Source organism: Arvicola amphibius, chromosome 7, assembly GCF_903992535.2.
Source record: "Arvicola amphibius chromosome 7, mArvAmp1.2, whole genome shotgun sequence".
In the NCBI taxonomy this organism is placed as follows: domain Eukaryota; kingdom Metazoa; phylum Chordata; class Mammalia; order Rodentia; family Cricetidae; genus Arvicola; species Arvicola amphibius.
Genome location: NC_052053.1, coordinates 86,008,135 through 86,080,223, shown reverse-complemented (window position 1 = coordinate 86,080,223; position 72,089 = coordinate 86,008,135). Strand labels below are relative to the sequence as shown.

At 36.4% G+C, this 72,089-nt stretch overlaps 1 pseudogene; it reads left to right on the top strand.

Annotated features, from left to right (window-relative positions):
- Window positions 1–22,332: 22,332 nt before the first annotated feature.
- Window positions 22,333–49,476, top strand: LOC119819894 (annotated as a pseudogene).
- Window positions 49,477–72,089: the final 22,613 nt, after the last annotated feature.

The window sequence follows — 72,089 nt, the reverse complement described above, 5'->3', positions numbered from 1 at the left end:
ATAACTGATAGAAGCAGATGTAGTGATCCATAGCCAAGAACCAGGTCAATCTCTGAAATTCAAGTCAAAGAGAGGGAGGATGGATTATATGAGCAAGGGAGCTCAAAATCAAGATGAGGGAATCTACAGAAAATATTTTGTGTTCTTATCGTCAAGTTGACATTTTATTTTTATTTCTCTGTAAGAATTGGGGTGTAAGTTAAATGTTATCTCAATGTTCAGTCTTTTTGAAAAAACTGGCATGTACTTTTAAAGTATCCAGCTTATTTTACTTTCTCAAAAGCAATTACAATGTTATAATTTTTCCACATCCTCACCAATAGTTGTTATTACTTGTCATTTTTTTATCATAGCTATTTAGTGCTGTTCATTATGATTTGTGGTTTTGTTTCTATACTGAATAAAGACTTGCCCATCTTTGTAACTTCTTTTTGATCATCTGAATGTCTTCTTTGGAGAAATAGCTGTTGAAATTTTAATTAGGGCATTAGTAGTTCTTTACTGGATTGTAAGAATCAATTAGCACTTGATTTAGACATCACATTTTTGAGAGAGGGATTTGGAGCTCTTGATCCTCATTATCTTTCCAGACAAAAATCACTGAAGCAGTCCCCACTGATGCTGAAATTGGTTAGTTGCCTTTCTGTCTTGCTCACTCTACTTGTCCTTGTTTGGAATATCCAAGTTACAAAAAGCTAGATGAACGGTACATGATCCAAAGTATTCTCAAGCACATTGTAACTAATGATAAACAAAACATTAAGCAAAGTTTGGGATTTCTGGATTAAAATTATTGCAAGTTTAAATTTTAATGAATATATTCAGTTCATGGTGCAGAGACAGAAAGAATAGCATTTGCCTACTAAAGTGATGAACCATCTTCTTTCTCCTTTTAGGTTTTACTGATTGTTCATTTTACATTGGTGATGAGATCTTTCCTAGCATTCAGAAAATGAATTAATAGTGAATGATGCTTGAAAATTGGGAAGAAATGGTCATATCAAGTTAAAGCCATTATTTTAATTCATATTTTTTAATTAGTCTCTGGCATAGATGAAGCATTTGAGGAGAGGCTTAAGAAAAAATCTCTGGGATATAATATGTGGAAATTCTTAGAAGGATAAAGGACTAGATACAAGATCAAAGTCAATATAAATTTTAAAGTTTATCATGGTTTAAAATTCCATTCTTTCTAGATTCTGTTTGTGTGCACATTGTATGTTCCTGTATTTAATAAGCTAGAGTGGGTTTGTATTCTTTTCATGTTTGCATATCACAATAAAAATATCTTTTCCAAAGAAGATGTTGTGTTTCTTTCCTGGTGTAGGAGGTCCTTCTGTATTTGTGTTTCTTTCATTGGTTATTAAAGAAACTGTCTTGGCCTAGCTGATAAGGTGGGGAAGGCAGAATAGAATGCTGGGAAAAAGGGAAGTGTGGCAGATGCCATGATTCTCCTGCCTGAGACAGATGCTGATTAGAGTCTTTCCCGGTAAGCCACGACCTCATGGTGATATACAGATTATTAGAAATGGGTTAAATCAAGATGTGAGAGTTAGCCAATAAGAGGCTAGAGCTTATGGGCAAAGCACTAATTTAATTATTATAATTTCCTTGTGGTTATTTTGGGGGTTAAGCTATCCGGCCAGCTGGGATGCAGTCAGCTGCTCTTCCTAATACAAAAGATGTTGTGTTTCTTTTCTATCAGCAATAAAGAATTCAAAACATGAGATGTGAATATTCACAGACCGCAAAGTGAAAAGACTTGTAAATTATATTGCAATATATGCTCGGCTCTCATGATATAACTTGTTAGATGTCATCGCTGTAATACATGACCAAGTTATTTTACACAAGTACATGTAAAAAAAAAAGTCATACTTATTTTGAACAATATCTGTAATGGATCAAGTACCTAGTTCTCAATAAGGGATTTCTGTGACTTGTTTTAAATTTTATCTGGACTGAACCTCCACCTGGTGATAGATGAAGAAAATGACAGAGCCCCACATTGGAGCACCGGACTGAGCTCCCAAGGTCCTGATGAGGAGCAGAAGGAGAGAGAACATGAGAAAGAAATTCAGGAACATGAGGGAACCTCCACCTGGCGATAGATGAAGAAAATGACTGAGCCCCTCATTGGAGCACTGGACTGAGCTCCCAAGGTCCTGATGAGGAGCAGAAGGAAAGAGAACATGAGAAAGAAAGTCAGGAACGTGAGGGGTGCGTTCACTCATAGAGACAGTGGGACAGAACTAATGGGAGATCACCAACTCCAGTTGGAATGGGACTGATGGATCATGTGACCAAACCCGTCTCTCTGAATGTGGCCAACAGTGGGGGCTGACTGAGAAGCAAAGGACAATGGTGCTGGGCTCTGATTCTTCTGCATGGACGGGCTCTGTGGGAGCCTTCTCAGCTTGGACGATCACCTTCCTGGACCTGGGGGGAGTTGGGAGGACCTTGGTCTTAACATAGAGTAGGGAACCCTGATGGCTCCTTGGCCTTGAGAGGGAGGGAGGGGAGGTATGGGTGGAGGGGAGGGGAGGGAAGGGGGAGGAGGAGGGGAGAGAAGGGGGAGGAGGAGGGGAGGAGATGGAAATTTTTAAATATAAAAAAATAAACCATGAAAAAAAATAAATAAAACTAAATTTTAGCATAGAACATTTTGATTAATTCTTTCTCTATAGTTGGTAGTTGATTAATGAAGAATCTAAAACATTTTGATTTTAAAAACCAGTTTGGGCTATTTAGATAAAATAATGTACATAGATATTTTCATTTCATGCAACAGAAATTACACTGATAATTGTACTGCTGTGGTGAATTGTTGGCATTATTTTTTTCAAAAATAAGTATGAAAAACAGTTAATGCTTACTTAAATATATTATGAAATTTAGTCCATTCTGTTCTAAAGATGGTTAACCATTAACTGGAGAATATCCAGAAAAAAAAATGCATGGAGAAGAATGTATGATCTGGAAATAACCTTTTAAAACTAAAATATATGAAAGAGCAAATATTTATCCTGGAGAAAAAATGGTGAGTTCCAAACATTAAAATTGTCTTTAGATGATATATGGGAGAGGCTTTTGATCTAATATTTATAAATCAGAAAGTTTAATATAGTTGTTAAAAGAAGGCTTTATTAGAAGTTAAAATATTCCTACACAGATCTTTTAACAAACAGACCCGTGCCCTTGAGCAATACTTTAGTAAGTATGGCTAACTATTCCCAACCAAACTCTCCCATTTTATTTTATCCAAACGCACACACAGCACTAATGTGCTAATATGTTTTTTCTACAGGGCATTTAATAGTATATATATATATATATATATATATGTGTGTGTGTGTGTGTGTGTGTGTGTGTGTGTGTGTGTGTGTGTGTGTAAATAAATATATGTTGGATAGGATTTTTTCATTGTATATTATATTCACCATATAGTCCATACTGCCTTGCAGAATGCTAAAAATTCTATCCAACATATGTTTCATTTGCTTCTGCTTCTCACTTCATACAGCCAAATGATGAACTAAATGCAATGGTAGCCCCAGTAAGGCCGAAAATTCAATGCTGTTATCCATATTCAATGCTAGATTCTTTCCATGAAACTCTTTCTAACTTACTGCCTTTCTGAACAAATTGTTATATACAATAAGGTAATGATGACGGTTATTTTACCCTATTTAACATAGTCAGTACCAAAGAAATATATATATACATATATATATATACATATATATATATATATATATACACCTATTTCTAATAATACTAAAGTTAATGGTGATACTTTTATGCCCTTGGGAGTTCTTTCTAAAATATCTTTATGGTGTTGGTAGATGACATTAACTTTTAAAAGCCATTGAGTGGGAGAACAACGGACAAAAGCTGACAATGACTCAATAGTGGAGAATAGTAACTACAAAAATAAATCTTAGATATTATTCATATTCTATAAGAGTAGTCTGTAGAACAATACAAATGCTGTTCATATTTGTCCTTTATTTGTTAAGGCAACCATATCATGGTGAGTAAATGCAGGGAATAAATCACAAATGGATTCAGAAAAGGTTATGGTAAGGTGTCCAAGAAAGCAGGCACATATAAACACAAACAAGCAAAACCCTTTCCTCATGAGGAATAAAGGAAACAACCCACTAAAGCTGTGTTAGAAAAAATAAGGGCGAGAACTCTTATTGTGACTGTTTGTATGATGTCATGTGGAAATCATTTGATTTGAGCATGAGGGTAATATTGTTCTTACCATTTAAATGGAAGATTTTTGGTTGTGTAAATGTTTTGGATATAAAAATTATAGAAATTCTGAAATGGCAGAAAATGACTTTCTATGATTCTTTAGCTGACTTGAGGAATTTAATTTTATGTTAAAATAGAAATTGGAATGATTGAAGATGAGCAGCAATTAAGGGGTCTATGTTTTGCATGTTTTTTAATAGGTGACAAGTCCAAATACATAAATCTTAAATAGCAAATCATTTCTCATGTCTGTGATCTGCCTCCCTCAGCAGCCGAGAGTTTTTGTCATGCGAAATCTGAGTACAAGGAAGCTATGTCCTCCTCTACCATTGGTTTTTATTCTATTTATAGAGGTAACTTCAGACTTTTTTAGTGGAGTAGATGTCAAATCTATTCAGAGACCATTAATTAGGCCCATAAAAGCCAAGCCACTGTTGAATAGGTAAGCATCTTTCCTACAAAGTTGTTACTGTAGATTCACGGGTAATGGCAGAGATCTTCATGGCACTACATTACTGATCTACTTGTGTTTGTTTCTACATTGGGGAAAAGTGCAGTATTTTAAGTACCTATGCATGTTAACATGTATTGTTTCATGTTACAGTGGCATGTTCAGGATAGAAAGTCTAGAAGTCTAGATTGTGATTTGGTTAGAACGCCTATAGTCAGAGTCTGAGAGAAGCCTTAATTACATAAGAGCACTTACTGCTCTGGGATTGAAGCATGGTTTGGTTTCCAGTACCACTGGTGACCTGCAGCTTCAGCTACAGGCACTCTAGCACCCCCTCCTGGCTTTCACAGGCATCTGCATAAACAAATACAACACAGTCTAAACACATACACACAAACACACAAACTAATAAAAATAAAATGTATCTTGAGACAGTGAACTGAAGGATCTTCCCACTAACGCAACACGATTCCTTTAACATTGACCTGAAAACCCTCAAAATCAAGCAAAAAAAGATAGAAATTAAAAAAAAAAACAGAAATCTTCAATTGCTATACAATTTAGAAAATAACTTTATCACCGTTTTCCTGGAAATATCACATTTATGAATATGAATAAAGACGTTATTCATTACATACTAAAATCCATAGGTGAAAATGGACCTGAGGCTTGTGCTGAATCACTTTGTTTCTCTTCCTAATGAGGTTATGCTGAATAAATCTACCTTTTTTCTTTCAAAAATATTAATTAAGATGGTATTCTATAAAATATATCTATGGTAATTTTAATTTTGCTGACAGTCTTCAAAGAATAATTGATCAGATTCAGTGTATAAGAAGTAAGAAATTTCTAAGAATTCTCTTTGGCCCACTTAGAGGAGGTCGATGTAAGGTCAGAGTAAAGAGAAATCACACTGGACAGGGATGTGATGAAGGCAGAGCATCTCATAGACCTATAAGCATGGCACACACATGGCAAGTAGGAAAAGAAAAGTACGAAAAACCAGGCCATGAAATTTGTTCTTTTGTGGGAGAAAGGGTACAGTTCTTGCCTAAGGGTACAGTTTAACTAGATTCCGGGAAGGGTCTCAGATGACATTGAGGTAACATAGGGGCTCAGAAGAGAGACTCTATAAAAGGGTGATCAGCTGGGGCTTAGAATGATATCTTGTTCTCTTTGACGTGCCATGTCATGGGGTTACTGGGACTCTGTCAAAATGAAGACAGACAGTAAAAAGAAATCCCACACTAACTCAAAATTGAGTATAATAAAGGGTTATTTATTTAGGGATAGACTCACAGATCACAGTCCTCTACTCAAATGGGGAACAGCAACTGAATACTGTAGCTGGAAGATAGGGCAACCATGTACTTACATGGGCACACCCAAGTGGGCAGGTACCTTAAAGGCTATTGGCTGTAGGAATTCCTTCAGCATCAAGATAAGTGTGGCTAGTGAAATATTATTTTGAATTGTCGTGTGGGTCCAACATATATGATCATCTTTCCCTAACTAGACTGGAACGGAGTCGCGAGGAATAATCGGACACAATTTACACGGTCATCATTGAAGGGCATCTCAGGGTCTTTTCTCCTGACGATCTCTCGACCATTTTCTGACGATCAATTGAGCGGTGAGCGGAGGGGGGGGAGGGGGGTAATACACTAGGCTGTCTCCTAGGTAACCAGGTGAATGGCCTTTTGTCAAGTTCACATCTACCTGTTTGCAAGTATGCTAGTTGTCCCTTAGGCCTTAATTAGCATCTCTATAAGACATCCTCCAAATTACAAAAGAAGAAGCACCAAACATCCTGACCTTTGTTAGGCAGAGACAGTGGGCCTATGGCTTTTGTGCCTGGTAGCCACACCATACAGAAATATGGGCCTACATTGAATAAAAATCTATAGCATGATTAAAATTGCCAAATATCATTAATACGCCCATTTTTACTTCCTTAAAAATGAAGTTTTTTGTTACTGATAACCATAGAAAAAAATATGCTTGCAACAAAATTAAACTGAAAATTACTAACATCATCATTTATGTGTTTTAACTTGTATTTTTTCTTGAAGTTTCACTAATATATATATGAATTTACTGAAAATGATGTATCAACATGTATGAAAATTATTTCAGATAACAATATGAATGGTGTCAGTGATTTCATAACAAATTTAATATAATATTTAATATAAAAGTACTTGTGTGGAAGAGTCAAGCATTTGAATGAATAAATAAACATCAAATTGTTTAAAATAAAAGATATATATTTACATTGAAACAAAATACATTAACTCATTTATGTAATACTTAGCCTAGGAAGGTTATGTTTCTTGGTTTTCTTCTCTGATGCTGTTCTGGAAAGCATGCACCTGTAGAAAGGTTTCCTGTTCATATACATTTGAAACGTGACCTTGCTGTGAACTCACAAATGTGCTTGAAGATTTATACACACAAGTATTTTCATATGTACAATATGCTTGTGTTTGTAGACAACAATTAACATGAAACTCAATTGTTTAAATACACAAATTTCAAGGTGTATACTCATTTGCATAAGTAAACATAGAGTTAGCATTTTACAAGATAATTACAAGATTCTCCATAGAGTGGTTTTCTTTTAGATTAACAATGAAGAAACTCCATTCTTAAGAAATACAGGCCCAATGCTTTAGTTTTAAAATTAGCTAGCAGGCTAGACTATATGGGTAATTAATGCTAATAAAAATTCAATGTTTCATTTATCTGGTTTTGCAGCAGAAAATAAAAATTCATTAAATGAAGATAACATAATTCCTGCCTCCTCTATTGAGCCTCTTGTTCATCTTTAAAACAGATACTGAATAGTTTACTGGAAACTAGAAAAAAGTAAATAATATAAAATTTTATTGTAACATTTTATGTGAACTAAGGGATTAGAAATAAGCACTCTGTATTTGACTTTTCTTTAAATTATAAAGCTATGAAAATTGTACTATTAGATGTATCAAACAGTCAACACACTCCATGCTTCTTTATGAATCCCAGTATCATTCCTAAACTATAAACAACTGCAAGTATCTTAGAGAAAGCTGATATCATATGATCCCATCCATACCTCAAAATAAGACATATCATATATTATAATGCTGAAATCATCTAGAAAGCAAATGTGAAAATTCTGTGTTTCTATAACCACTCTAATTGAGAACAAAGGTAACTGAAAATTTGAGAACAAACGTTAGTGGTTTGATTCTTTAACAGCAAAAATATTGCATATTTTCACACAACAATTTTAAAAAAAATATGACAAGTCAGATGAAATGTTTATTATTTCTTAGTTGAGTACAGTTTACTTGTAGCTTCACAAGTTGCCAAATGCATCTGTTTTTTAATTCTAAAAGCATATTAATTTCTAAGAAACAGTGAAGCTTTCTGAGATTTGCAAAATTATAGCTTATATTTTTACTATATTTCATTAATGAAATTTTTGTTTGTTGATGTAAAACCTTAAAAAGTCATAACTTTAACTTTTATGTAGGTCAAAAAAAGAAAAGAAAAAGAAAAAGAACACCTAGCTTTCACTTTCTGCTAGTAAAATAAATCCAAATACTGTATGTGTGGTACATGTACATGCATATATATTAGTCAGCACTGGTGTGGGTTCAGATGCCTTGGTGAACAATTACAGCAGGTCAAGTTCTGAGGGAGAACTGATAATTGAAAACACAGATCTTGGTTAGGTAAGATCACTTCAATGCAGTTTTTGTTGTTTGTTTTGTTTTGTTTTTGTTTTTGTTTCAACCTGAAAGCATTCCCAAGATTATGGGTCATACAATTAATATCCTTTATCTGAAATTTGTTTCAGAGTTTCAGTTTTATCCTAGAGATTTTGGAATATTTGCATGTATGTATTGGAGCAATGAAACGGGTGGTTATTTCTGTGCTCAATAAATAATAATTTTTACAACTATTGACATACAAGTTCTTCAAAGTAAAACTCAACACATCATCCAAGCAGCAGTATACTGGAATCTACTAAACCATATTCCTTTTGAAAATGATCAATTATTGCTTGCTTCAGTGATCTTAGATATCTAAATACAGATGAATACTTTTAAGAACATTCAAAGAATTTATTTTTTAAAATAATTGTAATAGAACTTTAGAAAAAGATTTTCTTATATAATAAAGATATATTAGTCTATAAAGTTTTCATAAGTAATACAGATTTTTTTATCCCCTTTCATTCTATAATATGCTTTGATATGAATGATAAATGGTTAGGTGACATCATTTGGGTATGTGTACTGGTTAGTTGTTGCCACTAGGGAAGACAGAATCTCAACTGAGGAAATGTCTCCATCTAAAGAAAATCAAAGGACTTCAATTTCCATATATATTTGATGTGGTGTTACCAGCATTTTATTTAAAAACATGATTGTTTTAGTCCTAAGAATCCCTTGTTTAGTAATATTTTTCAGAAAATACATGATTATAAACAGTATTTTTATTTGTTTTAGTGGAGGATGAGTTCAACAGTCTACCAGGAATAACAAAAACTTTTTAAAAAATACCATTTTCTCTTGTATTTTAGGCTGTACTTTGCTTTTTTGTTGAATACAAAGCTTTTTTCTGGATTATTTAGTATTCACTCATCTTGTCAAAACAACTTCATTAATTTAATTTTTTTAGCTTGCAGTGTATAATGTTATTGTTCAAAACACCTGTTCTGTAATTAAAATGCTTCCTTTTATTTCATATATCAAAGGCAAATGAAACTAATATCCATAATTCCTACTGCTTTCATTAATTCTTTTGAAGATATGTCTTTGTTAATTAAATGAAAATACTAACGTCAAAAGTTATGGCTTCTAAGCTTATTCATTCCTAACAAGATTAGGTTGGGATCTGACAAAAGTAAAAGGGTAAAGGTATTTTAGCTTTAGTTTCTTTCTTTGTGTGAAATACTTAAGTATTGTTTACTTTGCCTGTGGTGTTTTATTTGCTGTGTCTTAGAATGGAGAACTCTGAAAGCAATCATCGCTGTGTAATGAAGAGTAAAAGCAGCTCAGCAGCTGGCTACAGGCTTTTTGCCTGCGTAGCTATTTGAATGTGACACTAGTCTGCTTTCCCAGACATCAAAGTGTCCCTGGCTGGGTTTGACATTGGCCACATTCCTTGGGTCTCACTACTGAGCATTTGCACAAATTGCTTCCACTCATCTGCTTAGTGCATGGATCGCGCCACTGAAACTCTGACTTTGTTTGAAATAAAGGGTCTGATCCAATAAATCCTCCCAAGTTCCTGCCTGCCTGAGCCATTCCTTTAGAAAACTAAAGACAACATGAAAAAAAATATATTTGAGAGACACATATCTGAAGCATCCTGTCTAGCCTCAAGATCCAAAGGAACATGCATACTTCATTGAAGTACCCATATCAATCTTCACTTAGTATTTGCTGTAAATGTTTCTGAACGCCAAGAAGCTGCTCTTTGGGGGACAGAAAGAACGTTATGCTAATGCTTTGCAGTGCATGAAAGTCTTTGTGTCGTATATACAACGTTGCCAATATATTTTAGCAATTTGTACTGTAAGTTCTTACCTCTGTTGTGGGATAAATGTACATTGTGAGAAGATATATGGCTGTGTTTGTTTATGAAAGAGTTGAACAGCCAACAGCGAGGCAGAAGATGTAGGTGAGACTTCTGAGCAGAAAGAGGAGGTATGAGGAGATAATAGAGCTGCAAAAGGGATTCCAAGGAGACACAGAGGGAGGGGGTTAGTTGGACATGCAGAATGAAATAAAGATAAAAACACGTGGTTAACATAGATTGATAGAAATGGATTAATTTGAGTCATAAGAACTAGTTGGGAACAAACCTAACCTATAGGCTGAGGCTTCTTAATTATTAATAACTCTATTTGCCATTATTTTGTGAACTGGCAGTCCAAAGAAAAGTCCATCTATGTACCTCATCTAGTTTTATGCTTGTGACTATTAAAAAAAGAAATACAAGGAGAGATATTCTATTGGTGTTCATAATGGTTTTTGTTTTCTATGAAATGGAAAAATAAATAGATGGATTTTAGAATGCACTTCTAGATCTAGAGACCCTATGTTATACATGAAGAATAAATTCTAATAGAAAAACTGCATTTCTGAGAGAAAGCTCTTAGCAAATGATAAGATTATACTAGAGTAATAACAACAGGTATTTTAACAAGATAGGTAAAATTAAGTCAGTAAGGAAATTTCAGGGTTTTTTCTGAAGTCTTTCAATCACTTGCTAGTCATAAGTGATGAATGTATTTGCATTTTGTTTTGTTCTTTTCTTCATACTGGGCTTGCTTGTGTGTGCACTTTTGCTTATAGCATATTCAAACACTTTCTCCCACAGGTGGTTATTATTACAGAATATCATACATGTTCTGCCATCCTGATACACAAGCAACGGTCTCACACAGGTAAGGTTTCGCATACATAAACCCTAAAGTCTCCTAGAGTGTACCATGAATACCATAGAGACCACCTTCCTTCTGGCATGTCGGCCATTTTGTACTCCCACTAAAACACAGCGTAGACCACCTGGATTATAAACATTAGTAATTCATTTCATACAGTTATGAAGATGGCAAAGTTCAAGGGCAGCCAAGGCCTCAGCAGGCCATTGGCATGGGTGAGTCACTGTTTTGCTATATAGACCTTACTGAGTTTTTCAATGACTATCAGGGCAAACAAGCACCCTTCTGTCTTCATGAGGACTCCAACTTCCTCATAGCTTCACAAAGCAGTTAATTTTAGTACTTTAAGATTAAATACTAGCCGGGAGGTGGTGGCGCACGCCTTTAATCCCAGCACTCGGGAGGCAGAGGCAGGCGGATCTCTGTGAGTTCAAGACCAGCCTGGTCTACAAGAGCTAGCTCCAGGACAGGCTCTAAAGCTGCAGAGAAACCCTGTCTCGAAAAAAACAAAAAAAAAAAAATTAAATACTTGGCTGTCTTTCATGATATAGGGTGGGAGCACACACATTCAGAACACTTCAACTGGACATTAAGCTAAAGAAATTCATTTGGGCATACCAAACAGTGTGACCCTCCGACAATTCTATTCCTATGAAAATTTATCCCTCTCCTGCTCTCTCTGCTTTCCTGCCACACCTGCTAATTTCTAGTCTGCGCATTCACCACTACTGATCACTGTTGCATCTTAGCATTGTTGAGCACAAATTCTTACAGAGAAGTACAGGTTTGCTGTTTTAGAATCAGTCTTTGTTACCCCAGAAAGATAAAAAAGAGTTCAGAAGATGCAAATATAATGCCCAGTGTCTAAAATATGTAAACCATAAAATCTTGTATTTTGGAAAATAAAAAACATAATAAAGTTTTCATTGAAAACAAAGATATAGAGGAAGATAGTTGTAAAAATTAACATAAATTTTTTCCTTCATTATAATGCAATCATAACAACAAAATATTTTTATTTCAAGAGCCTTTCAAAAGTAAAGTTTAATAGATTTAAATTCCAAGTTATAGTTTTAACAAAAGTAATTTTTTTAAAAAAATGCAGCAAATAATAAAAGCTTAACAATTTATTTGGTTTAAATGAATTAGAGAAGGATTTATCTTATTTTATGTTTATTATCAGATTATTATCTGTCTGTTATTAACTGGTAAGAACAGGTTGATATTTAGCCAAAAATGAAATTACTTTTGCTTATAGGAAAATAAGGCCAAATGTCTAAGTAGGCTCCTCTGATTGTATTAGTGATTTTGGTACAATGATGTGAGATGCTGGAATGTGCACTGGGCATCGCCCAACCTCAAAACTCATGAAGTCATTTATTAGGTTCAGTCCTTCACATAAATAAAATAGAGGAGCTAATATATGGAGTAGATTTTAAAGCCTGAAGACATAACTCCATGTTAAAGCACTTTGCATGTGTGAGGACTAGTGCTGAGATTACCAGACCCAAAGGGAATGTCAGGTGGGGATGGATGGCCTCTCTATAGTTCTAGTAGTGGAATGTGGAGACAGAGTAGCCTTCGAACTAGGTGGCTAGCAAGATCAGCCATATTGATTAAAGTTGAAATTTGTTCAGAGATTAGTGCTGTGTTCAAAAAATTGTGTCTTCATAACCAAAATAAACTTTTCTCTATCATGCTTCTCAATCTTTTTTTTTTTTTTTCTGGAGAACTTTTGCTTCCTGAGACTTCCATGTGTACTCTCCCTTAAATTACTGAGGGACTTTGCAGAGACAAAGCCATTTAGTTTTTCAGACATCATCATCATCATCATCATCATCATCATCATCATCATCATCATCATCATCGTTTATACCCCGGCAATGCTTAAGCACGCATGGACAGCCTGTTTATGGCATTTCTCCCAGTATTCTTATTCTGGGCAATCCTAGATGCTTGTGTTATTTTCATACCCAATGTTCCGCATAAAGAAAGACTGCAGAACCTTGGGGGTATTTTCAGTCATAATAAGTGGTTTACTAAGGATTCTGTGTTTGAGGAAGGTCCCATGGGAATAGAAAAAAAATTGATTTTTAAAGACGTAAATCAAGATTCTAACTTGCATGACCCCAAGATGTGTGAATCACACAAACAGAACCACGAATGGCATCATATTCCTTCTCAAACAGTGAGATACAGAATAAACATGACTATTGCAACGTTTGTAGTTTCTGACATTTTACAAAGCTGATCTTTGCGAGCTTCCACACCAACTTCGAGTTTTCTATGAATCTGGCATTTTATCTGTGGAGATAAATGGCAAGGTCCTTCTTCTATAACACTTTCCTAGTAAAAGCTGCAAGCTAAGATGTGCTGACTGCCCACTTTTCATTCTCCGGAGAGTTTCCTTTGCATCACAAAAATAGCCCTAAGAAATCCAAAATAGAAAATCAATGGGGCCTATGTGAATCTCAAATATGTGTGAACCTATTTGAGTCTGTGAAATCTCATGCATAGTGTTCCCTTATATTCGTTCCTCTCCCTGGCCCTCCATGGTCATGGACCAGTCTTTGAGTTGTCAGGATAAACATCTCCCTGGGCATCACCATGTTTATATAATTTGGAAGTTTAAAGAAAACATTGCCAAGTGATCATGAAATAATGATTTGGCAATCCTCAGCCCCACCAGCTTATAAAAACTCAATGATTGGAGAAGAAAATAGTGGACTCAGGAGCTGCCAAACTATGACTGCTGTAAGCTGGATCACTAACCTCAAGAGCTGTGCTCAGATGTGTGAGGATTTTATGGCCACTGTTCTTTCTCTGGCCTTTATTAGATTGTTTTGCAGATAAATCAAAGTTTCAGAATGGAAAAGTGGAAAGAAAGGACTGAGTAGGATTGGGTGTGAAATACTTCAACGGTATTCTAAGAAAAATACAATAAATGAGGGCTGCTGACTTTTGCTTTCAGGCCAAGGTAGGGTTAGTCAATGGTCTTGACCTAACTGTACATGCTGGCTATAATTAGGTCAAGCCAGGAAGAAAATGAAACCCTGTATTTTGCACATTTATATGTCTCAGTTTTTCATGGACACTGGCAACAAGCATGCGTCTCCAACCATCAAGATACTTCTGTGAGCCTGGATACTAAACAGGTATCATGAACCGCTGGGCACAAGGGATTCCATTCTTCTGTTCTTTCAATTGTAAGTGTTTATTTGACGTCACACTGATTTGGCTGCACATGACATGTGAGGCTAGACTAAGATAACAAAGGGTTTCAGACGGTGGTGAGTTGTTCATTTTTTCCAAATAGAAGATCTAAATGAAAAACGGAGCAAAGGGGTGTGGCAGGGAAGAACATGGAAATGAAACTCAACTTCAGGGTAAGGAAAGAATCAAAGGTAGATGTGGACAGAACTTCCATATTTTTTAAAGGAACTCCTGCTTAAAGACAGTAGGCAAACCAGAAAGAAATTTCTGATTCTAGATGAGTATTGGAAAGCCCAGCCCTTGCCATCTCAGCAGGCTTCTCTTTCCCAAACACACTGATGGATTTCAATTCCTATATAATGGTCTTTTTTGTAATGTTTTCTTTTTCTACATCACTCTCCATCTCTAATCTCTATCTTTATTGAAAGATGACACCCAGAACTAACTGTGACAATATCAGTAGGCCCCATCTCATGCTTGTTTCATAAATATCGCTCCGTGTTCTCTTTAACGTCTCGACAGCACTAACTCTTCTACACACCTCCCTGTGTGCAAGTCCTTTGTAAAAACTCTGTGACATTTATTTCTATTATTATAATTTCTATTATTATTACTTATTCAAATCTTTATGTTCATGATTAATGTCGGCACATGATGGATGTGCACGTGTATGAGAATATATGCATATTTTTGTGAATACATGTGGGCATGTGTATGATCAGAGGCAAATCTTGGGTGCCAATCTTAACCTTCTTCCATGTTTGAGACGGGGTCTTTTGTTGCGTCATTTTGCTCCTTCATAAACCAGATTAGATAGCCTGAAGGCTTCCTAGATTTCTCATGTTTTCACCTCACCCCTAGCAGTAGTAGCCCTAGGGTTACAGATGTGCGCTGTGCCATCTGGTCTTTTGTGGGTACTGGGACTCCAAACTCAGGTCCTCATCCTTGCTCAGAAAGAATTTTTCCTAATGAGCCATCTCCTCAGAAGTCAATGCTTTTCAATAAATCTGAAATTATTCTTTGAAAATCAGTAATACATTTTTATTCATCTTTCATCATTGTAGCAAGGATATTTTAGGTCCTTACGATAGATTAGCGAAATCATAATTTCTCCTTTTCTGAGAAAGTACTTCTGGCAGCAGGATAGAGAATACCATCTTTCCAGAACCCGCATGTCAGATTTTGTCTGTTCCCTGAACATCTCCTTGGAATTTCTCCATGTTTTCCTTGTGGGGGTTCTGTGACATAGAACAGGAAGGAAGTACACAGTATAAGATAAATGTGTTCTCTAAGGAGTTGGGTAGAATTCCTGGTTGAACTACTTAGCTTCTTCTATCATCCATGCTATACTTTAAGGTCTGTTCTAAGCCGTTGTTTCGAGTATTTCCAGAGATTTTGCTGGATTACCCATGACAGTACATGATCATAAAAATATATTTTGAGGGGATTGCATCTTTGCCTCCTTCAATTTTGTTTCTCTATGGTTCTTTCTATGGTTCTTTCTTTATCATATAGAATTTGAACAAAAAAAATCACAATTAGTAGAAGTTAAATATATGTGAGATTCATCATAAGAAATCAAATTAAGCAAATACAGAAATTGACTAAAAAACTATGAATGCTTGGAGAGGCATACAGAAAATGGCAAGAGAATGTTGGACCCCCACTAAGAAAGGAGAAACATGTTGTCTACCGGAACTTCTTAACTTTCTAGGAAATTTCACTACTCTTTCTTTGGTATCAAAACTTATCCAGTCTACTTATGTGGGGCACTGTTTCTTCTGCGATGTTAATTTATCTGGAAAGTGAGGTACCAAATCTTTGCCTAGGTGATAACTGGTTTTTGAGTAACTGGGTATTATGTAATAACCAAGCTAACATATAAATTGTTTCTACCTATGTGCAGTCTCAGGGCAGCTTTGGGGGAATCAAAACAAAACAAATCCAATAGATCTAATCCTTATTTCCCGACTGCATTTGTCATTGCTTGCTAACTTTCTGGGGTGTTCAAATATTTTCATTTAAATAAAATAAATTGTTTCATACTGTCTTTAGGTGACTTTCTCATTGTGTTGAGTTTTGTGCTCCTGACATATTTTCTGCACACTGGCTTGCCATCCACTATTCCCCATCTGGAAAATGCCTGTGGTAGTTGTCATTCGTTCTACAAATGTAGTACTGGTGACAATAGCCATACCCAAATGTGTTAACACACTACAACTTCTGTGTACTCTCATGACTGTACCTCTCACACCTTCACACTACTTATCATAAATTTTGTGCTAATGATGACCTCAAATGATGATTTAAGGAGAATTCATGGAGAAATGGCAATGAGCAAAATTCTTCTGCCTAGAGCCAGCAGCTGGTATGACATCTAATTCTCTGATAAAATCAGTGAGAGAGAAGCACTGTATGCCTTTATTTGTTGTTCCTGCATTTATGTTGTGTAAATAGAATTTAGTACAGGCTACTTGGAAAGGTGGATGTACTGTGGTATCTATAACATAATTTATGTAAGTGAGGAAACAGTTTTATTCAATTTTTCTTTTCTATTCTAGCATCAAAAGCATTATTTGCATAAAATGTTTGACAGGATATCATTTGAATTAATGAATCAGGGGTTCAATTTCAAAGTGTTTGGAGGAAATTTTATATGGCTGTCTACAAGAGCAAAGATTTTATTTGATAGTTTTAATTGCAAAAAAATCATCAAACTGTCTGAAGACACAGGCTTTTAAATTAATTTATCTTATTATTAGTATAAAAAAGAAATCAGGGTAACATTTTATTGTAACCTCCTCCAACCATAGTGGAAGATCTCCAAAAGAAATACACACACAAAAAAAAAATAAATTCAATAAATTCACAAATGTAAGATTTTATTGTAAAAAGATGTATTCTGCCCTTTGCTCCCCTAAGTAACATAATTGTATAATGATCTCACTTGCTGCAGCAAGGCATCCTGACATCTTTATTATATTTGCCCTTATCTAGCATAGGATCTGTTCAGGCCAGCAATGTCTCCATTTAATGCTTCAGTTAAACATATCCAATTAAAATATAGTGGTCTTTTAAAACAAGGCCATCTCAACTGATTCTTAACTGGAAAGCATACATGCATGACATTTCACCTGTCTCGTTATGGTTGGAGAAAAATTTAGGGAATGTTAATAAAAATATATCCCAATCTTCAATCTTTGAGTTATTTAGTTTTTGTTGTAACTGACATCTTGGCATTCCAGAAAATATTTTTGTCTCACAAATAAAATAAAAATGGGCAAGGTTACTTAATGTATAGTTAATCACCAATGCTTTATAATGTGACCTTATAAGGGTGGCAATTCAGTTCCTGTTACTGGCATCATTTGGTGCCCTCTCTCAAAAAGATGTCTTTAAAGTCTCATTCTCCCTACATCAGAATATGAACTTCTGTTTTGAAATAGAGTTACTGCAGATATGATTAATTAATAAAGCTATGCTAAAATAGGTGCTCCCTGCTTTATTGTGAGTAGATTTCTCACAAGAAGTTCAACATATGAAAATTGACAGCCAGAAAGAATATAATGGGGCTGGAGAGATGGCTCAGAGGTTAAGAGCACTGACTTCTCTTTAAGAGGTCCTGAGTTCAATTCCCAGCCACTACATTGTGGCTCACAACCATCTTTAATGAGATCTGATGTTCTTTCCTGGCATGCAAGCAAATAAGCAGACATTGTATACATAATAATAAATAAAATAAACATTTAAAAAGAATATAATGTAATGAAGAAAAAAGCTAGAGTTATGTACTTACAAACCTAGGAAGTCTACAGGCTGCCAGTAAAACATCAGAAATAAGGAGAAGTCAAATAAAAATTTTCCTTCAGAGTTTGATAGAACAAGACCCCATCAACCCTATGACTTCAGACTTCCAACTTCCAGAGCTGTGAGACAATAAATGTCTGATTGTTGTAAGACACCTGTCTGAGGGTACTTCATCACAGGCCTTCTGGAAAACAAACGCAATGCTTCTTACAAGCTAAGGTATGCATTCTGAAGTAGCAAGAGTTGGTAGACACAAGAGGAAAGTAAGAATATACAACAGCTTTCTAATAATTGGCAATTTGAAATGCAGGGCTGTATGCTGTCCGATACCCACAGGATAAGATGTTGCAAAGCTTGAGACACAGGTATTCTAGAACATGGTGGGGTTAACAGGACTGTGTGGTAAGGAGTTTGGCATCTTTTAAGCATAAATGATGTTATTTTTTTTCTATAGCTCTGTTTTGTCCTGTTCTACAAACAATGCTCATTGAACAAGAAATCATTCTGGAGAAGCCCTGGACTGCAGGCTCTTTTATAACCAATTCCTCACTCACATGGGCATCTATCTCTCTGTCTCTCTCTATCTCTGGCCACCCTCCTCCATTCTATCTTTAATCTTTATCCCTCACCCCTTCTTCCATTTCTCCTCCTCTATTTCTGTTCTCCCTTTTTCCTTTCCTCTCTTCTCTCTCTCTCCTGGGTAAAACAACCACAGACCTTTTACACAATATATTCAAAACCTTAATCTAAACCCTGATCCTCATCCTACATTTGGTTTCAGCCTTTCCTACTTAGCTTAATAAATGCATTTCACAAAGCATTTCCTAAAATGATCTTAATTGAAACAGGAGTAGCCTTAGGCCTCATAAAAAAATGGAAAGAAAAGGAGGTCAGATTTGGCTAAAATACAAATTTAAAACATAACACCAGATGAACTATGAAAAACTTAAACAAATGTATTATTAAAAGATATTGCTTAACTTTCAAATTAGCTAAAAGCGAGCTCATTTTTTTCTTCCTTTCAAAATAACTTTGGTGAATCAATGACAACCACACTTGAACTGTTTCATCTGAACGTGTTCAATTTGTAAATACAGGCAAAGGACTAAAAACAACAGAAACATCCTATTAAAAAAAAAACAGCCTAATTGGCAGAAAGCCTTTTTCGCTCTTTCAGCAGATTTTAAACTCTTGGCCAAACATTTAAATTTATGGTAGTTTTATCTTTCATCACTATTGTCAGGTGACCTTCATCTCTGTACCCAGAATTCAGTTCTCTGTGGATTTACATGGTCCAACTAGGTCAGCCTTGAACTTGGTTGTGAAAGGGCATTTGACATAGAGTGTCACGGAGAGAATAACATGCCTCTTTTTATCGAAGTGTTTACTGGAAAGGATATGTAATGCTTCTTCTCCCGATTACTCACACGTTCATTTCAACTTTGTTTTTCTAGCCTCCTTCTCCCTGATCTTGAATGACAGGTATATTAGCTAAGTTTGTCAGACTAGCGTTGGTCCCTCAGAGAAAACCCAGGAAGGGTTGACCTCACGCTAGCAGTATGTAGGGGCCAGCTCAGACTTCTCTATCTGTCGGTGCCTGGGAAGGCCAGGCAGAGTCTTAGCTGCCTTTCTGAATGAACTTGATAATAAAGTTTCTCCCATCATGAAGGAGAATATTGGTCAGAGTCCAGTTGCATGGTTTATGTTGAGAGTGAACTTTTCGACACTGCAAACCTGCCATATCAAATTAAGCAGAATAAAGCCGGCTGTTTGCACGATTATTTATAACATCACAGGAAACTTGGAATGACTTATTAAAGAATGGAAATATTTCTCTTTCCTTAGAAATAAGCTTGCCTTTGCCAAAATATACAGTGACTGGCTGGGGATGGGAACGGTTCTGAAGAGTTCCTGGTTCCAAGGTTATTAAAACATACCTGCGCTCCCTGAAAACCCCAAACCAGGTGGTGACGAACGGTCTGAGGGCAATCTGGATTGCCAGGGCGAGAGCTGCTTATGCAGCTGCTCTGTTACACCCATAAAAGCCAAAAGTAACAGGAGTGTCTGATTCTGCTGACCATGTTGCTGACCATAAGCTTTGGTCAAAGGTGTTTATCACCTTAATAAGCCTAAAGAAGGGCACTTGAAGCGGTGACTGCTAGCGGCTTCAAGTTTCTTTGCTCGTTTGCTAACTGCCTGAGAACAGAATCGCTTTCGAAAGCTAAGCTGGTAATGCGTTTGGGAAACATATAGGCTAGACACATGAGACTCGTGTTTTTCACTTCAAGTTTTTCATTCTCAGCGATTCAAGTAAATAATTTAAGAATGTTCTAATATAGGAAGTTTTTATGTGCTCAGAATATTATCATCCAAAGATATTAATCCTTATTATTTTGGTGCATGCAAAGTGCTCTTAACTGGGCCAGCGGAAATCAACACATTTAGGATTCTTGCTATGGATTGCCTGTGTGATTTCTACTGCTTGTGCAAATTAAATGGGGTCAGCTGAGAGTACCCTGGACCTTAACATTAGGTCAATAGTCCATATCATATTCTCCTCTGAACTTTGTTCCAGTATATTTTCCTTTACAATCACCAAGTGGGTGTGAGATAAATTACAATTAGCCCCTCCCCACTGATTGTGTGATATATAACACTAGACAAAAAGGCATATTTTTCTGCATATTTATCAATTATCAATATTTTCAGTCTCCAAAGTTTGTTTTTAAAGTGGCAACCATTCTGGCTATCCTCACTATAAAATGCTGCAATGGCATTTAAAATTAAATAAACATATTTTAAAGGGTACATTAAAGGGTACATTAGAACAATTTGCAGGTTTAGTATTTGAATACTCAACATATTGGCTACTAATCAGTATGCATGAGGTTATAATAAGCATATTAATATGTTGTTTATAACTCACTATTTATGATTTTTAATGATACAACTATGCCTTACTATGTTAGACAGTTTGAAAGCTCAGTTATGACTGAATTACAGAGCAGAATTATAACAAAATCAGGGAAACTGTCAAGAGATAGAAACAAATAAAAGAATTTGTTTATTCTAAATTTTAAAGTAATTAAAAAGTGCAAAACAAAGAAGAGGTACTAGATAAGCAGACATGGGAGAGGGTAGAAGGGGAGGGAAGAGGAAGGAATGGGCACAGAGAAAAATGTATACCTCAATAAAATCAATAAAAAAAAATAAAAAGATAAGCAGACAGGACAATGGGGAAGACATTGTAAATGGTATAATTCTTTAAAAAATATGTGAAATTTTGCTCTGCCTATCTTTTATTTATTTATTTAGACTAATATGATGAATTAGGAAACAGAAATGGATTTAGGAACAGAAGAGGTCCAATGCTTTTTCTGGGTAGGACAAGAAGCTGAAATGGTCAGTTCATCAGTGCTTTACTGTATAGTGGAGGGATAATTATGTAAAGCGATTGGAAAATCTTCCATTGAACAGCAAATATTTTCTGCCCACTTTTAATACTATATTCTGTTTTTTGTTTTGTTTTGTTTTTTTCTTTGAAAACTGATAGTTACAACAGAGATGTCACATTCTGAGCTTGTTTTAGGATCATCATGAATTGTAGTACATCAAAGTTTTTTGAGAAACTATTCATCATTTTGGGTTGCCTTTTCCAGATTTAATAAAAGGGGATGAGCTTAGTCTTGTCTGAACTAAATATGCCATTATTTATTGCTATCCCTGGGAAGCCACCACTTTTCTCATGCAAAGGAGGAGTGAATTGGAGGCACCAGAAAGGAGGTCAGGGCAGAGGGAATTGGAGGAAGGAGAGAGGGAAAACTGTAGTTGGGATGTAAAATAAAGGACATAAATAAATTAATAAATAAATAATAAATAAATAAAAAGTAGGTAAATGAGGGGTAAATAGTATATTCTTGATCTTGTGTTATACAGCTAACTCTGTTTATATTAATTGCCCAAATACATATTATAGAGGAAAATGAATAAAATTTATTAGCATGTGCATCATTTAGGGAGTATGACATTGTCATTTGTAAGAGTTGTGTTCAGGCTGGGGAGTTAGTTCAATGGGTAAAGTTGCCAAGTAGGAGGAACTGAATTCAGATTTCATGTATACAGCTAAAAGTAAAAATTGAGGCATACAGGTGCAATGTCTGTTTGGACAAAGGAGAAGGTGGCAGTGGAAAGACAGGATGAATTGAAAAGAATGGAAGGGACCGACACAGGGGTATCTCTCGATCATGTTGTTTAGCAAGTTTAGTCAAACAGTAAGCAACATGTTCTATAGTGATATTTTATTTATATTTTAATAAATAAAGCCATTATAATAGAGGGATTTGGGTATATGTAAGATAATATGCTAGACATTTTGAAAATGGAACAATTAAATATGTCAATAGCAAGCATTGTCATCATTATCACTAAAAAGTTGATTAATATAAGTGCCAAGATAGAAGCCTAAGAAAAATCTCATAAAACAGATTAAACCTTGACAGAAGAATTAAATGGAGAGCCAATTTCACCCTTGCTTTATAAGAATAGAGAGAAACAGCCTAAGGTTTTCAGACAACCAACCTTAATATATCCAGTAACCTGTCAGGAATTATCAAATGGGAGAGGCTCTGTTACAGCTAACTGGACACCTATTTCATTATTAGATTTAAGGAAATTCAAAAAAACAATAGTCTCATATGCCATGCATTCACCTTTTGTGAAGCAAATGTTAAACTTGTGGTCAGTTTGTAATATAATTATTCCTAATGACTGGAAAGATTTGGTTGATGGAAGTTTAGAGACTGGTATACAATAACAAAGGAGTACCTGGTTCAAAGAAGAGGTTAAGATTATTAAATAATGGAGTAAAAGTAGACATAGGGAAATCTCCCCAAATCAAATTATTGGAAAAGGAAACTATCCTAGTACAGAAAGACAGGTAGTATATGCTGCATTTATGCTTGCAGCAGCTTTGAATGCTTGGGACATAATTGGAGAAATAGGAAAAAATTTGAGTCATTTGCTAAAGGTATGCAGGGCCCAAAGCAAGCCTTCATAGATTTCTTACAAAGACTGACTTCAGCAGTAAATAGAATGATACCAGTTTTGAGAATGTCCATTCTCTATACAAAAGTATAATTAGAATATTAAATGCAAGATTATTACCTTTGGAGGAATTGATCTAAGAGACAATATAGAATCTCATGTACATGATGATATATTGATAGTAGAGGTGATTTCCAGAGGTTTGAGAAAAAATGGCAATTATAATTGTGGCAAAAAGGTCTGGAAAACTATTTTCAAGAGCAATTAAAGAACTTATAGTCTATTGTAAGAAACCATACTACTGTGGATAATAGAACAGTATCCACTATATTGTATATAGTCATTGTACTTATTGTATATAGTTTTCTTATATTAGTTATAGTCTTCTTTCTTATTTTAAACCAGAAGAGGAAATGAAGTGACATTTCAATTGTATTTTAATGTATAAAAAATTAGGAAAAACCATAAAGTGAATATTTTGGCAAACTTTAATATGCTAGACATTTTGAAAATGGAACAATTAAATATGTCAATAGCAAGCATTGTCATCATTATCACTAAAAAGTTGATTAATATAAGTGCCAAGATAGAAGCCTAAGAAAAATCTCATAAAACAGATTAAACCTTGACAGAAGAATTAAATGGAGAGCCATTTAATGAACAAATGAACAAAGACCAAGATTAAAAACACAAATAAATGATGTTGTCATTGACGGTCTATTAGACACAGGTGCAGATGTAACAATAACTCAATCAAAATCTTGGTATCCAAACTGTCTTCTTCAGGATTTAAATGTTTAGTTTTTAGGTATCAGTACTTTACCTCTGGTAAAGCAAGGTGCATGATGGTTCAAATGTAGAGGGGCAGAAGGACAAAGAGTACTAAACCATATGTAGCTAACATAGCAATGAATTTTTGGAGATGTGGTTTTTTACAACAATGCAATAGTCAGATTAACATTCCCCCAATCACAAAAAACAAACCATAAATTAACATATGATTCTGCGGAAAATATTAGAAGGTTTTTATATAGAGCAGTCACTAACCACTCAGGTTATACAAGAACAGGGTACAACAGTTGCTAATATTCCAAAGGCACCAACAGCTCTACCTTTAAAATGGTTGACAGATAAACCTGTATGGGTTAAGCAATGTCCTTTAGCAATAGAGAAACTGCAGATTAGAACATCTGATATAGAAGCAACTAGATGCTCAGCATATTAAAGAATCAACCAGTTCTTGGAAATTTACTGTATCTGTATTTAAAAAAATCTGGAAATGGAGAATGGTAACAGAGTGAAGAGCTGTTAATAAGGTGATTCAGTCAAGGGACTCTCTGGTATTCCTTTTTCTTCTCTATTGCCTAAAGGATGGACACTCTTATAGTTATCGATTTAAAAGATTGTGTCTTCACTATACCTTTGCAAGAAAAAGACAGAAAAATTTGTCTTCACATTTTCTACTTACAATAATTCTCAGTCTGTTAAAAGATAGCAATGGAAGTTTCTTCCACAGGGAATGTTAAATAACCACATTGTGTGCCATATTTTGTAAGTCAGCCATTGGAAATGATATGTATAGAATTTCATCAATCTATTACATGAACAACATATTGTTAACTGATTCAAATATAGATTCTTTAGAAAGAATGCTTGAAGAAGTAGAGAAAATTTTACATTTTGGGGAATACAAAAAGCACCTGAAAAAATACAAAGAGGAGATTCTATTAATTATTTAGGTTGTAAAATATGGTTACAGAAAATTAGATCAGAAAAGGTGAGATTGATTGCAGACTCTTAATGACTTTGAAAGATTGCTAGAAGACATTTCCTAGCTACAAAGAGACAGTGAATAGAAAAAAAAAAAAAACAAACTAGGAATTAAGTCAGCCTATATACTTTAAAGAGGTATTGACCTCAAGACAGAAACCAGAACACATGTTACATGGGAGAAGGCATTTTGCTTTTCTTTCTACAGGAGAAAAAAGCATGGATACCATTTAAGTTGATAAGGATTCAATTTCAACAAGAACAAATTTTTAATTAGGAGAGATGATAGTTCACCAAACATCATGGCCCTTTAATTTGAACTAACCTATAAAAGTAACAAGTGCTTTTCATTTGATCAGTTATAACTTGCCAAAAGGGAATCTTCCCAAAATGAGGCTTGGGGAAGGACTTTGTTTCTGTCTTTTGGTGAGAATAAAGTTATCCAGCTAAGGAATCTGAAAACTACAGGACAAATAAGACATCTGAAGAAAAAGAACAAATCATCTAGAAAAAAAATGTCTCAAGAAAATGATTAAATTGACCATTTTATATCACATACCCAACAGGGTAAAATTTTATAAATCTTCCCAAATTATTGTTTCTGCTGTTCTCACAGAAATATAATGAAAATGGTCTTTCTGTAGTCCCTGTCCAATTAAAGATTAAAGCTGGTTCTGGGGTTGGAGTGTGGCTCTCTCCTTTTCTAATCCAAAGAATGCTTATTAAAGTAAAATTCAAAATATCTGTCTCATATCAGAAGAGAGAAAAAAACAAACAATTAAGCAATGTTTTATTACAACTAATATCATAATCCTTTGGTTTTATATTGAGACTTCGATAGCTTTTTATAAGGGATAAGGATTATAATATATATATATATGTATATGTATATATAAGCTTAAAATATATACATATTAAACTTTTTGTCATATTAGTGATCATATAGAGTACTAACCAATTCTAGAAAAGATTTTATCTACCTTCCTGAAGATGATTTCAGGTTTAGTTTCTATCAGTTTTCTACAGTGAACTATAAGAATGTCTAACAGTGACCTTTGACATCTCCATAAGGGGGATGGGACCCCACAATAATGACTCATCCATGTCTATGATAACACCACTAAGCTGAAAAACATCCCCTTGGGATCAGCTTTCAACTACAAACTGCTCAGAATAATTTTGAGGTATCTGAGATGATAAAAAGAAAAAATAGGAAGGATATGGATATGATAGGATAAAAAGGTAGGTTATTGAATCTACTTTAAAATGAAAAATAGAAAGTAGGATATAGATGAAATTACCTGACATGCGTGAGAAGGAAACCCAGAACACTCAGCAAACCCCATAGGAGTTTATTGGGGTAGAGGGTGGGTGTACAGGCCTGGTGAATGTCAGTGTGTAGAGAGATAGAGAGAGAGCTGAAGATGGCACGTTCAGCTTTTAAGGGCTGCCTAGCCCATGTGCAAGGGGGATGCCATGTTTACATCATATACAGATGATAGAGCTCATGTATGCTTGCAAGGGCTCACACTGTTATGTCAGATGTAGGTGATGCAACCATGCTGCATGTGGATCATGCCTGAGGGCTTGTCCACACATGCATGGCCCTGGAACCCAAAAGTGTCAGCCATATTGTGGCTGAATTATAACAATTAACATGATAAAATAAAAAAGGTAGATTACTGAATCTACTTTTAAAAAGCAACTACTAGTTTTAAATATTTTACATTGGATTGGACTTTCGTATATTGTATACAAATTTTGTATACTGATACAAATTTGAAATTAATTTTGTTAGAACATACTAGACATACATTTCTAATCTTGTTCAAGTTATTGTACCTATATAATTCATTTAACAATATAATATAAACTTTTAGTCCTTGAAAATTACTGTTATCAAAAGTTTAGGGTAATAAGGAAAGCAGGTTAGTAGTTAATCACCTAATTAAACTTGTAAGCACATTAGGCATGATTTCAAGGTCAAACAATGATATATATTAGGTAGACAGATCATCTTTAAACACTTCAGAGATCTACAGAATATACAATTTAAGATATTTTAATAACCAGGTTCTTCTCTTTTGTGACAGTGAGACATTTCTGCTCTTGGCAGCACCAATCTACTTCAAAGAAAGTCCACATGGAGTTTATATTCTTTGTGGCAAAAGTAAAGCATTGAGCAAAAAAAAAAAAAAAAAAAAAAAAAAAAAAAAAAAAAAAAAAAAAAAAAAAAAAATGCCCTTACTGACTGCTGAAAGTATTATGTCCTAATTGGACAAGCAGGACCCAAAAGAAAGTGACACTGAACGTTATAGAGACTAGAAGGAATAGCTTTTTAGAATATCCTGTTTCACAGAAAACTTGACTGTAAATGCTAGGCCTATAGGCTAAAGATGAATGCTCCAATGTTGCAGAGGAACTTCAAGTGACTGTCCAGGCTATCAAAGTTTATTTTGGGGTTAAGTGAGTTTAGGCTTTAAGGGTCCAGAAGGAATCACTGTGGTAGGTGAAAACCTGGCTAATTGGATGTGAGGGTAAAACAAAATAAATGAACTCAGGTATGCAAGATCTACCTAGTCCTGGTTCCTTTGAGCAAAAAGAGGAAGAAGAAAAATAAGTGGTGAAGGCCACAAGTTTTTTTTTTTTTCTTTTGGTTTGTTTGCCTGCTTTTACAGACATAGTTGGGAAATTCTATATGCAAAGACAAAAAGACAAAGACAATGATAATATTCATATCAAAGTAACAAAAAGTGCAGGTGGACAAAGCAGCACTCCAGAACAGATGACACACCCCAGGAAAACGACAGCATCCAAGGGAAAGTACTTGACATTCCAAATGATTAGATAAAGTTACTAAATGTCCCTGAACTTGGGCATTACCCACACCCAGGTGCTGTTGCATGGTAAGGGTGGGGCATACTACTTTCTTACTCAGTGCCTGTCTTCTTTAGGAATTTTTATGTGGTCTGTTAGCAGGTTATTTTGCATGGTTGACTCTATGTACATTTCACTGTTAGAACAAAGAGTGAATATTATCGCTTTAAGGCCTCATGCTGTGGGGGAATGGAAATGTCACTCTATTGCCCATGCATGAGAAATTATGCTTCTGAGGTATTTTGTGAATGAATTCCATTTTGAAGGGAGAATATTGGCTTCACAAGGTTTTTACACATCTGACATTGACTACCCAAAAGACAAGTGTTCTTGTAGCTCTGCAAAACAGGTCACTCCATGTGGATGTGGATGTGGACATATACCCTTCCTGTCCATATGCCTTTTGGTCTGGTAGCTGTGCATTCACTTTATAATATTGTGCTCTCTAACACCAGGCATCCAGCTGTTTCTGTCATTTCTCTCATTTCTGTAAATTGCTTGCTCGCATTTCCTGCTTACTCAGTTAATATTATTTCCTTCTTTCGTCTCTGAGGGAGTTGAAGACTAGTTATAGTTATAATTTTCCAGGTTAACCTGATGCAGAAAACAAATTATAATAAAAAGTATATTAGGAACAAGACTTAGGGCTTACCAAGAAAGGATAGAAAGGAAATATTTTCTCTGAATTTGTCAAATGCAAATGAATTAGACATTATTGATATACTTATTGCCTGCATATATTACTTTTTAGTTATTATACTTACTGAATATCATTTTCTAAAATTAGTTATAGCCTTTTTTATTTTAGACAAAAAGGGGAAATAGAATAACATTTTATTTATGTTTTAATAAATAAAGCGTACCTAAAGATCAGAAAGGCAAAGCTAAACTACTAGAAGTCAGGCAGCAGTGGCACGCAAATTTAATCTCAGCATTTGGGAGAGAGTGGCAGATGGATTTCTGAGAGTTCAAAGACACCCTGGGCTACACAAGATCAATGATGAAAAAACTCAGGTGGTGGTGGCTCACACTTTTAATCCCAGTACTAGGGAGTCATGTCTTTTATACCAAGACTAGAGGGAATATAAAATGGGAGCAGAGAGAGGCCCAGTTTTCTTAGCCTGCTTAGTCTGTGATTGCCTAGCCTTGGTAGACATAAGGCTTCCTTAGAGGCTTGACTGTTTTGTTTTTCTGATTTGGGGGTTGAATCCCAATATCTGTCTCTGGATTTTAAATATTTGCCCTGCAGTGTTCAAACAAAAACCCTTTCTCATAAAAAAAAAAAAGTAATTAGAGAGTGATTGAGGAAGACATCCTACTTGGACTTTAGCCTTCACATGATGTGTACTGATACTACATCTTTATCTGCACATATGAACATGCATACTATGTACATTATGTACACACACAAATAATTAGCAACAAAGAGCTACTGAGTTTTTTCTCCACCAAAGACACTAGAAAAGAAAATATCTTTCATAAGCGGAAACTCATTCCTGATTTTATAGCTTGCTTTCTTCTGGAACTCACTGGATTTATCTCAAATTAATACATTTGTATATGAGCCATATTTTGTGTTGGCACAGTCTTGAATTCTAAATGTTTTTTAAACCTAAAATGGAATGTAAAATGGTGCAGATCCATACTGTTCTTTTCATTACCTCTTCCACCCCCTAAAGTCATTATATAGAGTAAATTTATTTAAGATTAAAGGGAAATTGATTACAAAATAGGGTTGTGAAACATTACTTAAAAGCTATTTCTATTTATAGCATTTTCTCTATATATTACCACAGAGTTTCACTGTTGTAATAGTTCACTAACAGGCAAGCAATTAAGCACCTGCAGTTACTCCACAGGATATAGACTTCCTCAAATGAACAACTACTTATAAATAAACAAATAGAAATGCATGCTTGCAATGACAAAGTCAAGTAGTGCTTCAATTATGAATTTTAACAACCTGATAATGACATTTGTGTAAAAGTCAAATGCTTTTTTTAGAGCCTAGAAAATAAAACAACAGCAAAGTTTTCTTTCTTTCTATCCTTAACAATTGATCTTAAGGAAATAAAGACATAAAAATAAGACTAGCAATTAAAGTCCCTTTACACAAGTTTTATTCTGCTGTGCGGGGGGAGGGGGGGAGTCATTTTGTAAAACCAACCAGCCAGTCCAAACCCACCAAAGAAATGACATGTGTATCTTGTTTCCATCTTTAAGCATTCAGTAATTAAACAAATATTAAATGAAGACAAGGTTTGTCAATAGGTTTGAGCAAGCTTGTGTCACACATCATTGTTCTCCATTCCTTTAATTGTGGCAAATTTACTGTACACTATACGAACACAAAGAACTTTATATTCAGACACCTGAATTTTTAAGCATTCTAAAGCCCACTAACACATTTGATATAGATCTTAAAAGTATCTCTATTTGTCATTCATATCCCTTTCTATAAGAAAAATCAAAAGATCATCTAAGTTTCTGAGTTGCAGTGGGCTAGTCAATCAATGGTCACAGACTTAAATCTTTCTTGCTATGATTATTTCCTCTTTGCAGGGTAATACACTTGTAAACCTTCTCCTTACAGACTGCCAAGTGGGTATTCTTCTGCTTTTTGTGATGGGTATCATAAACAGGCAATGGAAATCTCCCTTGGAGTTGGTGTCTATGAGCTCTTTAATGTCAACTGTTTATGGCTTAGCTTCACAAATGCAAGGACTTATAGCTCCAGCCACTGAGTACCAGAGTCATATTGATCCAACTTTTAAGAGCTAGAGAAAAATACATCAGGGTGGAGAGATCAAATGTTTATTGCTCTCATGTTTGCCTGGATGCCAACATGCTGAGTTTGGGTATGAAGAGCCTTTGAATTTAACTCTCTGTTGGTTTTTAGAAACATTTTGATGAACTGAGAGTCACAGTTTTCTTTGAGGTCTCCATTGTCTCTTGCCTTCTGCAGTTTCTACTTTTGATAGATTCATCTCTTGGTCACACTCTGGAAAACTTTGGCCACCTTCCATTTGCTACCAGGTCAGTCCAAAATTAAAATTGTAGGTACAATATTGTATTTTGGGCATTAAGATAAATCTACTCAATCTGTGATTAAAAAAATCACAAATAAGCAATAAGAGATTATTTATGCTTCTACTGGAACCGAGAAATGAATTACTAGACAATAACTCAGGACAAACATCTCCATGATTGATCAAGAAATAGCTCCCTTCTATGACTAGAGAAGGGACATTGCATGCTGATGCTAAAGTTTTCATTCTAGAAATCACTATCCTTCATGATTTTCAGTATGACTAACCACAAGTTTTACAAATGTCATCATCATAGCACAAACTTCTCAATGTGATAGTTTTCCAACCCCTTCTGTGATGAGAACAGTTATAGATAATACACCAACCTAGACTATTTAGTAGAGCTAATCTTTATCTTGCCTGCATTTGAGCCTTACAAACTTGGTGTCATGACTGGAGAAAATCTCCTGAATGTAGAAGTTACAGCTTCACTAAGAAATATGGCTATAGTGATCATTGTAGAAAGACTGTAGAATCTTAAGAGACAAGAGATCTTCAAAAGTATTAAGACAACACCAACAACAATGAAAACCATCTTGAATCACAGACTCCCTCTGACAGATACCAGCCAAAGGCAAAGATGTTACACTTTCATTATTTTTTGCCATTCAGTTTCTGCAAGCTTTATTTATTCATTCATAAACAAAAAATAAATATAAACAGGCTTATAAGGCATATATAGAAAAATAATACTTTTAAAAAAGAATTTAACTGTAGTTAAATGTATTTTTCTTTGAAAAATTTCTCATATTACCTAAACTTTTGATAAATAACTTTAGGAAGATAAATCCCCATTATTTGCAGATGATATGATTATGTACATCAGTGACCCCAAAAACTCTTCCAAAGAACTCCTATAGCTGATAAACACCTTCAGTGATGTGACAGGATACAAGATCAACTAAAAAAAAAATCAGTAGCCCTTCTATATACAAAGGATAGAGAAGCAAAGAGGGTAATCAGAGAAACTTCACCTTTCACGATAGCCACAAATAGCATAAAGTATCTTGGGGTTACACGAACCAAGGAAGTGAAAGATCTATTCGACAAGAACTTTAAGGCTTTGAAGAAAGAAATTGAAGGGGACACCAGAAAATGGAAGGATCTCATATGCTCTTGAATTGGGAGGATCAACATAGTAAAAATGGCAATTCTACCAAAAACAATCTATAGATCCAATGCAATTCCCATCAAAATCCCAAAAAAATTCTTCACAGACCTTGAGAGAACAATAATCAACTTTATATGTCATTAAGACAAAAAGGCAACCTACTGACTGGGAGAAGATCTTCACCAACCCCACAACAGACAGAGGTCTGATCTCCAAAATATATAAAGAACTTAAGAAACTTGACTTTAAAATGCTAATTAACCCAATTAAAAAATGGGGCACTGAACTGAACAGAGAATTCTCAACAGAAGAAGTTCAAATGGCCAAAAGAAGACACTTAAGGACATGCTCAACCTCCTTAGCGATCAGGGAAATGCAAATCAAAACAACTTTGAGATTCCATCTTACACCTGTCAGAATGGCTAAAATCAAAAAACACCAATGGTAGCCTATACTGGAGAGGATGTGGAGCAATGGGAACACTCTTCCATTGCTGGTGGGAATGCAAACTTGTGCAACCACTTTGGAAATCAGTGTGGCGGTTTCTCAGGAAATTGAGAATCAATCTACCTCAGGATCCAGCAATACCACTCTTGGGAATATACCCAAGAGATGCCCAATCATATGTTCAACTATGTTCATAGCAGCATTATTTGTGATCGCCAGATCCTGGAAACAACCTAGATGCCCCTCAGTGGAAGAATGGATAAAAAATGTGTGGAATATATACACATTAGAGTACTACTCAGCGGGAAAAAATAATGACATTTTGAATTTTGCGTGCAAATGGATGGAAATAGAAAACACTATCCTGAGTGAGATAAACCAAACCCAAAAAGATGAATATGGAATGTACCCACTCATTAGTGGACTCTAGCCATAAACGAAGGACATTAAGCCTAGAGAAGCCAAATAAAAAGGTGAACCCAAAGAAAAACATATAGATCCTCTTGGAAATTGGAAGAAAACAAGATTGTTGGGCAAAAGTTGGGAGCATGGGGTTGAGGAAGGGTAAGAATGGGGGTGGGCTTGGGGGAAGGGGAGATGGGGAGAGAGGAGGGAGAAGGGAAAGACTGGAGAGAACTTGGGAAAGTGGAAGGGTGAAGATGGGGGAAGGGCAGATATAGGAGCAGGGAAGAAGTTATCTACATTAAGGGAGTCATTTTAGGGTTTCCATGAGACTTGGTTCTATAGGGAATTCCAGGTGTCCATGGGGATGTCCACAGCTAGGTCCTTGGGCAGCAGAGTAGAGGGTGCCTGAATTGGCCTTGCCCAACTAACACACTGATGATTATCTCGAATATCACCATAGAATCTTCGTCGGGCAATGGATGGAGATAGAGACAAAGTCCCTCATCAGAGCAACAGACTGAGCTCCCAAGGTTCAATTGAAGAGCAGAAGGAGGGAGAAGACGAGCAAGGAAGTCTGGACCACGAGAGGTTGGTCCACCCACTGAAACAGTGTGCCTGTTCTAATGGGAGCTCACCAAATCCAGCTGGTTGGGGGACTGAATAAGCATGTAACCAAATGGGACTCTCTATATGTGGCTGAAATGGGGGCTTATTGAGAAGCCATTGATAAAGAACCTTCATCTGGCAAGGTAGGAGATAGAGACAGAGACCCACATTGGAACACTGGACAGAGCTCCCAAGGCCCAGATGAAGAGCAGAAGGAAGGAGAACATGAGCAAGAAATCAGGCCAGTGAGGGGTGCGTCCACCCTCGGAGATGGTGGGACTGATCTAATGGAAGCTCACCAAGGCCAGCTGGAATGGGACTGAACGAGCATGTGATCAAATCGGACTCTCTGAATGTGCCTGACAATGAGGGCAGACTGAGAAGCCAATGATAATGACACCAGATTTGGATTCTACTGCATGTATTGGCTTTTTGGGAGCCTAATCTGTTTGGATGCACACTTTCCTCCACCTGGATGGAGGGGGAGGGCCTTGGACTATCCACAGGACAGGGCACCCTGACTTCTCTTAAGACTGGAGAGCGAGGGGGAGGGGAAGTGGAGGGAGTGGGAGGGAAATGGGAGGAGGTGGAAATTTTTAATTAATAATAATAATAAAAGAGAAAAAATAGAAAAAATAGATAAATCCCTTTCATTTGTCTCATTATTTCCTAAATAAATTTTTATTTTTAAACTTTGTATATGTTTAATACCACCTAATTAATAAGGACAGTGATAACCTCATTAACTTAGAAAATGTGAACTATGATTCAAATCAGAGTTCAAAGTGTCTTAATTGGGTCATTTTAGAATTTTATAAAATACATACATTGAAATAAGGATAGAACTAAAGGAAATATAACTGTGGAATAAAATCTTATATTTTCAAAGAGTTGTATCTGTGATGGGTTTTGATCTGACATTGACTTTCACACTTTTTAAGTTGCTAATCTTCCCACAGATCACTGTCACCAAATGTAATATCAGAAATGATGTACCCAGCACAAGGATTCAGTAACAGGAATCCACTCCTTATACTGTTACCTGGCATGGGATTATAATAATATGAATTACTAAAATGAAAGGTTTCTGGAAAGATAGATAATGATTTCTAAAGATAAATTTATAGTAAGTTGGAAGAAATTCCACCAAGCCATCTTTTTGTTCCATTTTGTTTTGTTTTCATAAAGTCTCAGAAAGCTCTTAAATCACCCAGTTTTCTTTCTTTCTTTCTTTATTTATTTTTCCATTAAAAAAAATTACACTTCCTCCCGCTCCCCCACTTCCCCTCCTGCCTTCTCCTCCCTCTTTAAGAGAGGGCAGGGAACCCTGCCCTGTGGGAAGTTCAAGCCCCCCCCCCCCCTTCCAGGCTTAGGAAGCTTTGCATCCAAATAGACAAACAGACTACGGTCCCAAAAAGCCAGTCCATGCAGTAGAAACAAGTCCGGTGCTTTATCAATGGCTTCTCAGTCAGCCCCCATTTTCAGCCACATTCAGAGAGTCCGGTTTGATCGCATACTCATTCAGTCCCAGTCCAACTGGATTTGGTGAGCTCCCATTAGAACAGGCACACTGTCTCAGTGGGTGGACCAACCCCTTGCAGATGAATATGAAATGTACTCACTCATTAATGGACTCTAGCCATAAACAAAGGACAATCACCCAGTTTCCCCCAAAGGTATCTGCCAACTGCAACTCAAGAAAACTTTCTTGAATTTTATGCCTCTGAAGAATGAATTCCTTTATATGTAGCACAATTTCTAATAGGTCTTAATAATAAAACTCTTGAGTCAAGATATTAGGGGGTGAAAGCTGAAAGATCATAAACAAAAAACAGCAACAACAACAACAAAAACAGAATGGAGAAACTCGCCACTAGTTCTTACCTTGACAAAATCCTCAGACCTAATGGAGTATCCTGTGTCTACAAGTCCTCAGATTGAATGCCTTGAGCTCTTGTCTCTTCCTGCTTGGTATGCTTTATATTCCACTCTGCCTAGCCATATCCCGTCCTGCCTCTACCTTCCTAGCACCGTAATTAAAGACGCAAGACTCCCAAGAACTGGAATTAAAAGTGGGAGCTTTAATTGACTGAATCAATCTTGTGTAATGCAGGGTGGTCTTGAACTAACAGAGATCTGACTGCCTCTGCCTTAAGTGTTGAGATTAAAGTTGTGTGCCACCACTGCCTGGCCTCTATGGTTCTATGGCTAACTAGTGGCCTAGTTACACACTCTGATCTTCAAGCAAGCTTTTTTTTTTTTTTTTTTTTTTTTTTTTTTTTTTTTTTTTGATTTTTCGAGACAGGGTTTCTCTGTGGCTTTGGAGCCTGTCCTGGAACTAGCTCTTGTAGACCAGGCTGGCCTCGAACTCACAGAGATCTGCCTGCCTCTGCCTCCCGAGTGCTGGGATGAAAGGCGTGCGCCACCACCGCCCGGCTTTCAAGCAAGCTTTTTATCACAAATAAAATATCAACACACTATTTCATCTCAAAGGAAATAATATTTGTGAAGGACTGGAAAAAGTTTATATGACAAAACATGGTAAAAGCTCAGGTAAACATGAAATAACTGGTTGCTTTTTGCTATCCTTGATAAGTAACTTAATTGTATATTACATATGAGCTGTGTGGTTTACAAGGCTTAGTTTTTATGTGACATGTTTTATTCATTTATATTAAAAATATGGTTTCTATTAAAAACATGAAGTTATGTCTTCAGTAAAACTGGTAATGTTTCATATAATCCTGATATGGTTTGATATTTGAGGATAGACTGAACAATGATCCAGCCGTCTTACTTATTCCAATAGCATGAGTTTTATCTTTAAAGGCATTAATTCTGCACCAAAATAAAAAAAAAAAGATAGCATGTATCTCTATCACTAAATTTCCTTTGTAGGTAAGCAGTAATATAAGAAAAAAAAAAAACTCTTACTTAAAAAAAAAAAAAACCAGCATGAAGATCATTTCTTCAACAACTTGTTTTGGTTAAGCAAGGGCTTCCTGCCCATATTTCTACAGGCTCATCACCCAAAGACTACAAAGAACTTGGTTTTGGCATGTATTTGAGCACATCTTCTTCCCACAGATAACAATTACATTTGAGCTTGACTGGCCTCACTCTTGGCTCTGTTGTTTCTGAAAGGAATTCAGTCAAAGCAAGGGAGATTAATAAGGGAAACTGAAGCTCATCCTCTATCGTATCCATTCAAAAACTTGCCAGGTTTAAAGGCAAATTAAGAATTGATATTAAACAGTGAAAAGCTGGTTATAAAGAATAGGATGGCAACTAAAATTCACAGCAGAATGAAATATTAAGGCCCCAAATAAATATCCAAGGAGAATAAAGCTCTAAGAGAGTAGACTTATTCCAAGGTTACCTTAGATTCACAGAAATGTTTCTAGTAAATCCCCACATAAAAAGTAAAGGAAGATATATTTTAAGAACTCACATAAGAAATTTTGCTTTGGTATCTTTTTTATATAATTAATTTACTTATTTAACATCCTGACCACATTTTTTTTCTCTGTTCTCTCCTCGCATTTCTTCCTTCCTCCCCTTGCCCTCCCCCTTGATCTGCTCAGCCTTTGGTTCTATTCAGAAAGGGGAAGGCCTCCCATGGATATCAACATGCATGTCATATCAAGTTGCTGTATGACTAACACTTCCCTGTATTAAATCTGGGCAAGGAAATCCCGTAGGAAGAATAGGTTCCCAGCAGCCAGGCGAGGCTTTAGGAACAGCCCCTGCCCCCATTCCCACAAGTAGACTAAGTGACACTCTGTCACATATGTAGAGGGCTCAGGACAGTCCCTTTGAAACTCCTTGGTAGTTAGTTCATACTGCGTGCTCCTATGAGGCAGCTTAGTTGCTTCTGTGGGTTTTCTTGTGATATCCTTGAGCCCTCTGGCTCCTATAATCCTTCCACCCTCTCTTCAGCAAGATTCCCCAAACTTGGCCTAATGTTTTTTGTGAGTCTCTGCAGCTCAGAATCTCATAATCACTATATTATACCTGAAAATTATTAACAGTTTTACAGTAACATAAAAATATGTTGTCCTTTTCAACTAATATCCACTTATGAGTGAGTACATACCATGTTTATCTTTCTGGGTCTGGGTTACTTTACTCTGGTTATTTTTTTGATGTGTAGCCTGAACTGGCCATCTCTTGTGATCAGACTGCTGACTACCCCAATTGTCATTACAGAGATTCTGAAAGCTATTAACAGGAGATAGCAATCACTTGTCATTAATATACCTTACTACAAATGGACTCAACTCAACTATAAAAAGACACAGACTAAAAGGTTGAATACAAAAAAAGAATCCATCCTTCTGCTGCATACAAGAAAAACATCTCAGTGTCAAACACAGACATTGCTTCAGATTAAAGGGTTGAAAAAAATCCAATCAAACGGACCTAAGAAACAAGCTGTTGTAGCTATCCTAATATCTAACAAAATAGACTTAAAGGTAAGATCAATCAAAAGAAACCTATACCTATAACTATTGCAATGTCTGATATAATCTAGGTGATTCTTCACAATCCCATCATATTTTTCTGCCTTCGTAATAATTAAAAAACTTTATAATCTGTCAGTCAGAAGAAATGACAGAATCTGCCACACAGAGTGGCACTAGAAAGACAAATTTACCAAGTACTTGGAAAGATTTGGGGAGAGACACATATGAAGTTTGGAAAATTTTAATAATGTGTGTAGAGAAAAACAATACTCTGAAGGTGATTTGTCTTTTACTTTAAAAAATGCATCATGTTTGGGTATCTTTCCTATTCCTGTGACAAAATACATTGACAAAAAGTAACTTCATGGGAAAAATATATTTACCTTAGAGTTTCAGAACATCATGACAGGGAAGTCACAGTGGCAGGAGATTGAAGGAAGATGTCAACTTTTATCTCTAGTCAAGAGCCAGAGATGAACTGTACACTCTTGTTAAGTTCACTTTTTCTATTTATATAGTTCAAAATCTCAACCATGGAAATGGTGGTGCTTCACACAGAAAACAGATCTTTCAACTTAAACAAATAGGATGAAGATAATTTACCACAGGCACACTCAGAGTACTGTAGCTGTGATGATTCAACATTTCATCAAGTTGTCAATCAGTATTTATCATTACAATCCTTAATCAATCAATGGCATACAAGTTCCAAAGAATAATAGCTTGGGAAGCAGAGTTTGATGGGAGAACTTAGTCTGAAGTTATTAACCTTACCGTTGTCTTTCCTTCTCTGCCTAGGACACAGAAGTGACATGCTTATGATCCTCCTTTCATTTCCTTGGGATAGACTGCACAGGTAGTTTTGGGTCCTGTGGAATTGGGGAGCTAATCAACGCTTATATTTCATTTCAGATGGACAGTCACCCAAGAGTATGAATCAAACAGCTTTCTTTGGTAGAATAATTGTCACTTGCTTCAGTTATAATTAACAAAAAAAGTACAGCAGAGGGATGAAGTAGAGAGAAAGGGAAAATGAGAAACAAATAATTATTCTGAAGCCTTCAAGAGTACCAAAGCTGCCTGGAGATGCAGTAGAACTCCTTCAGAACAAGGCTGGGGAGGAAATCATCTGAGAAGCAAAGTCAAGGGAGCATCCTTAGACAAGAGTTCAAAGGATGGGTGTAAAGTGATTGCTTCCAGTAAAGAGAAACCATAAAAATAATTAAATAATCCAGAGTATTACCTTTGAGAACAGCCTATCACAGAAGACAGCGCTGTGTAACAAAACATTTCCTGGGTGACTTGTCTACTCTCCACAGTTAAGGAGCCTACCACAGACCAAAGTATGGATACCACCAAAGTTCAGTTTGGTAAACAATGGATTGGGTTGGGATTACTTACAATCATATGAGTAAGGGTTTACTTACAGGAGCAGAGATGATTCAAAGACAGCAATATCAACAAAACCCTAGCACATATGGCAACTCACAAAAGCCATAAACCTGGAGCACAGTGCACAGTCTAAAGACAGTTCAATAGGTTGAAGACTGTCTATTCATGTGCCTCAGTTGCTCTAAATCTTTTTAGGATAACTTGACTGATTTCTGTTCCTTCTAGTCAGCTGATCTGGTCTCAGAGTCTTTTTTATAACTCAGCTTATCTGACCATCTTCTTTGCCATTTTACCTGTTTATTCTGGGAAGGAGGGGATTAGTGAATCTGATCATTTTCAGGGACTTCCTGAAGCTATTTTTAATTATTTGCCTTCCTGCTTAAGTAGCTTCCCAGAAGAGTGGAATGGTTGAATCTCAGAGGAAACTATTATGGAACACATAAGATGTTAAACATGATGTTAAGAAAATCTATTTTCTTTCTTCAATAATTCTGATATTTATCTTTTCTCTGCCACCAGAGACCAGGGACCAGAGCCAATAGAACAGAGCTGGGGGATTTGATAAAATAAGCATGTGCTTGTATTGGGTAAATAGAAGCATAAATAGCAAATTAAGTCAAGAAAACCATATTGCAAAGATTCTTCTGTACAACATCCAGAGTGCTAGGAGACCTAGACCAAAAGCAAGAAAGAAGCAGCTGGGAGGATTATGTGATAATTCAAATTTTGACACCCATTTCTTCCATATTAAAGAACATACCTCAGAATTATCTTTCTTAAGAAGTACTGGGAACTGGAAGGATCACTACAGGCTTTCCAGAAGATACTTAAATCACACATGTCATGAGTTTAAGAGAATTATAGAACTTTGGCTTCTTCCACTTTCTTACTTCCTGTACATGAGGGGATCACATGGTTGACCCAGGCATTCCTCAATATGGTCATCCATTGCACCTCTCCACCCCCGGAAATCTATGGAATTAGTTCCAAAGTAATAAGACCCACAGATAGTGGACTGAACGATGAAAACCAAAAGTTAAAAGTAAGCATTTATCTTGATAAATTAGGAACATAAGGATCTTGTTACACTAGCATTTAGTTGACTAGCACCAAATAGCTATGCTGAATGAGGTTCAGAAAAGTTTTTATACCTCTTAAACTATAAACATTAACTCTAGAATAAGGACTAATGGATAAAGTGGAAAACACTTATATTCTCATATGGGACCCTAGAACTGTAAGGAGGAGTGTATACATGTTCCAAACCCTAAACAAAAACAATCTCCAATTCATAAGGCCTTGCAAATAAAAATTTAGTTTTTGCCAAGGAGCTCTTACTGTGGAAACACACTTCTCTTCTGGAAAGGCCCTATATCCAGCAGTCTATGGTCTATAAAAAATGAACTCAAAGGTAATAAGGAGGTTATTTTTCTCACAATGTTCTGTTAAACTTTTTCTTTATATTTATTTTTTGTCTTTCTTTGTGTACCTTTTTTGCTCTTTTTTAACCTACAGGTTCTTTGTGTGTATATCATGATATCCAGTTTTGTATTTTTATGGTATTACTGAGTGTGAGAGCCAGTGGATCTTTTATTCTATGTCTGTTTCTTGTTGCCTTTGCTCCTTCTCTTTTCCTGCCATTTTTGATCAAATCTAGTACATTTGTTTTATATATCTTATTAAATTATCATTCAAAATGGATGGATCCTGATTGAAAGGAAGATGGAGAAGAACTGGGAGTGATAGAAGGAGACAAAATTGTAATCCAATTAATATAATTATATATTATATACACACATACACACATATATAAGCATTTTCAGTAAAAAATTGAAGGCAGGCACATATGTATTTTATTTTATTTTCCTCATTTTAAGTTCTTAACTTCAAGATAAAAGTACATCTAAACTTTTCAACCTCTATTTTCTTAAATATGAAGAAACAGCATGTTTACACCTAGACACCCAGAGAATATCTAGTCAATTTTCCTCAAACATATGTGTTTGAGATGCTGACATGTTGCCAAGCACTCTCAAATCCTTTGATTTATATTTACGAACACATGTCACACTACATATTCACACAACTCCTGTAGAAACCAGAATAGCACTGTTTTTTAATAATATTAATTGTATGTGTTTTAATGGTTAAGCTAGGTCATCCAATTTGGGGAAAAAAAACACTAATCAAGATTGTGTTGAAAGTTATTTGGTTGATAGGACTAATATTTACTAATCAGCTAATTTAAATGAAGTATACTGTTCTGGAACCTGTGGCTAGGGTTCATTTAACCACCAAAACCCTAAAATATGAAAGTGAGTTTTCCTTGGCCAGGAGAAAGTTTGGTATTAGCACTGTGAGTTGTGAGCCAATTCAGATTATAGCTGTGACATTTACCTGTCAATTCATTCTAATATCTCCCCATCAGTCAAGGTTCAGGTTGTTTATCCCTAATAAAGCCAATTGGTATAGTCCACTACTGTCATCTAATGTGTGCACATCTCTATCCATCATCTCAGTTTTATTAATTGCCCAAAAAAGCCTCTCTAGACTACAAATCTACTGGAATTATCCTTACTATTTATTGTCAAATATCTTTTTCTGTATAGATTTATTTTTATTTTTTGTGCATAGATGTTTTACCTTCATATATGTTTGTGCACCGCATGTGTGTAGTGCCTGTGGAAGCTAAGAAGAGGATTGTATAGCCTAGAGCTGTAGTTAAGGCAGTTGTTATCTGCCATGTACATCTTTTAGAAAAGCAGCCCAAGTTGGGTAATGGTAATGCATGCCTTTAATCCCAGCAACTAGAGGATCTCTGTGAGTTCGAGGCCAGCCTGGTCTACAAGAGCTAGTTCCAGAACAGTCTCCAAAGCTACAGCAAAACCCTGACTCAGAAAACCAAACCAAAACAAACAAACAAACAAACAAAACAAAACAGAAAGCAGAAGCTTTTAACTGCTGAGCCATTTCTCCATCCTTTTGTCAAACTGCTTTAGTCTGTTTACAGAGAATTACTTTCCAGGTGTCTTTGTCCTTTCTGACCTGGGAATTTTTTATCACAGAATACTTATGTCAGTGCATCCATCTCATTTGGGGTCTGTGTGCTGTTTTGGCTCAGTCTTATTTAAGTCTCAATTCATGTAAGAACTGTGTTTGAAGCTGATATTTTCTTCAATTCATGACTCTTGGGCTTGAGTTGTCTTCAAGGCTTATGAATAAAGGCCCATGTGTCAGTAGTGCCAACTGAATGTTGTTCTTCCAAAATTTATAATTAATAGGCATTTATGCAGCAATAATTTGACAGTATGCAAATATACTAATGTTCAACAAAGTTATTTAATTATCAATTTATTTATTATTCAGAGTATTCTGTTTAGTCCATGGATGCTAATGTTATTACAGTTATTTGTTCCAATGAATAATTCATTCCAGAGCTTATCAGTGGCAGCCACCATGAGCTGTTTCCTATGCTCTCTTGACCAAGACACATTCTTCCATGAGAATATTTTAAATTCTGAAATATTTTAGATTTATTTTGTATTTTTCACTTCTGAATGAAAGCAGCTACTCCTGTGAGGAGGTCTAGGACTTCATACATGCTACTGTTTTTTAGATATCAAAACCTAGGAAAATGGTGTGCTCACTCCCTTTGAAATGTCAATTATCCATGCCCTTTTCAATGATCATAGATTATTGTATTAAGTAAATAAAGCTGTAGACTACAATTACCTGGATATTTACATTCTCCCTCATTGCATTTATAATAAAATAAGTATAATAAAATTGAGAGGATTATTTAGGATGAGCTATTGTTTCATATGGCTGGAGTCCATGATTAGTTTGGATATTCAGTTTTTTTAAAAGGTCTACACATTAACATGTTGCTAAATTGTACAGACAGACCTTGAGGTAGTATAGCTCAGCAGAATGTCTTTTAGTCATGGATAAAGATCTCTAAATCAACTTTTTCTTGTCCACTTATATATTAAGTGTCTCGGGTCTTAGTATCTTGGGTATTTTTGATGGAAATGGAAAGCTAATAACATTATATATTAATGTCCTGATAAAAAGGAGGCAGGGGTGTTTTCATTTTCTCTCTCTCTCTCTCTCTCACCTCTTTCTCAAACATAAATTTACTAGTTTCCTGGCCTGGCATTCTAGATTCCAGAACTGTGACAAATGTGTATTGTTTAAATAAGTCTATAGTTATTTGTTATATGATAGATAGAAATATATGGCATGTTTTCAAAGAGAATAAAGATTCATCTCTATACTACTATTTACTTCTGTAACCCTTGATGTATATTTAAGCTCTGTGTTAACAATTGCATCTGAACTTGCAACCCAATTCACAAAAATCAGCTAGCATTAAGTATTACCACATCCTAAATCACTCTATAGGGGCACTTTTCTCACTCTTTAAGACATCACAATGCCTTGAAAACACCCTCAATGTTTACATGCTCCTTATCTTATTCTGAGTCCTAACACCTAGGTCCAGGCAATTGCTACAACTACCCCTTGTGTACACACACACACACACACACACACACACACACACACACACAAACAGTCTTTTCATGAGGTTTGCATTACTGTTACCTTCCTAAGGTTTATTAGACGTGTAAATGCCCCTGTCATTGGTGCAGGACAATTTTCTATATTCTGTCAATTATGTTTTAAATAAACACTGATTAGCCAATAGCCAAGCAGGAAGTATAGACAGGACAACCAGACAGGAAGTAGAGTCAATGAGAACAGGAGAATTCTGGAAAAAGGGATGTTCCCTTTGCACTCCTGTCCAGGCACAGAAGAAGCAAGATGTGACTATGCCACTGAAAAAGGTACTGAGTCATGTGGCTAACATAGATAAAAATAATGGGCTAATGTAAGTTCTAAGAGTTAATAAGAAGCTTGAGCTAATGGACCAATCACTTTATAACTAATGTAGACCTCTGGGTGATTTTCTTTGGGACTTAATGATTGCAGAAACTAGGCAGGACAGAAAGCTCGGTCAACATGTCATCACAGATTAAATCCAACAGCAAGAAGTCCTTTCCATCACTGGACGTCAGTACTAGAAGATACTGAACTTCTCTATTCCAGTACTTCCTCTTTGTATTTCTCATCCAGAATGGAGCTGGCTGCCTTGGAAAAAGTATACTTAGCTCCAGGTCTGAAAAAAAAAAAAACCTAAATAGAAGAGAAGATGGAGACAAACAAGGGAAAAGTCTAACCAATTAATTAAAAATTAATTCTTTAATGTAATAAAAATAATTCATCCATGGTTTCTTGTTTTTATTTCTATTGATAGATTGTATTAATAGAAATATAATCACAACAACCAAATCAAAGAAATGAAGATCTGAGAAGATAATTTAATTCTAGTGCAAATTTGCAAATTTTTCCATTGTTCTCCTTGAGGTCTAGCTAGTTCATGGTCAGGGCACTATTTAATATGGAACTGTCTCTTGTTAAGAATCATGAGAACACTGGTTAAAAGGACCCACCCATTTCTCTGGCACTGGAATGTTGATTCTACTCTGAGGAGTTTGTTTTTAAAGTGTGAGACTGTGATTTAGAAATCTTTCTGTATTAGCATTCTTTGAGGATCAACGAAAAATTCATTTTTTTCCGTTCAATTATGTTTTTGTAAGTAGGTGTATGTTCCAGAAACAATTCATCCCTTGTCTTAGTAACTAAAAGATACATTAGAGGGAACAGAGTGACCCAGAGCACAGGGCACTTCACATTTTCATGAGAAACCTTTTAAGCACTGCATTTCTGCACTTACAAGTTATTTTAACTTCCCATCTTTCTTGTAACAAGACTTGCCCTCTGCATCCCAGTTTTTCCATCATTCATGAGAGTAGGTTCACATAGTTCCATCCAAGATTCTGAAGTGAGAGAGAAAAGGTTTCTTTGCTTTGCTTTCTTTTCTTTTTCAGTTCTGCTGTGGCTTTAATGCTTAAGCTTCCATTTGGGGCCCGATAATAGCTTCATCCAAACTGCAGCTCTGGTAAACAGATCATCAATTACTTTTAACTCAGCCTTTAAAGACATATACTTCTTTCTCGATATAATAAATTTCAAAAGCAAAAGCAAATAAAATGGTTTATTTTAAAGAACAAGATTAAACTTTTGTCATTGTTTAATACAGCTATTTTGATAGTAAATAGGAACTTTCAACCTGTGAAATTGTTTACATGGGGAGAAATGAGAGTGCCAAAATCAGGGAGACAAGATTTATTGAATGGAGAATCAAGCACAAAGCTAAAGTGATGGATAAATGATGGGAGGCGGCAGCTGTTGTGGACAGCAATGCATGCATCCTCAGGTGTGAAGTTTCCGGAGACAGAGCTGCAGCCCTTTTACTGGGGACCACACATCTGTTTGGTTGCGAAAGCAATTCCTGTTAGTCTACTCACTCAGTAGCTTTGCATTTAACTAATTTACTTTGGGGGGAAAAAACTATATGATCTTTTTCTCTATGCCGCTGCCTCAGCATTTGACAGGACATTGGCACTGGCAAGCCAACAACACACAGTTCTGTTGTACCTTGTGAGCTGTGCTTTGTAATCTTAGAAACGTGTGAAGCCAAGCAAAATGCCATAGGGGCAGGCCTTCAAAAGACGATCTGCATTCATTATAACAAATTAATATTTCATATTAACAGAATGAAACAAATATTTCCCCTTTCCTAATATTCCCAATCTGAATATAGGTTAATGGATTTAATAAAATCCTAAATATCAAAAGGACGGTCTCCTGAGACACCCAAGGCCAAACTAGGTAAACAACATCCTAGATTGTTTCAGGATTGCTGGTGCATATTTCACCCAGTAGCAGTTTGGGAGATATAAAACAGGCTTTCTGACCAGCAAGTGCATATATTTGTTGCATGAGTATCTATTCTTAAATGAAGTAGACACTCACTGCTTACAGTTGCAGTGTGGTTGGGATTCTCTTCTGCGACATGCTCGCTGAACTGAGATGTGTTGACAAGCCTACTTCTACTACATGTTAAATGATGGACTCCTCCATGGCAGTCTGGCAGATATCTCCAATGGTGTGGGAAATCACCGTGGTGATGGTGATTGACCCAGAGACTCACATCTGCTCCACATGTAGATAATAAGAGACTGAGAAGTTCTTGCTGCAAACTGGGACATTTATCACATTCCATACTGCAAGGCGCAAAGATAACCAAGGAAGAGGAGCCAAAACATACAAACCCAAAGGAACTATACATGCGAAATAAAAGAGAACTTGCTTCCCATGACATGGCTTTTACACACATGAATTCACAGCACTTGTGACTGCGTAATAAAACCTGCAGAAGACCAAAACAGCCCAAGCCAGCGTGGATGGAGGAGATACTAGCATTTGATGGATAGTAGAGGAGGGAAACTCCCTTTTTTCACATTTGCTTAAGGTCACAAGAAGAAGTTTCTGATGTTTACCTTAATTTCCGCTGAGAAATTTTAAAACATTTTGAGTGTGTCACCTTTACCCAGATATCAACACTGATGGGCACTGATCCTGACTTTGTGTGAGCATCTACTATCCTTCCCATATAGGGATTAGGGAAGTTTCTCAAAACAAAGGCTTCCAAACCTCAAGAAAAACAAGACTCTTAATGATTGAAGTAGCCAGTGGCCAGGCCTAACCACTAAACGACAAGTGTCACACTTAACAGCAGGTTGTTCCAACCAGATACTCTGGTCTCTCATGTTTCCTTTACAGCACTGCATTGTGTCTCATTTTACCCTGCACTTCTTCCACCATCAATTGAGACTTTGGCTGGGATTCAGGAGCTTTTTGTTTGTTTGTTTTGTTTACTTTCAAGACAGGGTTTCTCTGGAGCTTTGGAGTCTGTCCTGGAAACTGCTCTGTACCAGGATGGCTTTGAACTCACAGAGATCTGCCTGCCCCTACCAACTAAGTGCTAGGATTAAAGGCATCCACCACCACCACCTGGCAAAGTTTTATTTATTAATATATTTTAAAAAGAACAAAAATCTTCAGAAATATATTTAATGTAACACATTTGCTAAGTTTTTAAAATTGATTATGTTTCTTTGTTTTTGAACTATTACACAGGAAGTTATATTTACAATCATCATAATTTTTTTCATTAGGACATCATTTTTTTAGCATTTTAACCTTAAGATCTGTAAGCCCATGTTTAAATGCATATAATGTCAATATGAGTATTACTAGAGGTATATGTATATAAATAAACACACAGCAAGCATAAGCAATGCATTTATATATCAAGAAGTTATAGCAGTCGATTTCATGAGAGGGGTTTGATAGAATTAAATATTTAGGACTTCTGTTTTGCATTTAGTGATTTCTTTCTTTTTTTAATGATTGAAAGAAGATTCTTCTGTCATGCAATATATTCCAAGCACATTTTCCTCTCCCTCCACTTCTGCTAGCTCATCACTCTACCTCCCTGTTTCCCCAGATCCACTTCCCCTCCATTTCCTCTTCAGAAAAGAACAGGTCACCAAAAGATGGAAGCCAACAAGGACAACACAATATACAATATGACAAGATGAAAGTCCTCATGTCTAGGCTGGATACGGCATCCTGATAGGAAGAGGAGAGTCCCAAGAGCAGGCCAAAAAGTCAGAAATTATATAAAAACTGTGTTTATTCCAGAAAGGGGTGGTATAGAAATAGTGCCTTTGTTCTCGTATCATTCTATATTTTTCTATTTTTACAAATTAATTAATTATTAATCAGGATATACAATTGAACATGTTTTTGCTCAGTGGTTTCTTTTGTTGTTTATATAAATAATTTTGAAAACATGACATCAAGGATTATCTGAAATCAGTAAACTAGTGTTCATATCCCACCTCATAACACAGATACCTAGGAATCATCTTTAATTTATTTCATGTTGTGTGTGTTCACTCTTTGGAGAAAATATGACTTCATTTGGCTTTTCTGTGTTCACTCCTAAGAACCACAGTCTCCTTATATAAATATCTGTCTTCATAATGACAATACCCAGAGCAATGGGAACCATGCAGAGTGCAGGCATCGCGGAGCGCCAGTGCAGACCTTGGAGCGCACGGGGAGCAAAAGGAGGAGAGCTCCAACGGCAAGCTGCTGGCCATGGCGCAGCAGCACGAGGACAGCGTGCAGGAGCTTGTGAACACCTTCTTCAGCTTTCTTCGACGCAAAACAGACTTTTTCATTGGAGGAGAAGAGGGGATGGCAGAGAAGCTCATCACACAGACATTTAACTACCACAACCAGCTGGCACAGAAGGCCCGGAGAGAGAAACGAGCTCGGCAGGAGACTGAGCATCAGGAGAAGGCAGAGCGGGCAGCCAGGCTGGGCAAGGAGGCCAAGGCAGAGACCCTGGGGCAGCAGATCAAGGAGCTGAGTGATGAGGAAGCAGAGAGACTGCAGCTGGAGACTGACCAGAAAAAGGATGCCCAGAATCATGAGGTCCAGCTCAAGAATGGCAGTCCTGACTCACCAGGGAAGCAGGATGCTGAAGAGGAGGACGAGGAGGAAGATGAGAAGGACAAAGGGAAGCTGAAGCCCAACCTAGGCAATGGAGCTGACCTGCCCAACTACCGCTGGACCCAGACCCTGTCGGAACTAGATCTGGCAGTGCCCTTCCAGGTCAGCTTCCGGCTTGAAGGGGAAGGACGTGGTGGTGGACATTCAGCGGCGACACCTCCGGGTGGGCCTCAAATGACAGCCACCGATCATTGATGGAGAACTGTACAATGAAGTAAAGGTGGCGGAGAGCTCATGGCTCATTGAGGACGGCGAAGTGGTGACGGTGCAGCTGGAGAAGGTCAATAAGATGGCATGGTGGAACCGCTTGGTTACCAGTGACCCCGAAATCAATACCAAGATTAACCCTGAGAACTCCAAGCTGTCGGACCTGGACAGTGAGACTCGCAGCATGGTGGAGAAAGTGATGAGTGATGTATGAGCAAAGGGAGGAGTCCATGGGCTTGCCCACCTCCGATGGGCAGAAGAAACAGGAAATCCTGAAGAAGTTCGTGGCTCAGCACCCAGAGATGGATTTCTCCAAATCCAAATTCAACTAGCTCCCGTGTTTGCTTTCCTGAACTCTTGGGACCGAGCCCCTAAACTTCCTTTCCCACCATTTCCTGGGACCTGGGAACCTTAGGGCTGGGACAGGCATGGGACTTCCCAGGCATGTGAGCTCCAAGGCTTCCCCTGGAGATGGGCTGGGTGTTGGGGTCTTCTCCTCCCCATTTGGCCTGTTACACATTAAAACTATTTACCCTGAAAAAAAGAGACAATACCCAAAGCAGCACATTTGCATTATTTCTATCAGTGACACACGTTCCTTGTCCCAACACTGCATTTCTAGCAAAAAATTCAACAGATTCATACATCGTCCAAGATATGGACATTGAATAATTTTTATTATTTGTTTTTGACATAATAATACAATCTTACTTTCCCTTTCCTCGTTCTAATGCCTTCCTTATTTCCCTCCTTGCTCTTGTTAAAATTCATATCATTTTTTAATAATTTTGTGCATTTATATCCCTAAATACATAAATGTAACCTGCTCAGTTTATGCAATGTTACTGGTAGACATGTTTTCAGGATTGACTGGAAGCCAAATTAAATCAGTGTGAACTCTTCAAATGTCTCAGAATTTGATTTCCATACACTTTTTGAAATTTCATTTATTCATTCATTGATCACAGAAGTAGTTCAGATAATCTAGCATTCAGAAGAGCAGGGACATTTAAAGCAGGTGTTGTGATTTTGATATAATTTCTTATATACTCCCCTAACTGGCAAACTGTTTCATAAGGATTTGGGAGCATTTCTCAATTCATTTTCATAATTTCAGACAGTAGAGTCATTAGAGAGCAGATATAGATGGAGCGGTGGGGCTGCGTCCCACCACCCGGCTAGCTTTACATCCGAAATAATTACACGGAAGCTGTATTCTTTTAAACACTGCCTGGCCCATTAGTTTCAGCCTCTTATTGGCTAATTCTGACATCTTGCTTTAACCCATATTTAGTAATCTATGTAGCACCACGAGGTGGTTGCTTACCAGCAGAGATCTTAGCCTGTGTCTGTCTTGGAGAGGAGAAACATGGCGACTGCCTGAAGCATCTGCCTTCTTTCTACCAAAATTCTGTTCTGTCTACGCTGCCTACCTAATTTTCTGTCATATTAAAGGTCCAAGGCAGTTTCTTTATTAACCAATGAAAGTAACACATAGACAGATGACCCTCCTCCATCAAGTAGAACTCAATGTCTCTTTATGAAGCACACGCCATCTTTTTCATTATTGTCTTAACATTTTAACAAATTGGGGATTACACCATGCGCCCTGAGCATACTTATTTCTCAGTCCTTCCTTATCTGCCCCCCACCCTTGTGCCCTCTTCTCAAAAATTAAAAATTAAATGTAAAAAATAAAACATAAGTCAAATTTGTGTTATCTAGAGCCTCCTTTGCAGTAACATCAATGATTACAGATGCTCATTTGAGAAAGAGAGACATGGAAGGCTTCTGTGACAAACTACCCTCACTGCCCAAAAAACGTGACAGCCTGAACAGTAAGCCATCAAAGAGAACTCAAATTAAAAGTGTGATAAGGGTGCTGAAGCAGCTCTCCTTTCATTATTCATAAGAACAACTAAGGGTTCTAACTTGTGTTTCAAACAGAACCACACACATACACATTCTCACAGAGAGGCATACACAGGCACTCACACACATGTGAACATGCGCTCACTTCTGGCAGAGGTAGGATAAGATCACAGATTTTTATTTTCAGGTCCATCCAAAATCTTCAATTGCCCTTCCTAGACTATGCAGCTTCTCCATTTCTGGAGTTCTAGTTAATTCCAAATCAATTCAGTGGAGGAGAAAATGAGGCAATTTGTCGCTTGCCTTCACTAGATTTATAATATAAACAGTCAGAGGTTGTGGTTGAATCTGTATGGTGGAAAAAAATTCCAGGGGATTTTACTCCATGATGAATGTGCATTGAGCAAATTATAGTAAAGGGGTGTTTATTTCATGGCAGCCCTGAATTTATTTTCTTAATTGAACTTCTCTTTTGACAAGGTGAGCTCTGAAGAGCCAGTGGATCGACATCACCTGCACTGTGCTGCTTCTCAGAGGGCAGCTACAAGGAAGCATAGGAGAGTAAAATAATATTGAAACGTTTTAACAAGCACTGTTGGTTCATTGTGCTCCTGGCTTCCACATCCATAGATCCAAACAATTAAGGGCCAAATCAGAACAAAGATGCTCTTTCTAGACCGAACACTCCTAGATATCTTCCCTTGTCATTATTTCTTAAACAACACATGTAGCTTCTATCTGTTCACATCATATTTATGTTATATTTGGTTTTATAAGTAATCAAGAGATGATTTAAGAATACAGGAAAATGTTTTGTGGTTATTTGTAAATGCACAGCTATCTTAAAGAAATTGAACATCTTAAGATTTGTGTATTGATTGAAGTCTTGAAAACGATTCACTCAGGTAAGGAGAAACAACTGTAGTGCTGAAAACACCAGCAATAACAAATTGTTCACAACTGATAATTTCTGAACACATTGAAACCAACTGTCATTGCTTCCAACCTTTGAGCCACTGAAACCTCGAGTTTTTACTTATTTGTATCCACCCCTTCCATGTTTCCCTTTTTTCCATCCATACTTTGTATCATTCCCTTTGCCACCGAGGGCAACTCTAAATCAGGAACTTCACTCTACTCCTTTCCTTGGCTTTATTTTCCATTTTTGTTGGATGCCCCCATGACTCGCTTACATATCTATGTAGATTGTTAACTCCTCAAGAACAAGGAACAGGGCTCTTCTGCTTTTTTCTATCATTGCAGCCTGATCTCTAACTATTGGTTTTTATCTTGAATAATAATATGGCATGGAATTTTGTATAGTTTCATCTGAAGACTAGCAGAATTATATGGTATATACTTTATTCTAAATCATTAACTTTGAAATTGAGAACCTTGAATTTTTTCTACTACATTTAGGAGGCTGAGTGTACAATGTGTGATCTGAAAATTTATTGTACCTCAAAGGTGTTTCCTTTTATTTGTGAGACATAATGATAGTTCTGAATAATGCTAGATTTGAATAATACCTTCAAATAATATAATAATTTAGGGTAATTTTTAATAATTTAGGTAGTCTCCATGATGGAGGGACTGATACTTATCCTAACATACAGCATACAGCAGGTAAATAATCAGAAATTGGAGCTCTGGGGGAGAAATGCCATAGAGATCTTCCACATTCAGAAATCTTTATATAGCTTCATGAAGCCAAGGTGGCACAAGAACCTGCAATATTTCAAGAAGGCTGTGAATGATATAAGCTGGAAAAAGGAGCTATTTTTTATCAGGCTGCTTGAATTTCATAAGGTAATACCCATTTTCTTTATAATTTTGTGTTTAATAAGTATCTGTCTCCTAACTATATGTCTTTATTAAATTAAAACTGATATCTATGACATAAAGCTCAACAAACAATGAATATGTATAACTCAGTAAAAAAATACATTTCCAGTTTTGATATCTGTTGGACAGCCATAAGAAAAATCATATGAGATTGCTGGTAGAGGGAATTTGGAAACTCAGTAAGCTTCAGAGCCTCCAATTCATGGACAGAACATTAGCCTGTGGAGGTATTAAATGACTGGTCTCGTGTGCCAGAGTAGTGAATAGCAACGTTAAGATTTCTTGCCTCAGGCCAGTGCTTTTCTTCATTCATGTGTTTACCTCTGTGGGATTTGAGGAGCTCAGGGTGAACAATTTCTCATACATACCCAACGCTGGCATTCTCTCTAGTTATAAAGTACCACACAGGCCTTTGCTGGTTATCTTCTGTAAGTACAGCACACTTGCTTGCATATTGGGAGTTTGAACCATATCTACAAATAACCCAGAGGTGTATTCTTTGTTGCTTTGTGACCCAGAGACAGCTTATTTAAATCTCTGAAAACTCTACAGAGACAAATGGCTCTGAGCCTCAGTGGCTTTCACCACACAGGAGGCCAGATAAAACAGGTGTATGATGCACATTACATTTTAGTAAACAGTGTCTCTGCAGGATTACATTCTCCTGCTTCCAATAGAGAGAAGGACTAGATTTTAGATATAAATGCACATTAAGTGAATAAAAGACTTTCGATAAACAGAAGTAAGAGAAAAAGTCAAATCACACAATATAATTGTCATTATCCTCAGAAAGGTGTGCACTGGGAGCCTCAGACATGTCAAACAAATGAAGTCAACATGGTGTTCAAAACAAGGATGTTCCAAGTTGCTCTGCTGTGAGATAAACCCTGAAGATCGCTGACAACTTCATACTTGCTTCTTTTGGAGATAACCAGAAACATATTTCTCAGTGGTTTCAAACAATTTTCTAGAGTCACAGTTTGATTTATTACTGTGTTTTTTCCCTTTGGCATTAGTACATGAGTTACTTTCTAAATTCCATCCAACAGCCACTATCATTTTGAAAACACCATTGTTCATACCATTATCATAATCCCCAAAATGTCAATAGAATTTCTACATTTAGCTGGATGCCAAGAGTGCAGCGATATTCTGTATTCTACTAAATTAGGAATTACTTTTCACTGTTGGCTGGAATCTTCTGCTGAAACATAGGGCCTGGTGGAGAACAAGGCCTCAGTGAATTAAAGTGACTCTATGGCTTGCTGAGATATAAAGGGAATTTTGTATAGAAGAAAGTCGTTGGAATTCAATTCAGTGGTCATTTTAAGGGGAGGGCAATGTTCAGAACAGAAGTTTTCTTAAGCAATTCTACTTTGTATTAAAATTGTCTTTCTTCCATAATGGACCCACTAGAGTGTCTGAAACCAAATTATGGTGTCAATTATGCCTTCCTTGAACTCATGCTGAAACCATACTTGCCTACCGTCTCAGAATGTAAGTTGCTTTGGGATTATGGATTTAATTCTGATGATTTTCAAGTTAAGATGGGCTGGTGAGCCTAGGTTCTAATATTTAGCAATAGATGTATGTATGTATATGTGACATGACCCTTGAGGCTGACACTAGACAAAGTATCAAGAGTTCAATCCTAAGTAGTGCCCTCAGTTGCCAGTCGATAGCTAGAGCCTATGGGAGAGGGTGAATCATATCTTTTCTGATAGATCTCAGAAGTAATCAATGCCATCGATACAGTCATTGGAGACTTGTGATCAGGAAAATTGTGAGGAAAGAAAACGTCTATTGTAAGTCACACACCAAGAGGTTCTTTCTCACAACAAACACAGAAAACTAATTCAATAATATTATGTAATTTTAATTTCTCTCTGTGTTTTAAAAAAGGAGTTTTCTGATTGGAGCTGGGCAGACACGGTATGAATGGGAAGCCTGATGGTTAAGAACCTTCAACTCAGATAGCACAAGGAACTCATCTCCATGATTTAGTTTAAGACAGCAGAACTTTAGGGGTAAGATAATGTCTGTCACCATATCCAGACCTTCTAGTGTCTGTTTCACAATGTGGTCTATACTGGAAACATCAGTTTCAGAACCAGCCCACCAACGATGTGTAGCATTCTCCCTGTTGATGGAATTCTCTCCATAATTTAAGCATACGAACCCCGATTCATGTGAGACTCTTACATAACTAGAGTATATAAGTTGAATGCAGCAGGGTTCCTTAGACAGCAAAAGAGTGACTTTGTGTGGAGAAATACTCTCTGAGTAGGTGTTCCTGAAGTTAAGACTAAATAAAAGGAAACCAGTTACCGTATTACTCAAAGCTGCTGAAGCACCGATCAGAAAGATCCAAGAGCAACAAGGAGCAGAAGAGCAACACAAAATCAGTCAGTGGCACCAATAAAAGCAAGGAGACAAATTAGAATTGGGTTAGAAAGACTGACACATTTTGGCCACGCGACATCCTGAAGGCTCGGCAGAGGTGTGTGGTTTTTCATTAAGAGCAAAAGCAGGCCCTTGGGGAAGTTGATATTGGAAAAAGTTAAAATCTTATTGATACCAGTTACTTTGTCAATGCCAGCCTCTTTGAGGCAAACAAATTCCCAGACAACACAGCTCTCTTAACATTTCCCTTTTAAGCCCTTTTGCTTACTTTCTATCTCTCTGGATTCTCGTTGTCGTTGTTACTCTTTGAATTTTTACATAGTTTTATTCACTTGTATTTTTTATTCTTGTCTTCACTTAGCAGTAACACACACACACACACACATACACACACACACACACACACACACACACACACACACACACACACCGGGAGAGAATAATTTAACTAAACAGAAAAAAAAGCTGCAGAACCCACTAGGGGTCACTTCTGACTCACTGATGAGTACTTAACCCTAAAATCTTGCCTTGCCTTTCTAGTTACTCGGGAAAAGTGTTTCTCTTTCTTTTTTTTTTTTTCACCCTATCTTTTTCTCACGTTGTGACCACACCACCACTACCATCAGAAGGATTTAAGTCACAGTCGGTGTCATCCACATCCTCTCTGGTCGGCAGCCACCTCTGGAGTCAGCCAGGCTATGAAAACAGCCATGCCCCAGGTGCTGTCCTTTGTTCAGAGCAGACAGACAGTCTTGAGCTGGGATCTTGGCATTCTGACAGATGTGGCATCATTCTGTAAAGTGGAAAGGCCATGACTGTGCCAGGAAGGCCAGGATGTCTGTCTGCTCTTTTGAGCAGGCCCCTGAGCTCCTACAGCCAGGCTTTCAGGAACTTCCTTCAATTGTCTGCACACAGAGTTCTTTGCCCTCTTAAAGACACACATACATGCCCTTAACCTTCTGTTAAAAAATGAATCTTCTGCTGATTTATTTCCGATATGGTCACTTGAAAACTGACAGTTTTACTAATCTGAGAAATTATAGAGGCATCGGCGACAAGTAAGGCCCTTTGGTACTCTTCTTCACGGACATTTATAGCATATATTAAAAATGCCCCCCACCCTGGCTACAGGAACACATATATCTGTCATTATGCCTGAAGCGAAAAGGTGAAGCTAACCTTTATATACATTGCACTCCATAAATCTCAGATTCTTTGTAAAGATCAGGATAGCAATAATTTCGCTTAGTTGAATTACTGATTTTAAACTGCTAACATACAAGAGTTTCCCTTTCAGCCTATTTTCTTCCCTTCAAAAAATACTTTTAGTTAAATGTTTTGTAGAAAATCTTGACAAAATTGACATTGTTTAGACTAACTGACACAAATAGATGTATACATCAATTGAAATGACATTGTCTGTTTTATATCTTTTTACTATAAACTATTTACCGAGTCTCCAAAAATTTCCAATATAAGGTTAATTTCATCTTGTTAGTGGAAGGATCTCACTTCCACTAACACCAAGAACCCTCAGAATTTGTATGTTTAGCATGTCACAAATCAAAGACTTGGTCTATTCTTAGCACAGTTTTAGTGGGCTATATGTTAGTGTTTGCAAGCTTTTCTTATGTAGGTTCAGATGGTAAATATTTAGGATGTGCAGATCATATAATCTCTGTGACAACTGTTCAACTTTTTAGGGTGGGTACAAGATTACTAATGGGCAGTTCATGAGGCTATGATTGATGCTGTGCTGTACAAAATTTTTATTTACAGAAAATGAGTCCTAAATGTCTTATAATATTTTGAGGTCATGAAATACCATAGGTTTACTACCTATTTACTAATTTTCACTTGACTATTTTTAGTAAAATTCATGGTAAATGAGCTGCAGTTTGTGGAATACAGCTTGTATAATTGTATTTAAATAAAATTATTAAGAAGACTACTGTCACCTTCACTGTAGATGCCAACACGGTGGACAATTTAACGGCTTCACAGTTCTCTATCACTATAAATCATCTGCTGGGCCTTTGAGATCTGCCTTCAAGGATTAATTTCTGTCAAAATTAATGTCTCTAGAAGAAAAATAAGGAGCAAATATTAATTACATTAATTCACTTAAGTAACAACAAGCAAATCATACCTTCATAATATATGTGATGAGGACTGTGTGTTTTCTTATAAAGAGTTTTTTGTTGTGATTGTTTTTCTGGTTTATTTTTGGCTTTTTTTGTATTTTTTTGTTTTGATTTGTTTTGTTTTAGGAGGAAGTTAATACAGAGTTTCTCTAGCTCATTTTGAACTAGGAGATCTGTCTGCCTCTACCTCCTGAGTGCTGGGACTAAAGGCATGTGCCACGACTGCCCAGTCTTGGTTTTACATGGTTTTCCTGATGGTTTCCATAAAATTTCTAGCCATAAATAAAGGACATCGAGCCTATAATTTGTAAAAAAAAAATCCTAGAGAAGCTAAATAAGAAGGTGAACCCAAAGAAAAGCATATAGTTATCCTCCTGGATATTGGAAGTAGACAAGATTGCCAGGGGATGCCTGCTGGGGTGGGGAGTCTTGGACTAAGCAACAAGTCGGGGGAAGAAGGTTAGGAGGAATACGTAAGGGACTCATAAGGGACAGGAGATGGGGCAGCAGGAAAGATTGCCAAGGGTGTTCTACTGCAGAGCTGGAAAAAAACAAAACAAAACTGGGGACTGAATCTGGGAGACGACTGAACGAAGAGAAAATCTGCAGGCAGCCTACCTGGTTTTCTTGTAGTACACGTGTAGCCTGTAGGTAAGCAGAGAGTGCCTGCTGGAGTTAGGGACTTGGAAGAAACAACAAATTGGGAGAGAATGGGGTTAGAAAAGGGAAGAATTGTGTAATCCACTGGAAAGCGGAGTGAGACATTAAGGATGGCTGTCACGGGTGTTCTGCTGCAGCGCTGGAGATGAAAGTGGAGGATTGGATCTGCGGTAACAGAGAGAAAGGAGTATATAGGTAGACTACATGATTTCTGGCTTCTTATTTCTTGACATTGTCTTTCACAATCTACCATCAGAAACTAGATGAAAATATCAGTTAGCAAAAGGTCTGGAAATTTGAGTGTCCCATGCCAAACTTCTGATGCCAATATGTGCAGTTAAACTTGCCTTTGCATCCAGGTCTAGGGAGGGGAATCATGAAATTAGTGCAGCTTATGAGCTGGGTTGCTTTATTTTTGAAACTTAGCAATAAATGGGTCTTTAAAGAGGTTTTTTTTTTTTTAAACAAAAACTGAAAGTGGTTTCCTCCTGTGTTAGATCCCATGTCAAAGGACATTTTCCTTTGCGATTGCTGACTATTGCTCTAATCCTGACCAGAAATAAATGAAGAGTAACAAGTAGCAAATGCCACCTGGGAGCAGTTTCTCTGGAATCTCTCATCACAATTTTTGTTCCTATTGGGTCACAGACACCGGGCCCTACCTTTGTTTTCCCGGTGTTATTGATCACACAGCCTCAGGCTCCAATCGAAACCAGACTTGACTAAAATAACAGTGGCATTACCTGTAATGCTAGAAGTCTTTAAAAAGTAGTTTTTTATTAAAAATATTCTGTGCCAGGCCATGGCAATTATTACTATGTTTATTTTACCCTTGAGAAAAATGTAACCAAATTAACCTAAGTAATGTCTTGGAAATTGCTCATATCTGAGTGCTGCTTTGTTCCGGGTATTCATTGTATCCTTCAATAAAGTCTTCTATTCTTTGCTGTGTTGAGACTGACTTCGAAGAAAAGTCAAATTTCAGTCTTGCACACCAAATTCAGAGATATATTGAAAACAAATGTGACCATTTACAAGAAAAACACTCTGGTATTATTTTTTCCATATGTATTTTCCTTCTCTAATTTTCCCCTATTCTTCTATCCCTAAAGCACTGAGTTTTCTTTGCCTGACTTTATTAATCATATAAAAAGACTGCCTGGGTTTCTAGTAATGAAAATGTAGAAAGCTGCACAGGTGGCTGAGAGAATGCCAGAAAGGTAACAATATAGCACTGGCCCCCAGAACTGGAATAATTTACTTTTCAGCCATGAAGGCATCTATGAAATACAATTATGCTCATTTAAGAAAACAGTGAAATAAGCAATAGATAAAATAAATTGTCCTCTTTCTGTTATTTTGTCAATAGAGACATGCTTTTAAACACATGTTAAGGGAATTTTTGTATAATGGAGCAATTCCTATGTATTGGTCTTTTCAAGATTTAATTTGTCTTTCCTCCTGTCACCTAGTTCCCCCTCCTCTTCCTTTTCCTGTTCATCTTCCTTTTTAACTTCTTCTACTTCTCCTCTTCCTCCTTCTTTTTTTTATCTTTTTCTGACTATGTAACTTTTTATCAAGTAGCTCAGGCTGGTTCAAAACTTTCTCACTAAAAGCCAACAAAAATGGCCTTGAACTTTTGATCTTTCAGTGTTCAACTCCAGAATATATGACTCACACTTTTTCTAGTTTTTGTGGTGCTAAGGATCAAATTCATGAAAGATATGTAAAGACTCAACCAACTGACCCACTTCTCTGGCTCGGAAGCCTAATTATCCTTCTTAGAGTTACTCTGCTTCGAGGTACCAGACCACCAAATTTTACAGAGCTTTCCCTGTTTCCACATGACTTTGAATGATAGGTGGGGATTAATAAGTTACTAGTCATTACTAAATGGTGTGATGTCTTTAATGGAGTGTCTACATGACAATAAGTTACTCAATATGTCTGAGAAAATCCTTCAAAAGGCAAGATTCCAGAAAATAAACAGAAAGAGTAATTTGTACATCAACAGCTCATTTGTAGGCAGATAATTTCAAAAAATAAAAAGACCTCATCTCTGCAATTCCTGAAGGACCTCATTACTCAAGAGAATTTCACTTTAAGAAAAGAAGCTTTACCCCCAAATGTGAGTTTTTTTCTCAGTTTGTGCAAATTTACTTCCTCCCAACCTAAAATCTACCCATGATGGCAACTTTTTTCTTCACTCCCTGTCTCTCATCAGTCTACTCACTGCTCAAGAATATCAATACCAGAAACATAAGTATGGCTTCAAGCAAATATTAACTTGATTCTTGAATTAATTTGTTATTATTGTATAACGTAGGCTTGCTTGAGATTGAAATGCAACCTAGACTGTCCTCAAACTCATTTTTTTTTTTTTTTGGCTTTCTGATTCATGGTAGTCTTCTCCTTAAATATACCATTGAACAAAATACCAACCCCTCCAGCAAATGTTAGCTGTCAGTAGCTCCATAGAAAAGGATATGACATCAAGGACATCCTCTACCTATGATGGTATGTTGGAAAGCCCAATCCTGTACTAGTATCTATTATTCCTTTGTATTCATGATTGCAACAACAAAGTCATATATGTATGGTAGCACCAAACTGAATTTCTCCCCAGCCTTAGGCTCTTACATTTATTCTATACATCATATAAAATGTCCTGTGGTGGAGAAGAGATGTAATATAGATCCCCCACTAAGGGCTTAACCGTTAACAAATGACAGGATTGTTGGGTATTGAAAGATCTGCATAAATAAATTTACTTGGATAAACCAATGAAATTCTCCATTAAAAATAGAGGATGTTTATAAGACAAAACTTTTGTTCTTTGAAGAGAAAATATGAGCTAAGATTCAACTACTTTTGTCATCATACTCCCAAAGAAGCTTTCAGAGTGTGAGCCTTCATTGGACACCAGATGCCATATCTATGAGTCTTTCTTTCTAATCATGTATGCTGGAAAGTATGTTTTCTTCTCGTGCAGGAGCTGATACTACATGTGAGCTACAAGAATCTTTGGGCTCACCACCCTGCTCTTAGTAGTCTCATTAAAGCAAATAGACATTTCCAGAAAGCTTGTCCTATTCTGAATCATGACATGTACATTAATGTTTCCTTTATACATTAAGATAGGCCATATTTTGCCTGAAAATAGACTTTAAATTGCTAAAATTGTAGAAATACACAACCTAAAAGCTACCTTGTTATTGGGGAAACCTGTGTGAACTTGAATAAACCATATGTTACTCACAGTTCAGACTGTAGAGCGTACCCAGTCTTCACACAATATATTGTACTACCAGGGAGCCTACTATTCAATTTATCATATAATTAATAATACCTTACTAATATAAAACAGATACGTTGTTATTTTAGAGTACTGAAATACAATGCAATTTTAGTGATAGGTGATCTTTGATGGAAGCCTTTTAAGGTTTAGGTTAGGACTTAGATTTAGATAGAAAAAAGCATAAGAAAGAAAAGAATAGAAATAGAAGGAGAGAGGATGACTGTGGATGGGAAGGAGGGTAAAGAATTAGCAAGAGTGTTTAAGATTCATATAAAAGGTGCATTTACAAGATAAATCTTATTTCTTCTGGAACTGAGTAGAAAATTGTTGAGGAATAGAATGCTTAGAGTAAACAATGTTTAACACTGCTGTAAGAAATACATATCCAGCCGGGCGGTGGTGGCGCACGCCTTTAATCCCAGCACTCGGGAGGCAGAGGCAGGCGGATCTCTGTGAGTTCCAGGCCAGCCTGGTCTACAAGAGCTAATTCCAGGACAGGCTCTAAAAAAGCTGCAGAGAAACCCTGTCTCGAAAAACCAAAAAAAAAAAAAAAAAAAAAAAGGAAAGAAATACATATCCAAGTTGATATGGGAACTGTTGTCATAAACAACGTGATTTGCTGGCTAGAAGCTGACGTACTAAGCACAATACATTTCAGCTTTGCACCCCCCCAGCCAATAGGATAAATAGAACAATTAGGAGAGTGGAAGGTGCGACCCCAAATGTAGAAACCAACTCTCTGAGGGATGCTTGTAAAATCAGGGTAATATGGCATCTCTTGACCTTATGCTAAAATTTCTTTGGTTGCCGGATATGCCCCAAACCTAAACCTCATAATGACAGTGAAAACAAGAGACAGCTGCAGTAACTGGCTGTCATTTTTTAAAGAGAGGACATTTCAAGAAACTGATCTTTGTGCCCACGTACAGTTATAAGGGGCAAAACTGGAGCCATATAGAAAGAACTTGGCAGTTCACAGCCACATATCTCAAGGAGGTGTTTTTAACTAAAAGAAAGATGTTTGGTGGTCTGGCTGCATCATGAAGTATATCTCTTAAATCTCTCCAGTGAATTCTAACTTCCTTGTGACACAAATAGCACTAATCTTAGGGTACAGAAAGAAATATTCAGTTCCCATAACACACAAATTAAATTACACGGAGGTCCAGGGTGCTTCGATTCAACCTAAGCTAGCATAGGATTTTTATGTAAATAAAGATAACAATTTTGCCTGGGGATGAACTATTGATTCTTCTGTTCTATCTATGAGTGCTGAGATTTAAATGTTTGGGTTAAAAATAATCCCACCATACTTCCTGTATAATATGTATATTTAATATTCCATATATTCCTGAAGTGTTATGAAATTTGTGATCATGTATATAGGTCATAATCTATAAATAATTAGTAACACTTTGTTGATATTTTCAAAGTTTCAACTTATTTATGGATACTTAGTGTTGAGTGTCTTATGCAAAACACTCAAAGTTATATATGGACTTTTGACTCGTTTTTCAACTGAGATCCAAAAACTTCAAACTTTTTCATTGCATTTAGATAAACTATAAAAAGTCCACAAACTTAAAAATGTCAATAATTTACTTCTACCTTCAATACAATATCACTGTAAAAAAAAACACCAAGTAGACACTTATTATCTATAAGGTTCAAGAAAAGTTATGTCTGTGAAGTTGTTCAATAGACTTTGGATAGATCCAGTTCTTATAGCCTATAAAATGTATGAGTGCAGCATTCTGAAATCGGGATAGACTAAGCATGATTACTAAAATTCTGCACCAGTCTCTATACATGTATCCTTCACTAGCCTGACACAACACATCACAGTGCATTATGGCAGTGGTTACCCTGTAGCAAGCCCTTTTTAGTGGTTGAACAACCCCTCCACAGCTGCAGCCTAAGACTATCAGAAAACACAGATATTCATATTATGATTCATATTAGCAACAAAATTACAGTTGGGGAGAAGCGATGGAAGTAATTTATGGTCAGGGGTCAACACAACATGCAGAGCTGAGTTAAATAAAGGGTTGCAGCTTTAAGAAAGTTGAGAAGCACTGTCTAAACATGTTCAAACCTTGTGTGGGCTTCTAGGCAGGGATCCTCAGCTACAGAAAGTGACAGAAATACAGCTGAGCTCTGCACACTCTGGATAGATATCTGAACTTGGGGGAGAGAACAGAAATGGATTATAAGCTTCTCTTTCTGCTTGCTGCTTATGTGTTAGGGAAATATTTAGAAATATATTCATGTAACTTGATGCATAGCCTTGTGTTCTGTTTCACTGGAACTGGCAAGTTGGTAATCAGTATGTACTGACACTGACTCAAACCCTGCAATTGTCTAAACCACACACTTTCAATGGCAACACCAGGTAATATATTCCACCGGAATGGGATAAATCTCACAAGACTCCACCCCTAGATTAACGGCTGCAAAGAATGGGAGAATGAGTCTTCTTCAGGATTGAACTCCTTAATCAGTTATCCAATCCTAAGCCATCAGTCTTAAACATGTAAGTGTAAACAACAATAAATGGATGTGAGAGAGTGGGAGGGACCGAGGGAGGGACAGAGGGAGGGACAGAGGGAACTGTAATGCAAAAGTAACAATTAAACAATTTAGGAGTGAATGGGGAAACATTTAAAGAAATGAAGGAAAGAAATGGTGAAATAGAAGATACAAATTCAAAAATAGATTTTTTTTTTATTTTCAATTTTATTATTTAATCTAACAAGGTAGCTATAGAACAACTATAGGTTTGATTTTTATTTTTCTTTGTTGGGGCCCACCAACCAGCTCCCAACCCCCCAAAACATCGAGGCTTATTCTTACCTATGAATGTCCAGTATTTGCTTGACTTGTTTCTAGCCAAATTTTGTAAATTAACTTATCTCTTTTTACACTAACTGCATTTTGCCTCTGGCTTTTTAGCTTTTTTTTATTCTATATATCTTTCTTTTCTTCTTACTCTGTGGTTGGCTGTGTGTTTTGGTTGTGGCCCCTAGGGTCCTCCTCTCCTCCTTTTCTTGATTCTTGCTCTTCTCTTTGTTCTAATCTAGATTTTCTTCTCCTATTTATTCTCTCTGTCTTGCAGCCTAACTCATTCCTCTCCCCTGCCCAGCTATTGACCACTGAGCTCTTTATTAGACAATTCAACTGTTTGAGGCCAACAAAGTAGCAGTTTTACAGCTACCACCACATAGCTAGAAGACAAGCACACATCATCTGTCCTTTCCTTTCAGTGTGAATGTTTGGAGTTAAATTCAGTTCCCCATGTTTATGAGGTAAAACTTTCATAGCCCCTATATGTTTTACTTATTCTAGAGAAATCACAGAGGCTTTTGTACTTTTTGTTTATTCTACTCTAAAGTGCTCAAATACTTCCATTAGAATGCATCGTGCTTTCAGCCTGACATCCTGTCCCTGTGCTAGTATTTCCCTTGAAGCCAGACTTGCCTTCTGAATTGTTCCTGAAGGTGATCTTGCTTCTACTAGAAAAATTTCACAGCAGAACATCTTCCCTTGTTGAATTGCACATTCCTTCGCAGCCTGTGGGGATGATGTCAGGATAATATATTAGGCTATTTCATATTATCACCTTGGGAGTTTTGAGATTCTTTTGGTATTTTTCTTACAAATCAGCAGTTAGTATAAGGAATTTCACAAACAGCAAGGTTTTTTCTCTCTTTTCCTTTCTGAAATCAATTCAAAATTAATTTTAGAAAATTATTAATCTGGGTATGTGGTCTTTAATGAGTAAATAACGAACTATTTCAAACAGTAGGAAAATCAAAACCAAACTGTAGGAAAAACTGTACGAAAAATTAACTGCAGGAAAATATGAATACATTGCCACTCAAAAACCATATTACACTGAAACTAGACAAAAGCTTTGCAGTCTTCTTGTCTTAGAATTTGTTTAATTTTGAGTTGACTTTCACACCTTCACTCTCAATAGTTGTGTTGAAGGCCTATTCCCTGGTACGTCTATTTCTAAATTTGTTTTTAAAATGTAATCTTTGAAGATTTTAATAAAGCTAAAATGAGTTTGTTACTTTGGGCTATGATTCAATATAACCGGTTTGTTAGGGTTAGAAAAGGGTAGGGGAACTGGGACTGAGCACACAAACATGTAGAGTACCTCGGGAAAAACAAGCAAGCATCATAAAGATGGAGTCAGATGTTGGAATTACCCTGTCTCAAAAAAAAAAAAAAAAAAAAAAAAACACTTGGGGCTGCAGGAAGAAGCTACACGAGATAGAAAGGCTCCTCAACTGAACCTCAGAGTATATCCAATAGGTTACTTTAGCTAACCAGTTGGTAGCATTTTAAAAGGACAGCCACAAGAATGTTATTTAGTGACTACGTCTGTGAACATAGAGAAATCATGATAGAAGGAAGAGGCAAGAATCAGGAGATTTATTTACTTCAAATATTACCACACAATTGCTCATCTATACTTTTTTCCTGGGTGTGTGCTCTTCTCCTAAAATAGTTTATGGATGCATGGTGACTGCAGGTGGTTCTTTCTGTATGTATCTCTCTGCCTCGGAGAATCAAGCAATTATAGGTAGAAAATATCAAAAGAAAATTGTGCCAGAACAGAAGGCATACATCGTTTTTGCTTGTAATTATTATGTATGTAAATTCCATATGAAAATTATTTAAATATTAATTACATTTTATTTTAGTATCTATTATAATAGTCATGCACAGTATAAATGAAGATATTCATGGTAATAAGCAAATAATGATTAATCTTAATTAATGGACTTGGTCATTCATGATTTCTTCGTGCCTGAATGATCCTGAAACACATTCTTTTTATTTTTATATTTCAGGCAGGATTTCTTTGTATTACTTTGACTGTCCTGGTACTAGATCCATAGACCAGGCTGGTATCACACTCAGAGATCCATCTGTCTCTGCCTCTGCAGTGATGGGATTAATATCATGTGCCACCACCACCCAACCTGAAATAATTCCTTAATGGATACTAAAGTATGATTATACATCCCTGTCATATTGCAAAATCCTTGCTACAACACCAATGAACATTAATTATATTGACCAAAATGCCATGACCATGAAACCTGGAAGGAAAATCTCAGTTTGATGTGTTTCTGGTTGGTCTTTCATGTCAATTGAAAAAGGAAAAAGAAAAGCAATGCATAATACAATGACCCAATTATTGTGCCTTTTCATGTGATTAAAATATGTACTCTGATCTTCTCCTCAGTAGGTCATAAACACAAATGAACACACCTAGACACACACATCATAGAATATGGAACTACGTGGATACGATATTTTTAACCTGCTGAAGTGTTATATTCCTGAAAAAAATAATAGAGGGCTAATTTGTAGACAATAGGAAGAATCATAATTCGCCGGAAACCAAAATACAGTGAACGATTTGTAAGAAACTAGATAGTCCTTCCCTGCAAAACAGTAACTTCCAAAGACTTCTGAAGAAAAACTGCTTGTTGATTGCATGCACATTTTTAAAGAACTAAATAAGCTTATAGTGTAGAGAACCCTGATGGCTCTTTGGCCTGGAGAGGGAGGGAGTGGGGGTATGGAAGGGGAGGGAAGGGGGAGGAGATGGCAATTTTTAATAAAAAATAAACTGGAAAAAAATTATTATTTATTTACCTTTTCCTAATAGAAATCTGACACTGCCTATATTTGCATAAAAGAAAAAACCCTCTTATTTTGCACACTTATTCCATTACAATCCCATCTCATGTCTATTTTTTGCAGGAGTTGAGTTGTTCATTTTCTTTTCTTTTCTTTTCCTTTGAACTACTTATCAATTTTCTTTCAAGGGTTCATTGACTGAAGAATATTCTGTTCCTATATTTTACTATCAGCATTCTGCATGAATTCAAATAACAACAGGCAAGATATACACACAATATACCCTGAAACATCTGTGTTTTTTATTGCTTTATTTTCTCTGTAAGGTTTTCTGAAGTAAGTCTTTTGTTGTTTGTCTTAACAAAAATGCTAGTGTTTACTGGTTTTCCAGGTTATAGGATGAGCAAGAAACACTTTAAAAGATCATAATATTTAAAAAAGCCAGGTAAGATTGGTATTGCTACATTACATTATGAGAACAGAGAATTTTGTTTTTGTCTTATCTTGGGCTCTGTACTTTTATTTGGTTCTCAGGGGGTTAGGATACAGCCTAACTCTTGGCAATAAGAATCCCAAAGCAAGTGCTAAATCCAAATGTTGCACAGGGAAGTGCTGGTACTCTCAGATCCACATATGGCAGCCAGTGACATGAGGGAATAGACCTTTGGGACTCTCTGTGGCTGCCAGCTCCCCTTCGAGGATTCCTGTGGTCAGAGGGGAGAGCTAGACTTCACTCTCAGAAGCAGCTGTTATCAACACAGAACAGCCAAACGCAATCCTTTCAAGCCAAATCCCTTATCAGGGATTTCCTTTCAATCCAATAATACGTTCTATTCCAAAATTTAAAATGGCATGGCACTTCTCAATGTTGATAGCATGCCATTCCTTTTCTTCGAAGTCAAAAGCTCTCTGGGTTTGCCAAGAAGTCCTTGGAGAAAAGTAAAATTGCTTCATGTGTTTTCAGTGCTTTTATATTTGCTCACATTTTGAGTGCTCAATCTTAAGAGTAGGGACGATGACTTATTACAGTGAACTGACCCTTCCCTGGGGTTTCTATAATTGACTATCAACCTCAATCAATAAAAATGAATTATTCATTAGTGCCTTATCCCCATATTTTCTGCCATGATTCTGATATATCTTTTAAAAATATCAGTTTTAATGTTTGACATGATGCATGTTTTTATGGTTTATTTATTTCTTTTTAGAGCTCAGTTCTACAAAGTGTGTCATACACTATCATAGTTAACTGAGAAATAGTACTTTATGAACATATGCTGAGCTAAACATCAGAAAAGTATTTCTAAAAGAATAACATGTTCGTTTTATTTTGAGAAACCAACTTAAACCATCACGGGCAGATTTGGTGAGTTTCTATAAACTTTGACTACACCTGCTTGTGAAGAAAACTGTAGATCTTTCTAGAACAGGACGTGCATGTTTAAAAGTGACTTTTGGGAAAGTTGAAGCAAAAATTGGAGCAAGCAATACAGTGGTGTGTTGTTCTGAGTTTCTGAAAGTGATTTAATCTTCTGTGGGCTTAAAAGAAATGCTTAATTGTAGAAAAAATAGCTGTCAATAGGACAGAGTAAAAGAAAATATTGCCTGTTTGCTTATATGCCAGGAAACATTGAAAAGAAAGATCTCTGCAGGATAAAAAAAAAATAAAATTTAGAATTAATTACACTGGGGAAAACACAAACTGATCTATATATCATCTCTGTTAATGAACATAAATAGTTTGGCAGTTTTCTAAAAATATGGGAATTGGTATTTACTATTCTTTATTCATTTATTAATTGATGTGTCTGAAAAAAAAACACAAATCAAAAGAAACACCTAAAAACTGGAAGCTTTAATGAAAGAAGAAATGAAATGCTGGTATTAGAAAAATGAGTCAGATTTTGTATGTTTTGTTTGTATGAAATATTTCATATTTCTTATGGCAATATCATTATTTTCTTTAAGAAAGGTGGCTATTTTGTGGCATTATTGACTAATATACAGCTTTCTTCAGAGTTAATAGAGGAATATATAAACAACCTCAAATGTGATAGTTATGCATAAATAAATTTCCATTTGCATTGATTTGTAAAACTGGGAAGTGCAGAAATATCCATACAAAAACAATTGTATTCATGTAATAAATATACATTATATATCTAAGATCTGCATATTTTTAAACTTTTACTAACATATTTTATATATCGCATGTTGTGTCTTCCCATATTGGTGTATGTGGGATACCCACATATGGTAAATTCATAACAACTTTAGGAAGTCAGTTTTTTCCTCTATGGTTTGCCAGGCTTGATGGCAAGTGTCTTTACCTAATAAGCCATCTTTCTCCCATGGAAATATAATTTATTATCATTACATTTTACTGAACTTACAAGCTAAATGTCACAACACACATAGAATGGATTTCTACTATGCATAAAGATATTTAGAGTACAATCATGCTCTTCTATCTCTAGTCAGTTTCATTAAAAGTACAATTAAATTTATAGCATGAGTCTCCGAGAGACCCTAGAGGGTCACCCATACAAGAAAATCTCTTGGTAATTTTCTTTAGTCTACTACGTGAATTAGTTGGTAAGACCCTATTGCTGAACACACAATACTCATTTATTTTAAAAGTATAGAAAAATCAAGTTGGTACTGATCTGGAGGCTTCTTCCAGGCTGGCTAGGGATCATAGTACATAGTGTGCTATAATGGATGGCGGGAGAAAAAAGATTTTGACAGTACGACTCAGATGTGAAACATACAAACTACAGTTCCAAACTGCCAAGCAAGATGTCCCCAGTGTGCAAACAGTGGCATGGCTATTATGAGGGAACAGCCACTCTGTGATTGAATCTGAACCCTACTCAGCAACAGGGAATTCATGCTTTGTCCTATAAACCCAGTTATAACCCATGGCTTAGGCATCAGGGGAAAACTTACTAAAGTTGTTTAGCTAAATTACCATGGTGCTAAGGTGCTTTATAAATAGTTTATGTCATAATTAAATTCTACCGCCAACTTTAATCAGTGAGGTTTCTCTTTGCTATGAATGGCAGTGAATACAAACACCATAGCTGCCCAAAGTACTGAGTATAAGTGATGGTTGAATGATGGCTAAGCCCTAAACAAGACATTTTATCACTCTCCCTGATGCTCAGAATAATTGCTAAAGAAGTAAGAAGATGAGGAACGTTAGCACCATTAGAAGGGCTATGGAAGGTTTTCTGGGTGTAGAACAGCTAATTCAGTTGTGATCACCCAACAGCTCTGACTCCCAACAAAGAATCTCTAGAAGATTGAACCTATCAACAGTCATTTGTAGACTAGGGAGGAGCTAACAGGTTCCTTCTCTTTCCCACTGAACTATGCTGAAAAATTCTTGATAGTACTTCTACCCACTGATGTACTTGTACCATCAACTTCCAATGGACAGTTTCAAACACGTAGTGACAAAAATGATAATTTTTCAACTCAGTGGATTAAGCTCAGATGTCAGTGTGAAAAAGGCTCTTGTGACAAGGAAAGCATGGGATTAGAGAAGATCAATTAATCACAGAGAGTAGAAGATACAGTAGTCAGAATACACCTCATTTCATATGTATACATACAAATTCTGTTCGAGTTATTTTAAAAACATCATGATATGAGGTAAGGCTCAGTGGCTAAAGGGAATGCTGCATAAGCTTATAGACCTGAGTTCAGGTCCCCAGATCCCATGTAATGGCTGAGTGTAACAATCAATAATCACCTATCAACCCAGTCCTGGAATTGACAGTGCTGGTATAGGCCGGAAGAGAGAGTTGGATTTCTGGAGTTTGCTAGCCAGCCAGCTAACCAGCAACAAGTTCAATGAAAGATATTATCTGATCCAGATTTTCAGGAAAATTGCTACAAAAATAGTGTCCTCCATTGTCATTATAAACCTACAGCAACTGTGATTGCCTGTAAAGAGGATACATAACATCAAGCTAATTAACATTCAAGAACAGATAAAGGAGCTGTTCATTAGGCTCCTCCCTAGCAGAGAAGCTATTGGCAGTCGATGCCAACTAAAAGAAGTTGGATCAGTTTCTTCTGGGGTGTGATCTACCATAGGTTGACCATGCACCAGCGGATAGATTCATACTCATGATAATTTTATAAAACTACTCTTGGATGCAGTTAGTTATTTAAACAAAATAACACGCAGCTGGATTGGGTATATTGAAGAGAGAATTTGGAAGAGTTAAAGAGGATTGTGAAGTGTAGACATGATCAGAGCACATCGTATGCATTTATGAAATTCTCAAAGAGTGGAAATATATGGCAGAACAAATAAAATAACCAGCTAATACTGAACATACACATCAAATGATGAATTAAAGAAATGCTGATGTCTTTAATGAGTTCTTTTTGTGATGTATAGCTGTATCAAATTGTGAAACAGAAAATAAAATAAAATAAATGAATGTTTGAAAGATTAGAGAAGCAATTGAGGAATATATCTTTATATCAACCTCTAGTCTCCACATCAACATGAATGGGAGAGCATATATTGCGCTCACACTTAGGTCACATGTGCACACACACACACATCACAAAACATAAGAACAGAGTTTGTTTCAAGTATTTATGTTCCTGAGAAGTTTATTGCACTGTTAAATAATTATTATTGTCTATGCATTTTGCAATTCTTTCATCAATCCAAAACCCTTTGGTTGAACACAGTGCTCTAATACTAGAATATAAAGTGAAAAGAAAAAACAAAACAAAACAAAAAAAACAAGATTTTTTTCTGAATCCAGGGCAGCACTGCTGCACCAAATCATTAGTTACAGCCCCAAAGTCATCACTCGTCAAACCACAGACATAAGAATGACTACTTCTAGCGTAAAATTCTGTACCAAATAACATCCCAAATAGGACATGGTAATATAGTAAGCCCAAGGCAGCACACACTGACAACTGAATTTCTCAACAGAAAAAAGTGCTGCTGCTGTTACGTTCATTTTCTTGAAAACATAAGGAAGAAACTGAACAACCACATTTCTTTCCAACTTTTGAGACTACATGG